Source organism: Papaver somniferum, chromosome 5 (assembly GCF_003573695.1).
Source record: "Papaver somniferum cultivar HN1 chromosome 5, ASM357369v1, whole genome shotgun sequence".
Classification (NCBI taxonomy): Eukaryota; Viridiplantae; Streptophyta; class Magnoliopsida; order Ranunculales; family Papaveraceae; genus Papaver; species Papaver somniferum.
In genome coordinates, this window is record NC_039362.1 from 10,943,645 (window position 1) to 11,015,733 (window position 72,089).

Sequence of the window (72,089 nt, forward strand, 5' to 3'; positions counted from 1 at the left end):
TCATTGGGAAATAAAACATATGATGAGACAAATGGAATATGAGAAAAATTATGGAAAACCGGGTGATGTGTGTATTTGTCCCGACATGTCTTCGTTGGGGCTTCCGTGTCGTCATATGAGAAAAAGCGGGGGGTCTAACAACACCACCCAATATTTCGTCTAGAAATCTGTATGGACAAACTCCAATATACTTTTTATGAGAATCAACTAGACAGTTAGACTCAACCAATAAAAAGATATATCAAAGAGTTTATATCTTAATCTCTTGATTTGATCTTTACTCAAGCAAATAGAAATCCGCGAGTCTTTATCAAAGAGAGATAACTTGGAAGGTACCAAAGACCAATGTCCAAGGATCAATTTATATCAATCAACAACCAAAGGTCGGATTTCCAATTGATGATCTTTAACGCACAACCTGTATTATTTCAATTATATAAAAAATATAATGCGGAAAAGAAATAACACAGACACCATAAATTTTGTTAACGAGGAAACCGCAAATGCAGAAAAACCCCGGGACCTAGTCCAGATTGAATACACACTGTATTAAGCCGCTACAGACACTAGCCTACTCCAAGCTAACTTCGGACTGGACTATAGTTGAACCCCAATCAGTCTCCCACCAATCCAAGGTACAGTTGTACTCCTACGCCTCTGAAACCAGCAGGACACTGCGCACTTGATTCCCTTAGCTGATCTCACCCACAACCAAGAGTTGCTGCAACCCAAAATCGCAGACTTGATAATAAACAAATCTGTCTTACGCAGAAAAGTCTATCAAAGGATAAATCTGTCTCCCACAAAAAAATCCTAGGTTTTTGTTCCGTCTTATGATATGAAATCAAGGTGAACAGGAGCCAATTGATAATCCGGTCTTATATTCCCGAAGAACAACCTAGATTAATCAATCACCTCTCAACAATCTTACTTGTATAAACAAGAGGACGTCGAGGAATCACAAACAATGAGACGAAGATGTTTGTGACTTCTTTATCTTGCCTATCCGAGAACTCTCACGATCTCAATGCAATCAATAGATTGTACTCATACTATAGAAGATGCAAGATCAGATCACACAACTACGATAAAATAAGAATCGGTCTGGCTTCACAATCCCAATGAAGTCTTTAAGTCGTTAACCTGGTTTTAGAGAAGAATACCAAAGGTTAGAGGAGAATCGACTCTAGCGAGCGCACTAGTATCACACAGACGTGTGGGGATTAGTTTTTCCCAATGCTAGATGTCTCCTATATATAGTCTTCAAATCATGGTTTTGCCTTAGGTACAAAGCAATCCATATTCGTTGTTAGATGAAAACCTGACTTAAATTCAAGCTAATATTTCTCAACCGTTAGATCAAAAACTTAGCTTGTCACACACACTTGAGATATACGTTTACTGGGTTTGTGAAAACCGTTCTCAAACGTGTACGTGTATGTTGGTTCAATATAGTAACCCAAAATGTTAACCATATGAGCATTTCATATTAACATTGTTCTTCTTCACCATAACTAGTTCAATTGACTCAAATGAACTAGTTAGAGAGTTTTTCAATTCATATGATATCTTATGTAACTACACAAGACACAGTTGAAACAAAGATGATTCGATTCGATTTGAATCGGCTCATGGACTTTATAGCCACAGTTTGCATATTGCATTCCTTAGTAATTTAAGTTTCATGTTCAGAGCACATCTTTAGATCATAACCCACTAAAGTACGCAAACAAGTTCACGGACTTAAGGCAACCGACAGAGTTTTCCAAACTCAGCAGAAAATATCTGCAAGGAGACTTCCGCCAGTTTGCGGACTAGGTTCGCGGACTGAGTTCGCGGACTTAACGCGCAAACGAGTTTTTGGAAAATCCCAGCAGAAATTCTCGGCAAGAGAACTTCCGTCAGTTCGCGGACTGAGTTCGCAAACTGAGTTCGCGGACTTGGCAAATCCAATTCCTCCGGTTTCTCTCAATCAACAAAGTTCTCAAACTTCGGATTAAAGAATAGGACTTATGCGTATGTGTTACCACACAATGCTTACATCCATCATTGGTTATATAGACCTAAACTCTCATTCCAACCATTGAAACATTCTTAGAGGGCGTTATATAGTTGTTACACTATTTCTTGTCAAAGCGATTTTCAAAGTGATTGAAACATTATGACTTTCGTCATTAGGTGCAGATAAACCCGATTAAAGAGAAACGCTTTACCAACACATGATTTCAAGATATAGATAGGCGAGATACACTCGGCTCGAAATATCAAATGTGTATGATCCAGTCTATAAAGCATACGACTTTTGTCTCATAAGAAGTAGGAGATAAAAGAGATGGACTTTTGAGTGATAGATAAGTTCAAGTCATCACATACCTTTTTGTTGATGAAGTTCCACGGTTCCTTGAGTAGATCTTCGTCGTTGTATGATGAATCTCCATGAAGTCCTTGAGCTCAACCACACTTTTCTATCCTAGTCCTAGACTTAGCTATGTAGACTAGAAATCAAGACTCATAGTTTTGATCACTAACATTGACAAACACGCTTGATATAGCAACGCATGCGAGGTCGACCGAGCTATGCTCTAACAATATGCTTGCGAAGTATGAAGAAGTGATACCTATTGAGGTTATTGATCCATTTTGGAAGCAACTATCTTTCGACCCTCCCCCTTCGGGAGATCCCGGGCAATCTCCATGGGGTACGAACGAAGCAAAGATGTATAACAGGTATCCCGCACTAACCCTATTTCCATTAGTGTCAGGGAATACCCTAGTTCCCAAGATGTATAACAGGTATGCAGCGGCAGTATAACGAATTTTTTTAGGGTCTAATCCATCCTCCAAACTTATTTGCTTTGTGTTTTCAAACTTCTTATTAAGCAGCGTCAACTTGATTGTCTTTGTCTTACCAGACGTGGATTCATAAAAGCTCTCCACAGAAGTTTTGTAGTCCCAACCAAACAGCTTGTTAGTCAGAGCGTGCAACTTCGACCATTCTAGATCCAAAGACTCAACTCCTTCTTCAATTGATTTGCCGATAACACTCAAGCCTAGAATGTTCTGAGCATATTCAGGGATGAAGGTCATCTCCCCAAAGGGAAGTGCATGGTATCGGTTTCACCATGATACCTTTCAATGAATCAATGGACAATCACGAAATCAAGCTTCACATAATTTTCAACCAATGCATGTAGAACAGAATCCATTACTATTTGTTGGACCTCTTCACATTCCTCGGACAATTTCCAACAATCCGCGGCTTGGTTTCAGCAAACACGCACAGCCTTCTTATGATCCTACAATTAGGAGACAATACAATTGAGATATTTTACATAAATACACAACAATACATATGCACAAGATAAAAAATGCTTACATAGGTTTGATAAATAGTAAGAGCCCACAAGTGCTTGTATCCAAATAGTGTTTTCGGTTCCGGAGCTTCACCCCAAATTCTACCACGTTCAAGGTCAGGTATCATGTCATTAATATGAGGAAGGTGAGAACCGTTAACTTTCACTTTTCCATTGCCCTTATTGCCATTTCCTTGTGTTGGTTGTTGACTTGGCCCACCAACTTCGCTTTGGCTTGCTAATTGACTTGGAGGAACCACATTATCTTCATCCTCACTTTCCTCTTCATCTTGATCATCGTGCTCACGGATTACAACTCGACTACGGTCACCACCACTCTCCCAAATTATCCCTCTTGTATCAGCCCCCAAACACTTTTTGCGACCTTTCATCTTTCCCTTGAGGAGTATCAAGACCGTCCTTCCTTCTTCTCTTAGTGACCGCATCTTTAGTTTTTCTTTTGTTAGCTTCCTTGGCTTTTGACCTATATCATAAGCACACGAAATGAATGTGAGACAATTCACTTTTAGTTTTTGTACCGGCATTGAATTACTTAAACTAACCACGCCGGTTAAATGTTCTGGCAGTGAACATTGACTATCGAGAATGCCGGTAGTCATATGTAATTCTCCTGGATATCAAAAGACTACTACCGGCACTCTCCAAATAAATCAATTCCATGTCGTAACTTTGTACTGGCAAACAAATCAACCTAAAAGCTATGCCGGTATAGGTGACAAATTCTTAAGTTTTCCTGTATGTATTAAGTCCACTACCGACATGCTCGAATTATTACAAAAGAATGCCGGTACCCAAAACCGGCATATAATGCAACCCAAAATCTATGTTGGTACTGGTGACAAATTCATAAACTCTCATGTATGTTTTAAGTCCACTACCGACATACAAGAATTATTATTAAAGACTGCCTGTACTAAAAACCGGCATAGACTTCGACCCAAATTCTATGCCGGTAGGAAAATTCAGTTTCAGGTGAATCTGGGGTTGAAACGGCATTGCATTCATCCAAGATTGAATGCCGGAACACAAAACCGGCACTGTATTCATACATATTTCAGTGCAGGTACTCACTGAAACTCAACTGTTTCAGTTAGGGTTCGCGATTCTAACCTAAACCCATTGTTATAAATCGATTTAAACACTCATAAAGTAGTTTAAAATCACTTACCTTCTCACTGAAGCCATGGTTGCGAGAGGTTGATTGTCAGAATCCGCTGCTTCTTTTTCTTCTTGCTCTTGAGCAATCTTAGCAATTCTTTGTTCGTGTTTTTGTTGACCTATCTATTTTGACGATTGTGCATTTGTTTTCTTTCGTGGAGGCATTGTTTATGATTTGAGTAGGTTAATTGACGAAGAAATTTTTGAATCGACGAAGAACGGATGAAGAACGATGAAGAATTTTTTTTTTTCAAAAAACCTAACCCTCAGTGTCGGAACTGATTTGAGAATGGGGGATAAATGGTTTGGTTTCTGATTTTAAGTTTTAGTAGAAATGATATAATGGTCTTTTCATAATGTTTTTAAATTAATCAAAGGGTGTTTTAGTATTTTCATACCCAAAAATCACCCCTTAGCACACACCATGGGTTTGGGGAAGTAATCAGTATCCCCCAATTATTATTTTTATCCCCCAATTACGCGTTCATTTTTTATGGATGTCAATATATGAGCAAAAGCATAGATGCATAGGGTTTCAAGTGAATGTAAACGTCAAATGCTGGAGTTTTATAACATTATGATAGTTGTTTAGAAATTCAGTGACTAGAGACAGCATTCTCATTCTGATTGCAAATGAGTGCCTAGACTCGAGGATTAAATCATGGCCTTATTTGTAAAATAGACCTGAAGAAATCTTTGGACATGCGAATTTGCACCAGGTCTGCGCACAAACTATAGCAAATGTAGGTTATTTGCTCTGGGTGAAATCTTGACTGTATGGCCACTGTGCTTGGTTGTACCTATTAAGCTTTTCCCTCCCTTTATCTCTCCCTTCCTCTTAGCGAGCATTGCAAGTCCAGATTAGCAAATTGACAAAGGAGATAAAAGTCTTTGGGAGGAGAAATAGTTTTCCCAAGGTCCTCTTAATTCGACTTTTCCTAATAGTTACGAGATTGCAAATAACAAGAACTGCTCTATTCAATCTTTGTTGGAACAGTCACCGATTTCACACCTGCAAAACAAGGATTAAACACAAAAACAAGTTATCGGCTGAGTCACGATCAGGTCGCTCTCTTTAAGACGTTTTGATTCTCAGGTCGCTCTCTTCAGGTCGCTCTCTTCAGGTCGCTCTCTTGATTCTCAGAAAAAACAATGGTAAAAACTTGTATTTTTCTGTTCTCAAAAACTGCCTTATATAGATGGTGGGCCCGGAGGAGTGTATAAAAATGAAGCGAAGTGAAACGCGGGCCTACAGTAATACCGCAAGTGCACGGTCGTCGGTTGTAGCTCGTGCAAGTACGGGTCGATCCACAGAGACTGGGTGTGTTTGGAGTTTTCTAGTTATTTTGGGTTCTAAATTTGCTAATGGGTTTTGAATACCAAAGGGTCTTGAATATCAATGGGATTTGAATACCCTTTGGAACTGTTGGGCTTGGAATTGAACTTGGGTTCAATGGAGTGAACTGAGCCTTGGGCTCAGTTGGATGAGCCTCAGGCTAAGCTAGGCTTTTCTTGTTCTGAACCTATTTCTGGGCCTTTTGTTGTGAACTAAACCTTGGACTTTGTAGCTTATGACCTGGGCTTTGGTTAAGTTCAGTGAACTGATGGGCTTTTGGATTTGGGCTTGACAGTGACAGGCCTTAGCTTGGAAAGTGAACTGTGAGCTGGGCTTTGGAGAGGAAGCAGCAGCAGCAGTAGGAAGGAAAAGGCAGCTGCAGCAACAGCAGCAACAGCAAGGGAAGCAACAGCAGCAGTATCACAAGCAAAGAAAGCAGCAGCAGCAGCAATACTGCACAGTAGCTGCACAAGCAGTGCAAGTAGTAGCAGCAGCAGAACAAGGAGAAAAGAAGAGATGGCAGTGCAAGTAGTGGTGGCACTAAGCCAAGGTAACAGTGGCAATGAGGCAATATAGCAAAGGCAATGCAGTAAATAAAACAATACAATGAAGACAATGAAGAAAACAAGCAGAGAACAATGCAAAATGAACCAAGGCCTAAGCCAAGGGCAAGGGAGATGGTGAAGCTAACAGAGCAAAGCTAAGGCATTCTTCCAGAGTGGGAAGAGAACTAGCTTGCTCATTGTCACTAGTGAGCACTAGTTTCTCCCTACTACTCAATCAACACAATGCATCCTAAGCATACAAAAATGGAATGGCAAGATAATCAGCTTGCTCAACTGATGTGCTCCTAGCATTGACTGTGTTTTGACAGTACAATCAATCTTAAGCACAGTTGAGCACTGATTTCTTCCATTACTCAATCAATTCAGTGCTTCAAAGGCTTCTAGCCTAGCATTCCATCACTTCACATGTATCACATAACAGGTACATTAACATTACATGGAACTAACATCAAAACAAACACACAACAGTAAAATAAAATTGAAATAAAAATTGCTACTAAACCTAACAAAAATTGAAACATGCACAAACATTAAACATCAAAACAGGAACTGAAACAAGACAGAATTTTAACATGCAATAAACTGAAATTGAAGCAGGAATTGAAATTGAAAATTAAATTTAAATCTACAAATACAAAACAGGGAAGAAAAATCTACCCAAGAGAAACTGGCTAGTCCAGCCCTCATGGGGATACACTGGCTAGTCCAGAGATAATCCATTACACCCACCACAGTCCCCTTTTTATACCCAATTACATAATTAGGGTTTACACCCTTTTCACCCAAAAATCCCCAAAACAGTAGACATTAGGGTTCTACCTAATGTGACAGAAAATCACAGTTAAATTCAATTACCTACCCTATATCACCCACTTTATCTTCTCCATGCTCTATCTCAACCTAATTAGGATTTATGTAAAAACCCCCAAATTGACAGAACTAGGGTTTGGTAAATTCTTACCCAAATTGATGTGATTTGACGAGTTTTTCTTCGACCCATTCTTCTCCTTGGTCCTCTGTTCCATTCCCATGCTTCAATTACGTCTTATAGCCTCACCTAGTTTATTGATTTATCACCTAGGGTTTCAGTGGTGAAAAATCAATAAGTTAGATGGCTATAGAGGTAGGGGAGGTAGCTACGGCGTGTAGGTGGTGTTTGGTGACAGTGGAGGAAGTGGCGATGGCAGGGTGGTGTGGTTCAGCGAGGTGTAGCTGGTGGAGGTGATGGAGTTGCAGAGCAGCTCTCTGCAGACGGAGTGGAGGAGAAGAGCTCGATGTTTTTGGGAGAAGGGTGCGTTTGGGTAGCTGGTATAGGGTTTGGTGCTCCAGTGTGTAGCGGCTTCATCAAATTTTGATGTTTTGTGACTAAGCCGTGAGATGTGGAGCTGGTAGGTAGATCGGACGGTGATGCGGAGGCAAGCGAGGAGCGACCGTCGGATGAAGGGATACAACGAAACGAACGGTGCTAGATTAGGTGCTGTAGTGTAAGGCGGAGATATCAAACTTTGATGAACAACAAGGGAGCAACCGTTGGATTCAACTACCATCTAATCTGAAGGCTTGGAATTTCAGCGCTGTGGTGCTTGGCAGAGACTTCAGATTTTGATGCTCTATGAAGGAGCGACCATCGGATGCTTCTGAGAACTGATCTGATGGCTGAGAACGGAGGCGTTTTTATGTGTAGAAAATGAGGTTGTGCGCACCATTCTTCGCGGCTTCCTTGCGTGATTTCTCCCGGCTTTTCACTACTTTTCTGCTTTTTTTTTTTTTTGCTCCGCAAGTCATCCAGACTTTATTTATTACCTAAAAATGCAAAATTAATTAATAAAAATATTTATTCTTGAAAACAATGAAAATACAGAATATGGGATAAAATGTAGAATTAATGTGCAAAAGATGAGTTAAATGCCAACAAAAAGGGATAAATATATACATTATATGGCACTCATCAAATACCCCCAAACCTGAATTTTACTTGTCCTCAAGTAAAACAAAACTAAGGAAATCCTAACTATACCACTGTCGCTGGTCTCTCGAATGCATTTAGCGTATGCACTAAGCCTTTTAAACCACTAAGTGTCCCTAGTGGACGAGTTGAAGTCTCGTGAAGGTTTGCTTAGAACGTACCTACAAAGTTCTAGGTCAAAATATAAGCTCATATTCCATCAAATGTGACATGTGCAAAACAGTTTAAGCTCACAGCAAAATGGAGATGTCAATCTAGCTATCAAAGGCACAATCCTAGCACTGATAACAAAAAAAGACATGTGATAAGAGTGTAAAGTGTATCTACACATGTGTAAAGAAAGATCTGAAGTTATGACTACTAATCACCAAGAGATAGTTTCTCAGGCTAAGAACTGAGGTCGAAATCTAGCTAGCTGTCCGGACTTTACGAGAATTGTGAATGAGTTGGAGGTATTTCACAATTACTCGCGTTGTACATCAATGACATACACCCTCCTTGCTTATTACAAAAAACAACAAAATAACTCTTTACATGACTCTTATTTACATTGACTATTCTCTTTTATTTTTGGAACAAGAGATGATGGAATTGATAAATACTTGATTTTTTTGTATTTTTCTGATATTTTTTTTTTTTTTTTTTTAACAAGGAAACACTTTTGATACATATACAAAAAGAAACAAAAAATTACATGACACTTTGCAAGAGGTAGCCCTTTTTGATGCACCCAGTTAAATTCGATGGTTGTCTTTCTTAATGTAACCTCCACCTTCTATCCCAACCAACCAAAGAACAAGCTAGTCAAGTTTCGTTCAGTATTCTAAAGTGATTGGCAATCGTAACTTCCTATCAAACACCTTGAAGATCGAGGCCATACATGTATTGGTAGATCGTGCGCGTGCAAATTTCTTATCACTATGTGAATTGTGCTAGAATCAGGGTGCCTAAATATCTAGACTAAGACTCCTAATAAAAATACGTATTTGCACAAGAGTCAACATTTCAAGGTAAATGAGCTCCATTTTTATGATTTTTTAATTTTTTAATTTTTTTGGAATTTTGATTTTTCAATTTTTTTTTGGAATTTTTCAATTTTTTCAAAAAGAAGAAGGAGTTCGTTTTCAATTATGGCAAATTATCGTGGTATCTACTCTATACCCCCAAACCTAAACTAAACATTGTCCTCAATGTTTCAAAATATGGAAAGAATTAAAATGCAACATATGGAAAGGGACATGCTGAGTAGAGTAAAAGGAGAGAGAATACCCGATTTCGGCGAAAGCAGAATTAAAACTCCGTTATTCAAGGCAAAAATCCAACATATTTCAGCCGAGATCATATTAGATTAGCAAAATATATACAAAAGGAAATTTAACTAACACATTATCTACAAGAAAATTTGGTTTTTTAATGGGATTGGACTTTTTGGAAAAAATTTGGTTTTGTTGGGAAAAAGACAAATTTTGGTTTTGATGGGAAAACGAAAAGGAAAATTTGGTTTAAAAATGGGAGCAAAGTAGAAATTTGGTTTTAAAAATTGGGAGCAAAAGATTTTTTTTTTTTTTTTTTTTTAAAAAAAAAAGAAAATAAAATTTGGTTTTTGAATGGGAGCAAGCCCACTGTTTGTTTTGTATTTGCTTTGGCTCCGCTTGGTTGAAAACTTTTGGTGGAACTGAGTCCAAAATCTCGGCCTAGAATTTGGGTACTCGGCCCACTAACGAGTTCAACTAGCGTGATCAGTTACAAGCTCAGCTGTGTTTTAAAAACCCAGAATACAAAATACAAGTCCAAATTAAACAAGCTCACAAAAATTAAATACAAGCCCACAAATTAAACAAACAAGCCCACAAATAAATTATTACAAACCCAACAGAAAATAAGAGAAGCCCAAAAATTGGCTTTAATATTACAATCCCATAATTAAAAATTGGAAGCCCACAATTCGGGTTCTCTTAAATGGGTTACCTTTTAAGCACAGCCCAGCTGCTCTGATATTGTTGCAAAAACCCAGTTGGGCTTTGGTTCTTTTCCTTGGTGGCGTCCCAGCAGAGGAAAAACAGTTTCAGAACAGTAGGCCCAACAGCAAATGAAGTGAAGCAGATGCAGATGCAAATGCTATGCAGTGAAATGCAAAAATAGCTAATAAAACAACAAGAAAAACACAGCACCAATCCCCGGCAGCGGCGCCAAAAACTTGGTGGGCCCGGAGGAGTGTATCAAAATGAAGCGAAGTGAAACGCGGGCCTACAGTAATACCGCAAGTGCACGGTCGTCGGTTGTAGCTCGTGCAAGTACGGGTCGATCCACAGAGACTGGATGTGTTTGGAGTTTTCTAGTTATTTTGGGTTCTAAATTTGCTAATGGGTTTTGAATACCAAAGGGTCTTGAATATCAATGGGCTTTGAATACCCTTTGGAACTGTTGGGCTTGGAATTGAACTTGGGTTCAATGGAGTGAACTGAGCCTTGGGCTCAGTTGGATGAGCCTCAGGCTAAGCTAGGCTTTTCTTGTTCTGAACCTATTTCTGGGCCTTTTGTTGTGAACTAAACCTTGGGCTTTGTAGCTTATGACCTGGGCTTTGGTTAAGTTCAGTGAACTTATGGGCTTTTGGATTTGGGCTTGACAGTGACAGGCCTTAGCTTGGAAAGTGAACTGTGAGCTGGGCTTTGGAGAGGAAGCAGCAGCAGCAGTAGGAAGGAAAAGGCAGCTGCAGCAACAGCAGCAACAGCAAGGGAAGCAACAGAAGCAGTAGCACAAGCAAAGAAAGCAGCAGCAGCAGCAATACTGCACAGTAGCTGCACAAGCAGTGCAAGTAGTAGCAGCAGCAGAACAAGGAGAAAAGAAGAGATGGCAGTGCAAGTAGTGGTGGCACTAAGCCAAGGTAACAGTGGCAATGAGGCAATATAGCAAAGGCAATGCAGTAAATAAAACAATACAATGAAGACAATGAAGAAAACAAGCAGAGAACAATGCAAAATGAACCAAGGCCTAAGCCAAGGGCAAGGGAGATGGTGAAGCTAACAGAGCAAAGCTAAGGCATTCTTCCAGAGTGGGAAGAGAACTAGCTTGCTCATTGTCACTAGTGAGCACTAGTTTCTCCCCACTACTCAATCAACACAATGCATCCTAAGCATACAAAAATGGAATGGCAAGATAATCAGCTTGCTCAACTGATGTGCTCCTAGCATTGACTGTCTTTTGACAGTACAATCAATCTTAAGCACAGTTGAGCACTGATTTCTTCCATTACTCAATCAATTCAGTGCTTCAAAGGCTTCTAGCCTAGCATTCCATCACTTCACATGTATCACATAACATGTACATTAACATTACATGGAACTAACATCAAAACAAACACACAACAGTAAAATAAAATTGAAATAAAAATTGCTACTAAACCTAACAAAAATTGAAACATGCACAAACATTAAACATCAAAACAGGAACTGAAACAAGACAGAATTTTAACATGCAATAAACTGAAATTGAAGCAGGAATTGAAATTGAAAATTAAATTTAAATCTACAAATACAAAACAGGGAAGAAAAATCTACCCAAGAGAAACTGGCTAGTCCAGCCCTCATGGGGATACACTGGCTAGTCCAGAGATAATCCATTACACCCACCACAGTCCCCTTTTTATACCCAATTACATAATTAGGGTTTACACCCTTTTCACCCAAAAATCCCCAAAACAGTAGACATTAGGGTTCTACCTAATGTGACAGAAAATCACAGTTAAATTCAATTACCTACCCTATATCACCCACTTTATCTTCTCCATGCTCTATCTCAACCTAATTAGGATTTATGTAAAAACCCCCAAATTGACAGAACTAGGGTTTGGTAAATTCTTACCCAAATTGATGTGATTTGACGAGTTTTTCTTCGACCCATTCTTCTCCTTGGTCCTCTGTTCCATTCCCATGCTTCAATTACGTCTTATAGCCTCACCTAGTTTATTGATTTATCACCTAGGGTTTCAGTGGTGAAAAATCAATAAGTTAGATGGCTATAGAGGTAGGGGAGGTAGCTACGGCGTGTAGGTGGTGTTTGGTGGTGATTTGGTGGAGGTTAGGTGGTAGAGATGGTGGTGACAGAGGTGGAGAAGGTGGTGGTGTACGGTGGAAGGGGAAGGCTCTGCAAACAGGGTATGGTGGTGAAGGAGAGCTCGATTGTTTTGGGAAGAAGGGTGCGTTTGGGTAGCTGGTATAGGGTTTGGTGCTCCAGTGTGTGGCGGCTTCATCGATTTTTGATGTTCAGCGAGACTAAGCCGTGAGATGTGGAGCTGGTAGGTAGATCGGACGGTGATGCGGAGGCAAGCGAGGAGCGACCGTCGGATGAAGGGATACAACGAAACGAACGGTGCTAGATTAGGTTAGGTGCTGTAGTGTAAGACGGAGATATCAAACTTTGGTGAACAGCAAGGGAACAACCGTTGGATTCAACTACCATCTAATCTGAAGGCTTGGAATTTCAGCGCTGTGGTGCTTGGCAGAGACTTCAGATTTTGATGTTCTATGAAGGAGCGACCATCGGATGCTTCTGAGAACTGATCTGATGGCTGAGAACGGAGGCGTTTTTGTGTGTAGAAAATGAGGTTGTGCGCACCATTCTTCGCGGCTTCCTTGCGTGATTTCTCCCGGCTTTTCACTACTTTTCTGCTCTATTCCGCTCCGCAATTCATCCAGACTTTATTTATTACCTAAAAATGCAAAATAAAGTAAGAAAAATATTTATTCTTGAAAACAATGAAAATACAGAATATGGGATAAAATGTAGAATTAATGCACAAAAGATGAGTTAAATGCCAACAAAAAGGGATAAATATATACATTATTTGGCACTCATCAAATACCCCCAAACCTGAATTTTACTTGTCCTCAAGTAAAACAAAACTAAGGAAATCCTAACTATACCACTGTCGCTGGTCTCTCGAATGCATTTAGCGTATGCACTAAGCCTTTTAAACCACTAAGTGTCCCTAGTGGACGAGTTGAAGTCTCGTGAAGGTTTGCTTAGAACGTACCTACAAAGTTCTAGGTCAAAATATAAGCTCATATTCCATCAAATGTGACATGTGCAAAACAGTTTAAGCTCACAGCAAAATGGAGATGTCAATCTAGCTATCAAAGGCACAATCCTAGCACTGATAAAAAAAAGACATGTGAAGAGTGTAAAGTGTATCTACACATGTGTAAAGAAAGATCTGAAGTTATGACTACTAATCACCAAGAGATAGTTTCTCAGGCTAAGAACTGAGGTCGAAATCTAGCTAGCTGTCCGGACTTTACGAGAATTGTGAATGAGTTGGAGGTATTTCACAATTACTCGCGTTGTACATCAATGGCATACACCCTCCTTGCTTATTACAAAAAACAACAAAATGACTCTTTACATGACTCTTATTTACATTGACTATTCTCTTTTTATTTTTGGAACAAGAGAGGATGGAAATGATAAATACTTGATTTTTTTGTATTTTTCTGATATTTATTTATTTATTTATTTTTTTCTGAATATATACATCGTTTTTTTTTTTTTTTTTTTTTTTTTTTTTTTTTTTTTTTTTTTTTTTTAACAAAGAAACACTTTTGATGCAAATACAAAAGGAAACAAAAATTACATGACACTTTGCAAGAGGTAGCCCTTTTTGATGCACCCAGTTAAATTCGATGGTTGTCTTTCTTAATGTAACCTCCACCTTCTATCCCAACCAACCAAAGAACAAGCTAGTCAAGTTTCGTTCAGTATTCTAAAGTGATTGGCAATCGTAACTTCCTATCAAACACCTTGAAGATCGAGGCCATACATGTATTGGTAGATCGTGCGCGTGCAAATTTCTTATCACTATGTGAATTGTGCTAGAATCAGGGTGCCTAAATATCTAGACTAAGACTCCTAATAAAAATACATATTTGCACAAGAGTCAACATTTCAAGGTAAATGAGCTCCATTTTTATGATTTTTTAATTTTTTAATTTTTTTGGAATTTTGATTTTTCAATTTTTTTTTGGAATTTTTCAATTTTTTCAAAAAGAAGAAGGAGTTCGTTTTCAATTATGGCAAATTATCGTGGTATCTACTCTATACCCCCAAACCTAAACTAAACATTGTCCTCAATGTTTCAAAATATGGAAAGAATTAAAATGCAACATATGGAAAGGGACATGCTGAGTAGAGTAAAAGGAGAGAGAATACCCGATTTCGGCGAAAGCAGAATTAAAACTCCGTTATTCAAGGCAAAAATCCAACATATTTCAGCCGAGATCATATTAGATTAGCAAAATATATACAAAAGGAAATTTAACTAACACATTATCTACAAGAAAATTTGGTTTTTTAATGGGATTGGACTTTTTGGAAAAAATTTGGTTTTGTTGGGAAAAAGACAAATTTTGGTTTTGATGGGAAAACGAAAAGGAAAATTTGGTTTAAAAATGGGAGCAAAGTAGAAATTTGGTTTTAAAAATTGGGAGCAAAAGATTTTTTTTTTTTTTTTTTTTTAAAAAAAAAAGAAAATAAAATTTGGTTTTTGAATGGGAGCAAGCCCACTGTTTGTTTTGTATTTGCTTTGGCTCCGCTTGGTTAAATGCCAACAAAAAGGGATAAATATATACATTATTTGGCACTCATCAATAGACCAAAACATTAAACATGAAATTAATAGAGAATAAATTAAATTTATTGCTGCCATAAAAAATCCATTCAACAGTGAGAAAACGGACAAATAAATTATGACATAATTATCACAATTAAAAACGTAATTAAGGGCAGAAAACGTTTTTGAAAAATATTTTCAAAAAACAGCAAAAAATACTGTCCAAATTAAAGAGACCTCCCAAGACCCTCAAGGCCCTCTCCCGGACTAATGTTATATATATATATATATATATGTATAATATATCTGCACAATCAATAGGGGGAGGGATTCGATCCTAAGACCTAACCCTCCGGGCCCAAAATGCTTAATCACTGGGCCAAGCTCGAATTGTTGATATAAATGTACAAAAGAATTATTTTAGATCATATATCCCAACAATCCCCCACTTATATTTTTAAAATCATTGAGCAAGATCCGTCTAGTTATGTGCATAAGCAAAGGTATCTTTCGATTTTGAACCTTTACATAATATTAAATTCTCTGAACTCTGACACAAAGTTAACACATGTCTTTGAACTCTATGGAAAGAATATATTACTTAACACACACACAACTATACTAAGAGTAAAGTCTTAAATGTCAGCACATTACGGCCATGTGCTTATCCTAGTTTCAATGAATGTTCTAGAGAACTGCCCATGTTCTCATAGAAAGCGATCACACTTTCTCATTCACATAGGTGAGTATATCAAAGGTACTCATGTAGCTTGGTACCCCACTCTATACAGAGCGATAGACTTCATTAAGAGTTTAAAAAACTCAACCTTAACCTGCTTCAGGATATCATTCCATGGGAAGGGTGCACGATTCTATCTCCATATCATTTGTGAATCGTTATTCTCTTTGAACCCATTTCTAGGTGGGTGTCCATAACAAAATGACTCAACTTCTATCTAATACTTTCATCAAAGGATCAGCTAAGTTCTCTTCCGATCTAACATGATCCACACGTACAACACTAGTTGTGAGAAACTCTCTAACTGTGTTGTGCTTTCGACGCATTTGTCGATTCTTACCATTATAAAAACAGTTCTGTACTTTTGCAATAGCCGCGGTACTATCACAATGGATCATAATAAATGGTATCGGTCTATCCCATACCGGAATTTGAAAAAGTAAGTTTCTTAACCATCCTTCTTCTTCACTAGCTGCTGCTAGTGCTATCAATTCAGACTCCATCGTAGATTGATCCAGAATTATCTGTTTCTTTGACTTCCAAAACACAGCGCCACCAGCAATATTAAACAAATATCCACAAGTGGCCTTGGAGTCATCTGAAAGAGAGTTCCAATCAGCATCGCAGTATCCTTCAAGGACTACAGGAAATCTCTTATATATAGTGTAATCCAAGGTTAACAGTTTTTTAAAGATACCACATAACCCTCTCAACTGCATTCCAGTGTTCCAAACCATGACAACTGGTAAACCTGCATAAAGCCCCCACTGCATATCAAATGTATGGTCTGGTACAATCAGTTGCATAACGAAGACTACCAATTATACTAGCATATTCAGATTATCAAATGCTATCACCAGTATTCTTAAACAGTTTAATACTAGCATCAAAAGGAGTACTCACAGGTTTGCAATCAAAATAGTTATACTTCTTTAAAATCTTTTCAATACAATGAGACTGATCCAAAGAAATACCATCATTAGTTCAAGTAATCTTAATTACCAAAATTACACTAGCTTCACCCAAATCTTTCATTTCAAAGTTAGACTTAAGCATATTCTTAGTTTATTCAACCACGGACAAGTTTGAACCAAAAATCAGCAAATCATCCACTTAAAAACAAATCATGATGCATGCATTGTTTTCAAACTTATAGTATATGCATTTGTCACTTTCATTAATTCTGAAACCATGTGAAATCATCAAGCTATCAAATTTTTCATGCCATTGCTTAGGCGCTTGTTTCAGACCATACAGTGACTTATCTAACTCACAAACTTTATGTTCTTCACCAGGAACAACAAACCTTCATGTTGTTCCATGTAAATTTCTTCTTCTAATTCACCATTCAAAAAAGCTGTTTTAACATCCATTTGATGAACAACAATATTATGCACAATAGCAACAGTGATCAAAACACGAATAAAAGTCAATCTTGTAACAGGAGAATAAGTATCAAAGAAATATACATCTTCTCTTTGTCTAAATCCCTTAGCTACCAACCTAGCTTTGTATTTGTCTACTGAACCATCGGGGTTCAACTTCCTTTAAGTACCCATTTACAACCTATTGCTTTGCAATCAAGGGGTAAATCTGCTAGGTTCCAAGTTCCGTTAAGATTATGGGAGTTCATTTCATTATCTATGACTTCTTGCCAAAAACCAGATTCAGGAGAATTAAGTGCTTCTTGAAGACTAGAAGGGTCTTCCTTTAGGGTATAGACTTCAAAGTAAGAGCCAAAATCTGTCGCAATCCTGGCTTTTTTGCTACGCCTAGGTTCAATTTCAGCGTCTCTAGTTTCTGCAGTTCTAGTTTTTTCAATTTTAAGTTCAGAACTTGTACTAGGTAGAGAACCCCCACTATTTATATATTTAAAAGGAAATCTATCTTCAAAGAAATCAGCATCAATAGATCCAATAATAACTTTATTATTAAGACCAAAAAATCTATAAGCTTTACTGTTTTGAGCATTCCCAACAAAAACATATTCATAAGCTTTACTAGCTAGCTTTGATCTTTTAGGATCAGGAATACGAACATAAGCCAAACAACCCCATACTCTAAAATATGAAACATTAGGTTTTCTGTTTTTCCAAAGTTCATAAGGTGATATTTTTGTTTTTGAATTTGTAACACGATTCAAAACATAACAAACAGTCATCAAAATTCTCCCCACCAATGAGGGGCAGCACCAGAACTCAGCAAACATGCAGTCACAATAGTAGTAAAAGTACGATTCTTTCTTTCAGCTTTTCCATTCATTTCAGGGTTATAAGGAGCAATTTTTTCATGTATAATTTCAGAAGATTCATAAATTTCACTGAATGGTTCAGAATCATATTCAGTTCCTCAATCACTACGAAATCTCTTAATTTTCCTACCAAATTGATTTTCAACTTCAGCAATAAAAACCTTAAATTTTTCAATAGCTTCACTCTTATGACTTAGCAAGTAAACATAGGTATAGTTAGAGTAATCATCAATAAAAGTCATGACATATCTTTTTCCATTTCTAGTTAATATGCCTTCATATTCACACAAATCAGAATGCACTAACTCTAAAGGCTCAGATTCTCTAACAACAGATTTATGGGAACTCTTGGTTATTTTTGCTTGACTACAAGATTCACACTTTTCAAAATCATGTATGGATAGTTTTGGAATAAGACCTTGCTTGCTCATGGTATCTACTGATCTACTGTTCACATGACAAAGTCTAGGATGCCAAACATTAAAAGTACACACCATATAAGAAGAAGATGCAATTTTATTCGTTTCAACATTAAGCTTAAATATTCCATCAACAGCATAACCTTTTCCAACAAACACTCTGTTTTTAGTAATTGTGTAAACATCAGATCCAATAGTTTGATACAACCCAGCCTTGTTGAAAAGATAGCAAGAAATAAAACTCTTTCTCATTTCTAAAATGTGGAGGACATCTTTCAGCATAATTGTCTTCCCAGAAGTAAACTTCAGTTCTACCGTACCAGAACCTTTCACAATAGTGGTATGGGAGTCTCCCAACAACACTTTCTTATCCTTGATTTCTGCATAGCTCTTAAATAGGGACCTATTAAAACAACAATGGCGTGAAGCACCACTTTCTATCCACCACCCATTGGTTCCACCAACCATGTGAATCTATGGATCAGAAACCACGGCAGTTATAATGCTTTCAACAGCATTAGCTTGTGCGTTATTCTTTCCTTTGTTATTCCTGCAATCCCTAGCCATGTGGTTTGGTTTACCGCATGCATAACAAAGGAACTCAGAATAAGAATTCTGAAATTTCCTTGATGGGTATGGGTTCTTGCTTTGATTAGGTTTTCTTTTCTTTTGGTTCTGGTCAGGTTTCATTGGTTTTTTCTTAGGTTTCAAACTCGGTTGAGGCTGATTCTTATTGTTGGAAACGATAAGAATCTCTTCCTTTATGTCTTGTTTCCTTGCTTCCTCTTCAACCCTGATCTTAACAATCAAACTTTCAAGAGAAAATTCCATAGTTTTATGATGCAAAGCATTACGGAAATCTTTCCAGGATGGGGGTAATTTATCAATCAATACTGATACTTGAAATTGTTCACCAGTTTTCATACCTTCCGTTATAATTTCATGATCTATTTCTGAAGTTCATGAGCCTAAGCAATGACAGATTTATCATCCACCATTTGATATCTCAGGTAGCGGCTTACAACATATTTCTTCGATCTGGCTTCTTCAGTATCATATTTCTTCTGTAAGGCATCCCACACATCTTTAACAGTATCAAATGTGGAGTAATATTCGTATAAATCGTCAGACAAAACATTCAAAATATAATTTTTGCAATCAAAGTCATTATCAATCCATTTTACATATGCTTTTTGTTTTTCTTCAGCAGTTTGGGTCTCAATAGGTTCTTCAGTTGGTTGAGGAGTTGCAGTTGTTGCGACTGGAGTTGCTTTTTTCGCAGCTTTTGCATCTTGTGGATTAGCTGGTTTGATTGAGGTCACCATCATGTGAAACTTCATCAGTTTGAGATAGAAAAACAACTTTAGCTTTCATCTTCTAAAATGAAGTCCTTCACACTTGAACGGCTTGTTGATATCAGCAACGGTTTTCTTTTCAGATTCCATGGAAGAAAGATCGGTCTTAAAATTATTAGAACAGTCACCGATTTCACACCTGCAAAACAAGGATTAAAAACAAAAACAAGTTATCGGATGAGACACGACCAGGTCGCTCTCTTTAAGACGTTTTGTGGCTCTGCCTTGAGTTTTGTGCAAGCAGTTCTTTCTTCGTCAGAACGCCCAGGATAAAACAGCCAAGATAAAAACTCTCTTCAATCTCTCACGCACAAAATAAGATATTGATCACCTTCACTCTTTCTAATCTTGCTCATAAAACTGGTCTCTTGATTCTCAGAAAAATCAATGGTAAAAACTTGTATTTTTCTGTTCTCAAAAACTGCCTTATATAGCCCAAAACATTAAACACGAAAGTAATAGAGAATAAATTAAATTTATTGCTGCCATAAAAATTCTATTCAACAGTCAGAAAACGGGAAAATAAATTATGCCATAATTATCACAATTAAAAACGTAATTAAGGGCAAAAACGTTTTTGAAAAATATTTTCAAAAAACAACAAAAAATACTTTCCAAATTCAAGAGACCTCCCAAGGCCCGCTCCCAGACTAATGTCATATATCCTACCTCCGTCCCTAATTAGATGACCTATACCATAAATAAGTGGATTTATAGATTAGTATTATTATAAAAAATATGTAAAATTTGATAGCCATATTTATATTCATTAGGTAGGTGTTTTAAAATGCTTTCCAACGATACAAAGATTACGAAAATCCATTGTATAGTTTGAGAGATAAATCATTTCTAAATTTACTAGAAAATTTTAACTAGGTCATCTAATTAGGGACGGAGGGAGTATATATATATATATATATATATATATATATATGCACAATCAGTAAGGGGAGGGATTCAATCCTGAGACCTAACCCTTCGGGCCCAAAATGCTTAACCACTGGGCCAAGCTCGAATTGTTGATATAAATGTACAAAAGAATTATTTTAGAACATATATCCCAACAATCCCCCACTTATATTTTTAAAATCATTGAGCAAGATCCGTATAGTTATGTGCATAAGCAAAGGTATCTTTCGATTTTGAACCTTTACATAATATTAAATTCTCTGAACTCTGACACAGAGTGAACACATGTCTTTGAACTCTATGGAAAGAAAATATTACTTAACACACACACAACTATACTAAGAGTAAAGTATTAAATGCCAGCACATTACGGCCATGTGCTTATCCCAGTTTCAATGAATGTTCTAGAGAACTGCCAATGTTCTCATAGAAAGCGGCCATAATTTCTCATTCACATAGGTGAGTCTATCAAAGGTACTCCTGTAGCTTGGTACTCCACTCTATATGGAGTTATAGACTTAATTAAGAGTTTTAAAAAATCAATCTTAACCCGCTTCAGGATATCATGCCATGGGAAGGGTGCATGATTCTATCTCCATATCATTTATGAATCATTATTCCCTTTGAACCTATTTCTAGGTGGGTATCCATCACAAAATGACTCAACTTCTAGTGGGAAAAAGTCTCATGCCTTTAGAGGTATATAATACCTTTTCCCTAGCTAATCCTTTCGTCAAAGAATCAACTAAGTTCTCTTCCGATCTAACATGATCCACACGTACAACACTAGTTGTGAGAAACTCTCTAATTGTGTTGTTCTTTCGACGCATTTATCGATTCTTACCGTTATAAAAACAGTTCTGTACTTTTGCAATAGTCGCAGTACTATCACAATGGATCATAAAAGCTGGTATCCGTCTATCCCATACAAGAATTTGAGAAAGAAAGTTTCTTAACCATCTTGCTTCTTCAGTAGCTGCTTCTAGTGCTATCAATTCATACTCCATTGTAGATTGAGCCAGAATTGTCTGTTCCTTTCACTTCCAAGACACACCACCACCAGCAATATTAAACAAATATCCACCACTGGCCTTGGAGTCATCTGAAAGAGAGTTACAATCAGCATCGCAGTATCCTTCAAGGACTACAGGAAATCTCTTATAGTGTAATCATAGGTCAACAGTTTTTTTAAGATACCGCATAACCCTCTCAACTGCATTCCAGTGTTCCAAACCAGGACAACTAGAAAACCTGCATAAAAACCCCACTGCATATGCAATGTATGGTCTGGTACAATCAGTTGCATAACGAAGACTATCAATTATACTAGCATATCATATCATCTAATGCTATCACCAATATTCTTAAACAGTTTAACACTAGCATCAAAAGGAGTACTCACAGGTTTGCAATCAAAATATTTATACTTCCTTAAAATCTTTTCAATATAATGAGACTGATCCAAAGAAATACCATCATTAGTTCTAGTAATCTTAATTTCCAGAATTACACTAGCTTCACCCAAATCTTTCATTTCAAAGTTAGACTTAAGCATATTCGTAGTTTCTTCAACCACGGCCAAGTTTGAACCAAAAATCAGCAAATCATCCACATACAAACAAATCATGATGCATGCATTGTTTTCAAATTTATAGTATATGCATTTGCCACTTTCATTAATTCTGAAACCATGTGAAATCATAAGGTTATCAAATTTTTCATGCCATCGCTTAGGAGCTTGTTTCAGACCATACAATGACTTATCTAACTCACACACTTTATGTTCTTGACCAGGAACAACAAAACCTTCAGGTTGTTCCATGTAAATTTCTTCTTCTAATTCACCATTCAAAAAAGTTGTTTTAACATCCATTTGATGAACAACAAGATTATGCACGGCAGCAACAGCAATCAAAACACGAATAAAAGTCAATGTTGTAACAGGAGAATAAGTATCAAAGAAATCTACATCTTCTCTTTGTCTAAATCCTTTATCAAAGAAATCTACATCTTCTCTTTGTCTAAATCCTTTATCTAATTCATGAAAAAAAATCCTTTAGCTACCAACCTATCTTTATATTTTTCTACTGAACCATCAGAGTTCAACTTCCTTTTAAGTACCCATTTACAACCTACTGCTTTGCAACCAAGGGGTAAATCTTCTAGGTGCCAAGTTCCGTTAAGATTATGGGAGTTCATTTCATTATCTATGGATTCTTGCCAAAAACCAGATTCAGGAGAATTAAGTGCTTCTTGAAGACCAGAAGGGTCTTCCTCTAGGGTATAGACTTCAAAGTCAGAGCCAAAATCTGTCGCGATCCTGGCCCTTTTGCTACGCCTAGGTTCAATTTCAGCGTCTCTAGTTTCTGCAGTTCTAGTTTTTTCTATTTTAAGTTCAGAACTTGTACTAGGTAGAGAACCCCCACTATTTCTAGATTTAAAAGGAAATCTATCTTCAAAAAAATCAGCATCAATAGATCCAATAATAACTTTATTATTAAGACCAAAAAATCTATAAGCTTTACTGTTTTGAGCATACCCAACAAAAACACATTCATAAGATTTACTAGCTAGATTTGATCTTTTAGGATCAGGAATACGAACATAAGCCAAACAACCCCATACTCTAAAATATGAAACATTAGGTTTTCTGTTTTTCCAAAGTCCATAAGGTGATATTTTTATTTTTTAATTTGTAACACAATTCAAAACATAACAAACAGTCATCAAAATTTCTCCCCACCAATGAGGGGCAGCACCAGAACTCAGCAGACATGCAGTCACAAGAGTAGTAAAAGTACGATTCTTTCTTTCAGCTTTTCCATTCATTTCAGGGTTATAAGGAGCAGTTTTTTCATGTATAATTCCAGAAGATTCATAAATTTCAGCGAATGGTTTAGAATTATATTTAGTTCCTCTATCACTACGAAATCTCTTAATTTTCCTACCAAATTGATTTTCAACTTCAGCAATAAAAACCTTAAATTTTTCAATAACTACATTCTTATGACTTAGCAAGTAAACATAGGTATAATTAGAGTAATCATCAATAAAAGTCATAACATATCTTTTTCCATTTCTAGTTAATATGCCTTCATATTCACACAAATCATAATGCACTAACTCTAAAGGCTCAGATTCTCTAACAACAGATTTATGGGAACTCTTGGTTATTTTTGCTTGACTACAAGATTCACACTTTTCAAAATCATGCATGGATAGTTTTGGAATAAGACCTTGCTTGCTCATGGTATCTACTGATCTACTGTTCACATGACAAAGTCTAGCATGCCAAACATTAAAAGTACACACCATATAAGAAGAAGATGCAATTTTATTCATTTCAACATTAAGCTTAAACATTCCATCAGCAGCATAACCTTTTCCTACGAACACTCTGTTTTTAGTAATTGTGTAAACATCAGATCCAAGAGTTTGATACAACCCAGCCTTGTTGATAAGATAGCCGGAAACAAGATTCTTTCTCATTTATGGAGTGTGGAGGACATCTTTCAGCATAATTTTCCTCCCAGAAGTAAACTTCAGTTCTACCGTACCAGAACCTTTCACAATAGTGGTATGGGAGTCTCCCAACAACACTTTCTTATCCTTGATTTCTACATAGCTCTTAAATAGGGACCTATCAAAATAACAATGACGCGAAGCACCACTGTCTATCCACCACCCATCGGTTCCACCAACCATGTGAATCTATGGATCAGAAACCATGGAAATTATAACGCTTTTAGCAGCATTAACTTGTGCGTTATTCTTTCCTTTGTTAATCCTGCAATCCCTAGCCATATGGTTTGGTTTACCGCATTCATAACAAAGGAACTTAGAATAAGAATTCTGAAATTTCCTTGATGGGTTCTTGTTTTGATTAGGTTTTCCTTTCTTTTGGTTCTGATCAGGTTTCATTGGTTTTTTCTTAGGTTTCAAACTCGGTTGAGTCTGATTCTTATTGTTGGAAACGATAAGAATCTCTTCCTTTCTGTCTTGTTTCCGTGCTTCCTCTTAAACCCCAAGCTTAACAATCATACTTTCAAGAGAAAATTCCTTAGTTTTATGACGCAAAGCTTTACGGAAATCTTTCCAGGATGGGAGTAATTTATCAATCAATACAGATACATGAAATTGTTCATCAGTTTTCATACCTTCCGTCATAATTTCATGAGCTATTTTCTGAAGTTCATGAGCCCGAGCAACGACTGATTATTCATCCACCATTTGATATCTCAGGTAGCGGCTTACAACATATTTCTTCGATCCGGCTTCTTCAGTATCATATTTCTTCTGTAAGGCATCCCACACATCTTTAGCAGTATCAAATGTGGAGTAATATTCGTATAAATTGTCAGACAAAACATTCAAAATATAGTTTTTGAAATCAAAGTCATTATCAATCCATTTTTCATAGGCTTTTTGTTTTTCTTCAGCAGTTTGGGTCTCAACAGGTTCTTCAGTTGGTTGAGGAGTTGCAGTTGTTGCGGCTGGAGTTGCTTTTTTCGCAGCTTCTGCATCTTGTGGATTAGCAGGTTTGATTGAGGTCACCATCATGTGCAACTTCACCAGTTTGAGATAGAAAAACAACTTTAGCTTCCATCTTCTAAAATGAAGTCCTTCAAACTTGAACGGCTTGTTGATATCAGCAACGATTTTCTTTTCAGATTCCATGGCAGAAAGATCCGTCTTAAAATTGTTGGAACAGTCACCGATTTCACACCTGCAAAACAAGGATTAAACACATAAACAAGTTATCGGCTGAGTCACGACCAGGTCGCTCTCTTTAAGACGTTTCGTGGCTCTGCCTTGAGTTTTGTGCAAGCATTTCTTTCTTCGTCAAAACGCCCCCATGATAAAACAGCCGAGATAAAAACTCTCTTCAATCCCTCACACACATAATAAGAGATTGATCACTTTCACTCTTTCTAATCTTACTCAGAAAACAAGTCTCTTGATTCTTAGAAAAAATAATGGTAAAAACTTGTATTTTTCTGTTCTCAAAAACTGCCTTATATAGCCCAAAACATTAAACACGAAATTAATAGAGAATAAATTAAATTTAGTGCTGCCATAAAAATTCCATTCAACAGTCAGAAAACGAGCAAATAAATTATGCCATAATTATCATAATTAAAAACGTAATATTAGTCCGGAGCGGGGCCTCGGGGGTCTTGGGAGGTCTCTTGAATTTGGAAAGTATTTTTTACTGTTTTTTGAAAATATTTTTCAAAAATGTTTTTGCCCTTAATTACACAGTCAGTCCTGAGACCTAACCCTCAGGACCCGAAATGCTTACCACTGGGCCAAGCTCGAATTGTTGATATAAATGTACAAAAAAAATTATTTTAGAACATATATCCCAACAATCTTTGTTTGCTCCCGACCAGTCTGGTTTCCATTGGGATTTATATAGGTTATATGATATGGAGATTTGTGAACTTACTTCTCTTCTTCAAATTAGAGATTTGTGAACCCACTTGAGGTCCTATAATCGGGGTTTAAGAACTGAATATAAATGGTTCTTCGATAGGCAAGGCTTGATTGCAATGCTCGTTGCTTGAGCGGCTGAGTACTTGTTGGAATGTGTGGCTTGAGCGTAATGCTCGTTGCTTCAATGGGAGAACTGTGGATGCTGATGCAAAAGTCAACTCTTTCATTGGGCCTCCAGTAGCACTTTCTTATGTTCATTTTTATCTCTAGCCTCTAGGATGTTCATAAACTGGAAAAACTTGGTGTTTGATCTTCCTTGTGGATTTTTCTGGTCTGTGAGAATTATATTGTCATTTCCATCGAACTCTTGTCATTCTTCATAATTCAAATGTGTAGAAAATACGTCATTTACAGGCGTGCCATGTGGCCATATAACGTAATTTATCCTGCCTCCGGCACCTTAGAAGCCTAAAAAACCTTTTTTCTCTCTATTTACTACAAATAAACAAATTAATGTATGTCAAGTCTGTATAAAAAAAAAACAAGCTTGTCAAGCCCCTCGTATACTAGATTCCTAGTTCCTCCATTGAGCGTGTTTGGGATCGTTGATTTTCTTAGTGATTTGTATAGTGATTAGGATGCGTACCTAGGGATATCAAAGTACATCATTCAAAATGTCTGTGCACCCTATCACGGTTCGTTATAGTTTGATTATGTAACCTCTAAAAACAAATCAAAGGATTGAAATAGTCCCGTGAAAGTTGTTTTGACGGTCATGCTCATGTTATGTGACCATACACTTCAATTAAGTAAACAGTTTCTCATGTTTGGTATAGCATTTTCAACTGTCGCGAAAAGATAGCAAAATTTCCAAGTAAAAGCACATTTAAACAAAAACTAAAGAAGAAACAAAATCTGACTGAAACCAAAGGTTCTTTAAACAAAAACTTCTTCCAATTTAAACGCATCCTCATTTGATGGACCATGAAACAGGGCCCGGATCGCACATCCAGCCAAAATAGTCTTTCAAATCCATTCTGCACCTCTAGGGCTGCACAGGAACCGTCCCGTCCCATGGAACCGTACCGGTACCGTCCCGGAACCGTGATCATACGGGACAGGTACAAGTACCAAAAACTGGTACCGTGCCTAGAGTAGGTACAAGTAACGGTTCTAGGCTATTCCCGTCCCGTCCCGTCCCGTAGTACCGAGGATCTGTATCCGTTGATTTTAGGATTAAATCCTGGCCGTTGATATTAGGGGTTATACCCTTTTCTTAGTCTCCATCGTATTCTCGGACATTCTCCTTGTTTCCTTCTCCTTCTTCCTTCTTCCCTTTCTCGTTTTTCAGTTTCCTCTCAGAGAAGAGAAGATGCCAAACTTTTAGTTTTGATTTCATTTCCATCATCATCATCTGTATAAGACTTCAGTATCCATTTACGTAAATGGATCTGCTCTAAAGAACTGTTTTTCTTTTGTATCAACAAAGAGGTGAAGAATCTGAAGATCGTTTAATCCTCTTTGTTCTTTGGTCTTTGTGTATATTTTTTTTGGGGTTTATGTACTCTGAAGAATAAGGTTCATGTTCTAATAGATTTCGTTTTGAATAATACTGCAGTTGGAAGTAGAGAACGGAGATTTGAGGTCATCTGTCAGTGATAATTCTTCAGTTGCTACTGAAAATCGAGGTAAGGTCATCTTTAATCTCTAGTTTTATGTTTTGGATTCACTTTTGGTTTTTATTTATTTTCGATTTTGATTTTGATTTTGTATGGAACTAAGAAATCATGATAAGCTTCAGTTATGTTTGGGTATGAATGAATTGAATTTTTTGTGAGAAACATATCTCAATTTCAGGCATTTCCATAAGTAAGTCCTTGTTATAATCTAAGGATGTGTAATTTCTTTTGAAATTGAAAGAATGATATACAACATGGTTATGTGAAATTGCTTTTGAAATCCAGATTAGCTTTCTGTAATTCCTTTGAATTTGTGGTGCTAACCAATAGTTTCTTTGAAGAAGACGGTGAGTTTCATTTCAAACCCTAGTTTCATTTACCTAATTTTACTTGTTTATCTCATCTCTCTTTTCTTCTCTAAGTGAGTTGTTGTGATTGTCACAGAATCCCGGCGCCAATTTCCTTCTAGTCGGAGTCTGATCGTGAATTTTCTACTCTATTAGGTATGTTAATATGTTATCTCGTTATTGTTCTTTACTGTAGTCTTGTTACTGTTTTTTCTTTTTCTGATTTTTTTAGTTTAATTTGTTCTAAATTGGTTGATTAATCAGTTAGGAAGAGAAATCTAGGTTACGAGTGAACCTAATTTATAGTGGATTGTTCGTAATTATGATATTTATTAAGTATTTGTGATGATTTTAGGTTTATTTACGGTCTATTGGTCATCTTTGGTTTGATCTCTTGTTGTGGAAAGATTATAGTTCTGACTCATTGTGTTACTCTTATCTGCACTAAGATGCAGGTGGCCCTGGCCCTGTTTTATTTAACACTTTAACTTTTGTTTTTCATTTCAGATGGATGCAAATACAACTCAAAGTGAAGCTTCAACTGAAATTAGTTCCTCTATTCACCCTACATCTGTACCTGCACCTTCTGCTGATGCTCAGCAAGCTGCACAATCTGCTCCAACCGAAGCTAATTTAGAAGTTTAAAGATTTTTGTTAATGTATGAATTCAGGTCTTAAGTCTCTTAAAAGTTAAAGTTTTTAAGCTTAGAACTTTCAAGTATTTTTGCTTTTTTTTTTTACATAAGTAGATATGCTACGGGTAAAGAACCGGACCCGTCCCGTCCCGAGTTAAACAGGTACAGGTCCCGTCCCGTCCCGTACTGCACAGGTACAGGTACAAGGTACAAAGTACAGGTACCGGCCATAGGGAGGTACAGGTACTGAGTTAGACAAAAACCCGTACCGTCCCGTCCCATGTGCAGCCCTATGCACCTCCTAGCGGGAATAGAATATTTTTCTACAAAATATATCTTGAAACTAGGGGTGCACATACCCTATCCATACCCGTCAATCCTACCCTATCCGCCAGTTTTTTAATCGTATCCTATCCTATCCACTATTTGGCGGGTAGGGTGGCGGGTAAAGATTTTCTTAACCGCCAGTAAACGGGTAGGGTGACGGGTATAGGCCATATCCTACCCACCCTACCTAGAAGTGCACATACCCTACTCCTACCCGCCAACCCTACCCTACCCGCCAGTTTTTTAACCGTATCCTACCCTATCCATTATTTGGCGGGTAGGGTGGCGGGTAAAGATTTTCTTAACCGCCGGTAAACGGGTAGGGTGGCGGGTATAGGCCATATCCTACCCACCCTACCCGTTGTGCTGCCCTACTTGAAACTACACTTGCAGTTTTTCTACCGCCAAAGCCTTCTCGTAAACCCTGAGAGACGTCTCAAATGCTTTCCACGGTCTTCTCCGAAATAAAAAATCAATGATATAAATATAATTGAGCCTTGTGCAACCAAAATATCAACCTTGTCAACGTTTGCCACTAAGGAAATATCAAGGGCTCCGATTGATTCAACGCTATATAGTACAGTAGTTGTAGATCGAAAAAAGGATAACAGGAGAGAGAAGAGATGGGTCTTGAGAAATTCATCAATGGGATCCTGTTGATTTACTTTCCATTGATGGTGATTAAGGCTCCACTCCTCCATCTGTATATGTTTCTTCCTGCTACTAGTTCATATGGGAACTTACTGTTTCATTTCTATACATGGTACGGAGATTACCTGAAACTAGAGTAGACAAGAGTTACAGATACGACCTCGTAAATACTTTACAGTCCCAGGTTTGAAAGGCTCAATCGGCTTTTTCGCAAGAAGAAGAAGAATCTAAATATGAACTGGGGGAAAGAAGATGCTAGTTTTAAAATAAAATGATAAAAAGACTTAAAACACCCGATCTTTATTTATAATCCACAATTTGAGCTGTTTAACAAATCAAAGTGTAAGAGAGGATAGCTATATTGTTACAGTAATATCAAACAATAACATTCAATGGAACTTGTACAATCTTTTAGAAAAATGAATTAAAAGGCCAAATATTGTATTCTTCTACTACTTACTACTCCAAAGACTTGATCAAATCACGGAAATGAAAAACTAGCCAATCAGCCTTCGCTGCAACTGCCTCTCTGTGCTGTACTCCGCCATAGCAAATAAACATGTCTGCACCTCCTGGTTTGCGAGCCTAAAAAGATGTACACAATATGATTACTAACCCTTACAAGTATATCAACTTTTCTATTTAACAAATATACACCAAGAACGTTCGCCAATTTTACAGACCACAACACATGCATGTCACAAAAATTTATTACCGCTCCAGTTCAAATACAAACTGCTTTTCGCCCACTGGTGTTCATACTAGCATAGACAGAAATATAAAGTATCAACTGTTAGAATAGTACGAATTTCCTTACCTCGAGATCAGTTGCCCCGTCTCCAATCATGATCATTTTCTTGTATTGATGTGACTGCAAATGCAATCAAATCAGGAGATCAAATATATAGCCGTGGAACAACTTAACAACCTGAGACATACAATCAAATAGTGTAGGGGTCTTTTACCTTTCTTAAATTTTCGACGGCTGTGGCTTTTCCACCACTTCTAGAGGTAGGTTCATTCTCGTCAAACCCCACAAACTCGCCAGAACTTCCGAACAACAGCTGATTAGCAAAAATATTTTCTACAGGGATTCCAAGGACTAATGCCACCGGCTTCAATGTCAGAAAAAAGTGTTAGTTGGGAAATAAATGTGAAAGGGAATATTCATGTATTGTGTTTCTGGGGGAAAAAAAACAAAAAGAAACGGAGTGACAAGACAAAAGGTTTGTGAGAGTCAAGTGTTATACATGGATCATTTGACGAAAGCCTCCTGAGATCAGATAGACATCAGTGTTCTTAGCTTTTAGAGTTTTGATAAGCTCATCAATTCCAGGAGATATCCTACAAAACAAAATGTATAATAAGAACAAGGGATAGTCAAACATGCTTGAAGACACCTGAACACATGCTTGCGTACGTGAAACTATCTAAATACCATCTTGGTATCAAAATTATGTGTTATAATCGCGACCTTAAAACCAGTTTCACTGAAAGTAAAACATCTCAGCTTTATATCGTATCACCAGCTCTTGAAGCCTTAATGAAGCAATGAGTGCTTCCTATGTGAGTAGCAGCATACTATGTACAATTGCTTGTATAAGACCCCTGCACTTGAAGTGCAAAAATTGAAGTATAAAATTCAGTAACATTGATACCTGCACAGTAAGCTATTGAACTCAAAGCCAAACAGAATTGCTTATCCTGGCATATATGTTGCTTTTACATATGACAAGTTGCTTCAAAACTCTAAATGGTTTCTGCGTGATTATATATGATATTTACCAAATCTGCAGCATGTTAGAGTATTTTTACTGAGTAGATGTACCAAAATATCTTAATGATTAATCTTTGCAAAGCTACAGCTGAACCTTATCCCTGCCTTTTAAAGTGTGCATACCACTGGATCAGCTAGCAGCAATAGTTGGTTTTGGAGAAATTTGTTTTGATTGGTTAAATGTTTATCCAGATTCCTCTCCTAATTAAGGGGCAGACAAGCTAAAGCGACATTATACGTCAAGAAGTCAGACACAAAAGCTAACAGCTACAGCACTCGACCATAGAGCAGCAAAGGAACAGCTACAGCACCCAACAACCTCAAATTAATCCGAAACTTCCTTAATGTAGAGTGTCGCTACATATTTTGTTTATGTGAAAATCTAGATGTAGTGCTATCTCTTCCTTCAACACTACAAAGGTTATACTCTTAATGAAAAAAGATATCTAGATTCCACTATACCTAAATTAACAGTATATCACTTTCCAAAGCCTTATCATCCACTAATGTAAGGTAACTTCTGTTTGCAAATTAGGCATGACGCCGATATACTAGGAAGCAACTTAAGGGAGTATAAGGAGTGGAGAAAGTAGACACAAGCCAGCAAATCAATGCCAACATCAAGCCAGCAAAGTTCAACTTCTAAGAGAAAATTCATTTTTCCAACATAAAACAAAACAAATGAAGAGAAAGAAACACTTAACAGAATAAAATACTCTCATATAAGAGGGAGAAATGTACTTAGGAGGTCTTTTCTCTAGATACTCCTGTAGTTGTGTCAAAGAAGGACGAAAGAGAGAAAGTCGAGCAGCAAGAGCTTCTTCAAAAGGAACAGATCCACCCATAGCCCTAGCAACAGATGAAAAAAATAATTAAATCAGATATCAACATAATTTTTTCATCATAATCTAAAACATTTCCCTTTGATGAACTACATGAACACAAACCTAGCTGTCCACTCAGCAACAGCCTTTCCAGCTCCACAAAATTCTGCAATTTCATCAATCCCTTCATCCAAGCATACAGTACTGTCCACATCGAAGCATACAGCATCGGCATTTCGCCATATCTCAAGAACTTCTGTAACCAAATAACAAACCTAAATGTCCATATCATAATGCAAGACGACGATTAAACCAAATCTAGTAAAGAATCCCATATGACATTTTCAATTCAAATAAAAGTATTTATGATCTATTTAGGTTTGTTGGAATTAAAACCAAACCTTTGGAAGGTAGAGTATTATCGAAGTGCGAAATAGATGAAGCCTCCACGGGTTGCATTGATGTACCAACTGGTGTTAACGATTTGAATAGACTCATCAACCTAAGATGACTTTTGAATAAAGGCTGAGAAATAGCACGGAAAACAGGAGAGTAATTTCTGGAAGTTGTAGAATGTGGAGAATATGGGGTGATGATTCGTGCATTCACCAACCCTTCCATCAAAATCCAATCTGAAATTTTAATATATACTCAGATCAATTGACTTGAATACAGGAAAGGAAAGAAATCCTCAGAAGGATTGCAAATATCAATTAAGCAAATCAAAAATAAAAACTCTCATTGAATATAGAAAAGGAAAAGAAAAAGAAAGAAAAAAGATGACCCGTGACCGTGGCATGGTAGGAGGCTGACGGAAGGCTAAACAAACAGCCAGGAAACAAACCAAATTAATACTATTTGTTCCCATGAATTGTGACGCTATAATCAATAATGATAATCAAAAGAAAACACTAGGATTTATTCAAGCATTACTATTGCTACTACAAACTGAAAAGCTATCAGTAAGGGATATCACTGATGTGACGGCCCAGGAATCTCCCTTTCTAACGGATTGAATTTCAACCCAATTACAAGGAAAAACCCCTGTTACGTCACTGGAAGACTAATACTACAAAACACTTATATAGAATAAAATAAAATGATCAAATAAACATCACCCAAGGTTACAAAAATGCACTTGGCATCAAAAGACTAAACCACTTCAGGTAAATGGGAGAAGTATAAAACCTAACAAAAGAGTTCGAGGCGTAAGTAGGATTGATGCTTAACCAACAATGAGTACATATATCAGGCTATAAGGAAGTAATTATGCTAATACAGAAGTAAAACAAAACCAAATTCAATTTTCTGTACAAGATTATGAAATACCATCAGTCATGAGGTTTACATAGACAATCCAATACTTAAGTTAAATTAGTTTCAACTTTCAAGGTAGATGAAAATGCATATAAAGAAGCACAAAGCTGGAGGTGCACACTTAAGGTATCAGGCAACAGTCTCTTGGCAAGAATGGAAACAAGGAAAAAAAAATAAAATAAGACTTGCCGTCGCTCCAACAAAGCCAAAGAAAATAAATTCTTACAATTTCTTAGTACCGGATACTACAAAATAAATAAACAACACCTACATAAACTTGCTTATTAAATCGTTTGAAAGATGTCCAATACAATCTTCATTAGACAACAGCCTATATAGCTAAGGTACAACAACCACATGCAAAGAAAAATTGAATACAACAGGAAACCAAACGTTTATAAAGTCAAATCCAAATGCCAACAATTTTCAGGATCTGATTAAAGATTTCAAAAGAAATTTTAAACTAAAATGTAGACTTGACACAGATTTCAGCCTTAAATCCAAAAAAACAAGTTTTGAATTAAGTTTCTGATATGATCAAGAGGGTTTAAAAACTTCCTATAGCTATCATGCTCAGTTGCAAGATCTGTAAGCTAACTAATGGGGAAAATTCAAAATACTTAAAGAGCATACTGGCAGCAATCACAAGTGAATTCTCAAGTAAAAGAACGTTTCTAAACCACAACAAATTCACAAAAGTCATGGGCAGCGATGCCGCAACTTACCAAAAGACCGCTCCAAAAGCAAAGTACCAACTTCAGTACAGTCTACACACTAAGAGTAAAGGCATTCATTCTTAAAAGAGGAAGTTAAATCACTAGCAAAGTGGAAGGTGATGCTGCCGGCGCCGACGTGAATACAAAATAAGAACAAAGACCTCATCTCATAAAAATATGAGAAGAACTCAAAGTATTCAACTAGCTTTTCACTAAGAGAAAAAGATTAAGCTTTTAAAGAAAAAACAGTCCAAATACAAATGCTATAAGAAAACAGTATAAACACAAGAGATCCAATACCATGTTACCCAAACAGCTTTTGATATTGAATAAAGTGCAACACTGATTTGTCAAACTTCCTGTGTAACGAAGCTTAAGAATTCCTTTCTAAACCACAAGACTATTACATTGAGAACTAGGTAATTATACCGTTAAATCAAAGTGGAAATCAAAGCAAAATACTGTGTGGGAACGGATTCTTATCCAAATAAGTAGCTAGACTCATGTCACCAAGGTTTAATAGTTTTTCAATAACTAACAAAGTTCCTGAAAATTCCAAACCAAATTCCCTCCCGGCAATGTTGGCAAATCAAAAAGAAAATCGAAGTTTCGAGATAAAATTCTCAAATTTACAATATTGTTGGGACTTAGGAAATCAACAAACCATTAACACACACACAAAAAAAAAGTACGAAAAAACTAAATTAGGGCAAGCATCAAGTACACCACTTTGGCTGTGTTTTCCAAATAGCCAAGAAAATTCCAGCTAGCTGTGGAGTTCTCAAATTCGTATCTGGTTGGGTCATTTTCTCAAACAGTTAAAAGGGTTGGTTTAAGAATTTTGTGTGATGAAAATCAAACTTAATATCTACTTAGCAATTTTTAATCTTTCATAAAACCATTTGTAACATTGGAAATTGATCACAGTACAAATGCAAGGATTGAACACATAAGATTTAAATTGTACAAAATCGCCAAAGTCAGGGGTCATTCATCTGAACAAAACTTGTTAAATTCATGGTTATTAAAACATCTCAAATAAATAATCGTTTACCAAATTGCATGAATGCTTATCATTCAGAAGATTGAAAGGAGTACAGAGAAAGAATCCCCTACCTTGAGAGATAAACCACTAGAAGAATACAGAGAGGAAGGGTTGCGTTCCAATTTTCCTTTCAAACCAAAATGCTCGAGATGGGTTTGTATAATTAATCGGTAAGTACTTTGTACCCGAGATCTCTGTCTCGTCTACAATATATTTCTCTGCGCTCCACACTTTGAGGAACTCATAACTGCACAGTAGCAGTATCATTTTGCAGGTGATTTGAGAAATTCTGCCCTTTGCTCTTTTTTACTGAAAATTCCGCCTTTTTTTACTGATATGCCACCATCAAGGTTTTTTTTTCTTTCTTTTTTTCTTAACCAACTAAGAGCAAGTCTTATGGTTGAAGAGTTTCATCTTCCATCTTCCACGCCACCTCATCATTTTGAACCGTGGATGTAAGTGCAAGTGTAGTGGTGGAATAGTGAAAACACTATTCTTAATACGCTAAAAAAACGCTATTAAGAATAGCTTTTTTTTCTCAGCCGTTAGATTTCAACAACTCATCCTAAATCTACGGACAAAAAAAAAACACTATTCTTATTGGCGTTTCCATGGATTCCACAAACACTTCCACGAAACGGTGGAACCTAACTTGAATTTTTTGTGGAAGACCCCAACTTGGAAGCCATTAGACTTGACATTCCATGATTTTTCCACACTTGGAATAGGTTGGATTCCATCATAAGACTTGCTCTAAAAAGGGGTCAGGCGGTGGTTACATATGCGGTAGAGCCATCCAATATCGAGATATTCATATTTCGGATATTTGATTTATCTACTCGAAGTCTAAGATTAATAGATAGAGGAGAATAACATCTTTCCGACATTTGATTTATCTACTTGAAGTTTAGGATTAATACAGAGAGGAGAATAACATCCCAATCAATAATGTTTTGAAAATGCCTTACATTTTTTGCTAGAGTATTTGCTATCGCGTTGCAGTTCCAGGAAAAAAATGAAAACCTTGAAAGTTTCCACAATTGGAAGTTTTTTTATCTGCTTCTTCCAAAATAGCCTTGTTGGTCCACGAGATGTCTGTTGTAGAGCTATTTAAAATTCTGATTAAAACTTCGCAGTCACTTTCGTTGCTGGAATCTGATAGATGCTTTTCCTCGGCCTAAGTTGTTGCATGTAAGAGACATATTGCTTCTGCCTCTTTTGGATATGAACAAGTTGATGTTCCTGCTCTTCCTCCTTCAAAAACTCTTGTATCACCTCTTAAAATCAAAGCAAAGCTAGATGGAAAATTTTCAGATATCCAAGAAGTATTCGCATTAATCTTTTTTGTATTTTTATCTAGGGGAGTCCATGGGATGTTCCTCTTCTTATTCTTCCTTCTATTTAAGTTACTTGTAGGTCTCTCCTTTCATATTTACAGGTCTAAATGTCTTTGGATTTCTTTCGCTAGTAGTTGGGGGGCCTGAGTACTTCCTTGGAAAATTTTATTACATCTTGCTTTCCAAATAAACCACATTTTCGTAGCTACCAGTTCTAAAGGTATCACTGAGTTTGGTGTATCAATCCTTACATATGTCAACTATCTCCCCCTCTTTAATGCAAGCAAGCTAAATAAAAAATCCTTACGCATTTTTGGTTTACCTAACGGAATTTGGTTAACCAAACGGATTTTGATTCACCAAACGGAATAGGGACCAAAATGCTTAACAGAATAGGGACCGTTTGGTTAATAAATTTTAATATGGACTGAAATGCCTAGTAGAATAGGGACTTAAAAATAATACATGTGAAATCGTTTATTTACAGAAATGCCATTTTTATAAAAATGTTGATAAATATTTTAAAACTTTATATCTTCCGGATGGTACGTTGGATTTTTGTGAATCTTATATGTTTGGAAAGCTCTCTTAATCACCTACACAACGAGTATAAACAACTATATCAAATTTTTACTTTTTAATATATTTGTTGTTCTCTAAAAAAATAGTTATAATTTAAAGGTAAATTTAAAGAGCCTATATACTTTTTACATGTTGTCTGTATGATGTTCAAATACTTCATTGATATACCATAAAATTACTTATGGATTTTAGTTTCGGATACGAAAGATTGCCTCCGTTTCATTAAAAATGATATTTTCATTTATTTCATTTTTACCTATTAATAAACCAAATTGAAAAATAAAATGAAAGTACTACTTTTTCAGAAATGGAAGGAAAAATAAAGAAAAATTAATGTTGCCGACGTGCATCGCACGTGCTCACTACTTGTTTTTGTAGAGGCACTAAAGTTTATATGGACGAGTTTGGTTTTAACTTTCTTTGCGAAGGGACAATACAACAACAAATTTTTTATGGTCTCTTCCTGATCACCACAAAGGATGGCATTTTGGATTAATGTCTATAATGGTAAATGTTAATTACGAGTTTGTAGACATTGCATTACGTAGACATTTTGATTTTAGGTGAAACTCCTAAGTTCCATAGAGATTTCCAGAAATTGTCATCCAAATCTAGGTTAGAGAAATTTATACTATTCTCACTTAGCTTATTGGATATTATTTTGACCGTAAAGTTTCCCGACTTAGTTAATTTTCATCTAAGGTTATCCTTCTTGAGACTATTTGTTATGTCTAGGAAAAGGTTGATTTTACATATTTGTTCAGCTATATTATTAGGAAAACAGTAAAAGTTAAGATTTTTGTTCCATTTTTCTGTAGACAAGTCGATTAAATCTGCAACCAGAGATAAGTTATTATTTGATTTGGATTTAAGATGTAAAAGATTAGTTGCTAAACCCGGTATTTAGTTATCTTCCCATATATTGATATTAGTACTGATAAGTGCTTAATTTACTTGTTTAGAATGTCAATTCCATACTTGTTTTAGCTATAATTCTTGCATATTACTTGTTATTATGATTATTTTCTAGTTTATTTGTCATATCAGGTAACTCATCCAAAAAGGAGCTACGAAGTGCTTAAATGAAAAAGGAAGTGGAGTCTATCGATGAAGGAAGGCCAAAGTACAAATTCAACTCATTCAAATCTAGGAGTTCTTAATACCATCTTGAAGAGAACGAGAATACGAAGTGAACGCAAAAAGAATGAGGTCACTCCGAGTTCGGACGAAGAAGTTATAGGCGAAACAAGGTTGAAATACTTGAAGTTACATAGAGAGGTTCAGATGATAACTTCATCAGCTCGAGTCAGCCGAACTGGAGCTTAAAAATCAATATTTTTCGAAAAGTATACAGGAGAGTGTTCGGCTCAAAAGCAATTTAATCAAGTGAGCCGAACCTGGTGATCGCCTGGAGTGAATTTAACTTGTCAGGTTCGTCCGAGAAAGGTCGGCAAGTTATGAGCCGAACCTGAAAACTTCATGGGACATAGTTGGACGCGAAATTGACTTGCAACTCAAGGAAACACGGTCCCGGAAGGATTCTAAATACTACCTTTTAGAGTTCTATATAAGAAGACATCCAGAGCCTTAAGAAGACATCCTTTATTATCTTTTATATCAAAACCTAGGGTTTACCCCTTTAGGGGGAACCCATTATTCTTGTAATTATGTGTAGCTAAACCTTTGATTGATTGAGGATGAATTCAATGTGCTAGCGTGAAGCTTTATTATTATACAAGTTTGTTTGGAGTTTTAATCATCATCGTTTGTCTTTTCTATATTTAGGGTTTATGAATGATTCTTAGATTGATTTGGGAGGCCTACTAGATTAGTCTATTGATTGTTCTATTGCTAGTGGAAGTTATGAGATAAGTAATCGTCGATTGACTCTCTATACAAGTAGACATCGTGAAACCTTGCAGAGGGATTCTGTGGAGCTATTGCGAGTGAAGATAACATCAGCAAGTGGACCTTGATCTAAGAGTTCAACTACAGAGATCAACCTAAATTCACAAAGCTTAAAGCATTCGATTGGATTACACCTTGAGTGATCTACTACTTGGTGGTTCGTTGAGTAGAAACTGGTAGTCGAGAACTTCCGTATCCAGTGATAGAAGGAGTTTTGGGAATGACATTGATCTAGATGTTATTCTACGGTTGGTGATGAATGGTTCTAACAAAATATAGATAAGTATTCTAATCCAGCTATCGCTTGGTAACTGCAAAGGATTCCTTGATCATCTCTTTTCTTTATTTTTGTCTTTTTATCCATCTTACAACCAACCCCCCTTTTGTTTTATCTTATTTTGCTATCTAAATAACATATCAATTACACAGCTCTCTGTGGGAATGATCTCTTACTACCGCTATATTACCAGTTAATTAGTGGGAAATATCTTAATTAATTTGTTGTGGTTACTACACGCATCAAATTTTGGCGCCGCTGCCGGGGAGCAGTTGCTAATTGATTTGTTATTTGTTTAGCTTGTTTTTGTTTTTAGATTTTTGCTTTTATTTGTCTTCCGTTCTTGTGAGTCATCATGTTTCCTTATGGAAATAACATGTACGGAGCACAAGATTACACATTCAACAGTGGTAATCATTATGATTTTCAATCTCATTCATATAACAACTACCAACCATATCCCACAGAACCTTATAGATATTCTCTTACAAGTCAACAACCTTATGACGGGCTTGTAAGTGAAAAATCACAATGATGGGAGGATAGTTATACTTTTAATCAGTTGTTTTCTTGTAATGCGAAGATGACAGAGAGTTTGGAACTAAAAACTTATGATACCGAATCAAGATATACTCATCTTTATCGTGTTTTTCCTTCACTTAAAGAAGAGATACTGTCTAGAAACTCTATTGAACATAATGGTGGAAAGCGTGTTAATGTCAGGAAACTTTTTAAGCAACACGAGCATCTAGAAAAAGCCAGTGCATCACAAAAGACTGTTGATGAAATTAACAAGGTCATAGAATTGGAATTTGAATGTCGTTTCGATATGGACGATTATAAGGAAGATTCTGATGATGAGGGTACTGAAAAAATAGAGATTGACAATGAAACCAAATTGATTAAAGTCGTGGAAGACCCAATTGATCTTTCCAAGGAATATAATGATGCTGAGATTTCGGATAGAGGACCACGATATACTTGAGGTAAATAATTCAATGAAGTTAATTAAGAAAGATAAGGATCTGGTACAAGGTTTGTCTAATCCTTTACATAATTCTATATCTATTGATCCTTTCCATCCAATTGAAGTAGCTTCTCAAAGAGTTGTTAACCCGACTTTTAGGAAAATACCTCACTTAGGACTGGAGTTGTGTGCTTCCAAAGTTTTAACGGATTATTTTGCTTCTAAGTATCCACCACTTGATGTGTTTGATTCCAGAATTATGAAGGTTCACCAAGCTGAAGAACCTTTTGAAGTTCCCGAATTCAATGTTCTCTATCCACTTGCGAATGTAGAAAGGACTAAGCGTGGGGGAAACTTCAATAAAGTGATAGCTTCAATATTTATATCTTGTGCTAATATTTCCGTGAAGTTGTTATTTGAATTGCAGATTGTTGTCTGGGAAGACTACCAGATTTTCAGATTGTTGGTGTATGGACGCTAACCAGGGTGTCAGGCTGAGGACTTTAAACTAAGCGCTAAATGGGAGGCAACCCATTGGTTTGTATTTTCTATTCTTTTGTTTTTAGTTTTCTTATTTTGCATATCATATTAGGATTTTCCATCTTGATTTTACTTAGGAAAAGTCAATTACATTGAGGACAATGTAGAGTTTAAGTGTGGGGGAGTGTTTGGATATTTTGCATATAGAGTTTTTAAAAATTTTGCATAAAAAAATAAAAACCTCCAACTTGTAGAGATTTTAGAGTCACTAGCATACTTCTAGGTATGTTTACATAGAGAATTCTGACCGACATAACTGAACTTGGAAGTGTTAGGGAACTATGTTAGATTTCTTGTTTGTTAGAGTATTAAATAATGGATTTAATCATGCCGGAGACGCAAATGAGGAGCAGGGAGAAATGCATTATTATATTTTTTGATCAATCATTAGTGGAGACTACCTATTTTCATATCAACCGAGGCACCAGACCAAATATTCTTTGTAGCTGACTAAATATCTTTCTTTTGAGTGTGTGTCACCGTACGTTAATTCCGGGTAGAATGGTGAGCTACCCAACCTCTCACCAATAGAAGCACTATTCTTTGATCTCTTGAGTGCTAATTTTGTCAATCATGAGGGTGACGTCTATAGATGAAAGTCACCTTCTTGTAGTTTGATTTGCAGTTAGCACCATTCTCTCTCTCTCGACAACAACAGATCCATAGAAACACCATCATCATCAACAAGTGGAGCGACATCAAAATCTACAAGGAAAGTTTAAGACGTTTGAGGTTTACAAGCAACAATACAAGGAAGAGCAAATTTATATCCAAGTAAAGCAACATACAATGAACAGATTTTATATACATGTTGAAGACTTACATATGAGGAGCGGAATTCTCTATCGAAGTGGAAGACTAAGTACAAGAGCGAAGAAAATCAAAAGATGAGAGTTATTGAAGTTTATGACACGAAGACAATACAATTTGTGAAATATCAAGCAGTAAAGTACTTCACCATGGCCATTTTCATTGTTATTTTTGTATTATTTTTCTTGTGTTAAAAAAAAAAACGAGAAAAATTTGTTATTTTGTTTTTATTTATTTAGTAAGGCCATGTGGAAGAAAAATATATAAAGAAGTTTCAACCAACAAGGAAATTGAGCAAAAGAATTATAAATTGTCAAAGTTTTACGAAGTTCATGAGTTTATCATCAATAGTTGAAGACTGAAGACGAAGACCAAGAAGATGAAGAAGACGATCCGAAGGAAGACGTTTCTATTGGATACTGTTAGATTGGTGTTATCATCATTGAAATCATATGTGAAGGTGGTAAGTACTCTCATCCTCGGTAATAGTGGTTGATTTCCTTTCTTAGAGATCATCAGAAAAATATCTTTATTTTCCACGATTTTGTGGAGTCTCCAGAAATAATTCGGAAGGTTTCCTTCCCACCATTAAACGTGTGTAGGATTTCTCTCTTCATTCCTACCTGCACACATGTGAGACCCATAAAAAACCGTCTTGTTGAGTGCAATTATCATAAAATCCTTTTAGGTGAGGCAGAAGTCGAGGCGAAATGCTTATTGATTGCTCTCAAAAAAAAAAAAAAAAAAAAGCGTTCTCTCATTATGGTGTGGTTATTTCTCACTCAACATTTAAGAATGAGAATATGTTCTTTGGTATTTATAACTTCTTATTACTAGCATGCAGAAACTCTATGTCCTCATAGCTCTTTGGACACTTCGGAAGCTGAAACGCTTTGAGGTTGGAGCAGGTTTTCTGGGTATTGTGACTACTAATTTTCTCATAGTCTACGTAATATGAACAGCTCAGAGAATCCAATACTAAGTAGTATGGATACCTCAGTTGAAATGATATTGTTGAGTAATAAAAAGTACGTTCGTAATGAGATCTGTTCATAAGATCATATACTAAGTAAGTAAAGATACTTCGATAGAGAACATGCTAAGAAAACAATAATATCTCTGTAAAACAGAGATAAGTAAGCAAATAAGCTAAATAAATACATATCTCATACAAATAGAGACAACCCAGAGAACAAAGATAACTCAGAAAACAGAGATAACTCTGAGAACAGAGACAACTCAGTAAGTAAATATTTAAGTGAGAAGATAATGTAAGTGCAACAAAGTTAATAAATCACACAAGAGATTACGTGGTTCGGTTAATCTTAACCTACGTCCACGGGTAAAGATGATAAGTTTATTATTTATCTTGGTACATTTGGGTGGAAGAACTCCATTAAAGAAAGTATGAAGCTCTAGTAAATAAGAGAGAAAGCAGAGAGATGAGTCTTTTCTCTAATCCTAGCTCACCCCAAAGGCATCTTTCTTTGTTGGTGAAGTTTGGTATTTATAGCCTCTTCTGCTCCAGATATATCTTTGCTGTTTTTGGGTCCATCATATCCTGATATATCTTCTGTACCAATGGTACCTTCGTTCACCGCAAGCTTTATCCAATCGGACTCTGCCACCTCATCTGACCCACGTTCCTTTGGGAAATACCCAGCCTTAGTACATATCGTACCTTCGTTGGCCGCCCACCATCTCCAATCAGACGATGCCACCTTAGCTTCCCCCACGTGCCATCGTGAACTATAAAACCTCTGTACAAGTTGTACCTCCATTGTCCTCTTACCTTCGCCAGTCAGAGGATGCCACGTACTCTGAGCCACGTGGTTCACGACTGCGCCTTTGTACTAAAAGCTGTGCAAAATGCTCAGCTACCTCTGACAGACAGACACACCCATGTGCCTATACTACAACCTATTGCTTAATAATTGAGCAATCTTGGTAGTGATTTGGTGTACTCCGTTGTAGCGTACTTTGATACTCCAACCTTTAACATTGCGCTACACGTTGATAGAGATAACTTCATAACTTAGCATCCTAAGGAGAGATGTAGTGTGCTTTGTTCTAACATAATAAGTTGTTCCACCTTTAATTTTGTTCCACGTGGCATGGTAGATTTTTGGTATCTACAGTTTGCCCTTTTCTTGAGGGTTGTTCGAAGAACGATCCTTTAGAAAAAATCCTGATCTTCCTTCGTTTATTTCGCTGAAGTATCATCGAAGTATCGAATAGGTTTGTTGAGACACCTTCAAAGTATTTTGCTGAGGTACCTTTGAAGTATTGAAGTAGTTTGTCGATGCAGAGAAGTATCGAAGTAGTTTACTGAGGTACCTTCGAAGTATCGGAGTAATTTGCTGAGGTATCCTCGAAGTATAGAAGTATCAAAGTAGTATATTGAGGTAACCTCGAAGTATAGAAGTATCGAAGTAATTTGCTGAGGTACCCTCGAAGTATAGAAGTATCGAAGTAATTTGCTGAGGTATCCTCGAAGAAGTATCGAAGTAATTTACTGAGGTACCCTCGAAGTATAGAAGTATCAAAGTAATTTTCTGAGGTACCCTCGAAGTATAGAAGTATCGAAGTAATTTACTGAGGTACCCTCGAAGTATAGAAGTATCGAAGTAATTTGCTGAGGTACCCTCGGAGTATAAGATTCTGATTCTAATATTATCACACAAATATGTGTATGTTTTGATATATGTATGCATGTATGTATGCATGCGTGTATGCATGTGTGTATGTATGTACGTACCTATGTATGTATGTATGTATGTACGTATGCATGTATGTATGTATGTATTAAGTCCACGCCTTCGTTAAATGAAAGCTGAGACTGGGGTAGTGGTTTTCACCCTTTTAAAAGCGGAGCCTTCGCTCGCTGCTTAGGTATTTTTGCTAACTTTTGGGCTAGCTGTCATTCGTTCAAGATATAACGGGGCCAAAGGGTACCCCCTCTTAGCATGCAACTAAGTTTTAGCTGAGTTTCATCTAATTGATTAGGTGTATATTATTTACCTTTTAGTTTTTCTTTTGGCTAAGGTGACTCTAAGATGTCTTTTTACTTTCCTGGTATGGAGTTGTCTCCTGTTGTGCCTTCGTTGTTGTAACTTCACTCCTTTTCAATGGAAGTATACTTTTTGGAACCTTTATCATTGGTTAAGATTTTCGCCTTATTGTTGTACCTGCGTAAATAAAATACGTACATTCGCCATTTGGTATTTTTCACCTTTTGGTAATGTGTGTATAGTATTTTGCTTGCTTTGTTGCACAATATTTACGTGCGTGACATAGTATGTCAAGTTTGTTGCACAATCAAGCCATCGCTCGGTGCTAAGGTATGATTAACCTTTGGTGGAACATTCATCGTCCTACCTAAGTATCATTTGGCCAGAAGGTACCGTGGTGGCGAAGGTTCCTACATGGGCAATAGTTTCCTGTAACCCTACGCGTTCAGCGCGAAGACTGCTTTACTTAGACAAGGTATCTCTATAGGGGATGTCTTACTTTTTCTTACTTCCTCATGAAGGGAGCTATTGCCCCGAGGATCCGAGTATTGACATATGCGCAGTTATGTCTTGCCTTTCCTCATCATCAATTCTGACGGTGGGTGTCATTTCTAACTCTTCGTTTTTGTCGTCAATTCTGACGGTGGGTGTCAGTTCTAACCCTTTGTTTTTGCATGTTTGTTTTATTTCACACGCATTAAAAGCTATATTCCAAATCTAAGATTTATATTGATTGCTACGTATATAAGCATACCTTACAATTTTATTACCTTCACCATGTATTTGTTGTTTTTAGTTGATGTTGTAGAGGCGCCACGATTGATGTATGTTTGCCCCCTTTTTCTTTTGAAAGCTGGTTCTTGCATCTTTTGAAAGGAAAAGTATTTGCATTTATGGAGCCTTCATCCGTGTAATTTGAGGTTTCCTCCTCATCTTTGTCAGCTACATGTTCGCCTCGGGTGTCACAGGGTACTTTGCTTGTAGTGAGATGCCCCTTGTAGGTTTCGTTATGGTTTCAGTGAGTTTGTCTTGTAGGCTTCGTTCCTATATAGAAATACAAATTCCTTTGGCACCCTGTGTATTCGAAGCGTACCCTATAGAATTGAATTGTTTCCTCTTCTTAATATTGAAGAATTTCTTCTTGCTACGAAATGCCCCTTGCATTAGTCTTTGGAACTTCGTATGTTCCTCATGTTGGAGAGTTGGGGTATACATATGTATACATACTTCGTTCTTCGGTGCATTTGAGTTTTGCACTTGTAGGTATACAAATGTATACAGGCTTCGTGCATTTCTAGATTGAAAGCATTGCAATAGTGGTGGTTGAGAGGGTGCGTCTACTTATGCGTCGTTGTGTGACTCCTCGTAGCTGAGTATGAGTTGTAGCCTCGTTGAGTATGCATACACCTACACACACGGGCTTTGTTGACTTGTACCTTCATAACATTTAATTGAATAACCCATTCTTTGCAATGGTGAGTCTGCCTTTAACAGGCTTCGCTCACATGTGTGCCTGACGATGGTGAGTCTGCCTTTAAGGGGCTTCGCTCCCATGCATACCTTCGGATTTAGACTTAAATTATAAACTACAACCATTGTTGATGTCTTTGTCTCTAATTATTATGACCTCCACCTTCGTTTGTATGTCCGGTTTGGGGGATTGACCTTCGTTGATGATGTTGATGCTACATACCTTCCTTTGCCCCCGGAAATTCGCAAAGCGATAAGCTTAAGAATTTTAGATAAACGAAGCTTTGTCCTTCCATTCGAGTTGTATTTTGAACCTTTCTCCTTATGCTTCATCTTCGTCCTTAATTGCTCACACTTAGATACGTACGATCCAAGGACAGTTTTTGGATGACCTTCCATTTCTGTAGTTGTCATTCGGTGGATCTATCACCCTCCGGAGCATTGTTAGTGCTTGTATCCTTAGGCGAGGGGGCTCCGGGAACCTTGAAGTCTCCGTTCTTCACTTCGTTGGTATTCTCCCTACTTCTTTTCCTTTCATGTTGTTGTTCGGCGGCTCTTTCTTCGTCCATCCTTACCTCCGCTAGGTTGCATAGCCTTGCATCCTGTTGATCTCTCTTGATTTACATATGAATATACTCGATCCAAAGATAATCTTCGCTTTTTCCCCTGGATGCTCGTACTTAGATATGTACGAGCCAAGGGCACCCTTCGTAATTGTCTTTGGCTGTTGAGAATGTGTATAGATACATTCGAGCCAAAGATAACTTCATATTTTCCCTTGGATTCGTGTACTTAGATACGTATGAGTCAAGGACGCTCTTCGTAATTGTCTTTGGCTGTTAAGAATGTGTATGAATATACACGAGCCAAAGATAAGCTCCATTTTTGCCCCTGTATACTCGTACTTAGAAATGTACGAGCCAAGGGCAGCCTTCGTAATGGTCTTTGGCTATTGAGAATGTATATGAATACATTCTAACCAAAGATAATCTTCGTATTTGCCCTTGGCTGCTCGTACTTAGATATGTACGAGCCAAAGGAAGTCTTCGTAATTGTCTTTGGATGTTGAGAATGTATATAAATACATTGGAGCCAAAGATGATCTCCATCTTTTCCCCTGTATACTCGTATTTAGACATGTACGAGCCAAGGGAAGCCTTCGTAATGGTCTTTGACTGTTGAGAATGTATATGAATACATTCGAACCAAAGATAAGCTTCGTATTTGCCCTTGGCTGCTCGTACTTAGATATGTACGAGCCAAAGGAAATCTTCGTAATTGTTTTTGGCTGTTGAGAATGTATATAAATACATTAGAGCCAAAGATGAGCTTCATCTTTGCCCATGTATACTCGTACTTAGACATGTACGATCCAAGGGCATCCTTCGTAATGGTCTTTGGCTGTTTAGGATGTACATGAATACATTCGAACCAAAGATAAGCTTCGTATTTTCCCTTGGTTGCTCGTACTTAGATATGTACGAGCCAAAGGCAATCTTCGTAATTGTCTTTGGCTGTTGAGAATGTATATAAATACATTCGAGCTAAAAATAAGCTCCGTATTTGTCCCTGTATACTCGTACTTTAGATATGTACGAGTCAAGGGCATCCTTCAGTTTGGTCTTTAGCAGTTCATACTCAGATACATATGAACCAATGGAAATCTTCGTTTAATCTTTGGCTGTTGAAAAGAGCCAAAGATAGGATCCGTCTTTGCCCCTGGATGCTCGTACTTAGGTACGATGATCCAAGGACGACCTTCGTAATTGTCTCAGGATATGTATAAATACATTCGAGCCAAAGATAAGCTCCATTTTTGCCCCTGTATACTCGTACTTAGATACGTACGAGCCAAGGGAAGCCTTCGTAATTTTCTTTGGCTGTTGAGAATGTATGTAAATACATTCGAGCCAAAGATAAGCTCCATTTTTGCCCTTAGCTTCTCGTACTTAAACACGTACGAGCCAAAGGCAGTCTTCGTAATTTTCTTTGGTTGTTGAGAATGTGTATAAATATATTCGAGCCAAAGATAAGCTCCATTTTACCCCCTGGCTTTGTTTACTTAGATAAGTACGAGCCACGGAGCAGTCTTCATTTTTGTCTTTGGTTGTTGAGAATGTCTATGAATACACTCGACCCAAAGATAAGCTTCGTTTTTACCCCTGGCTTCGTTTACTTAGATACGTACGAGCCAAGGACAACCTTCGTTTCTGTCTTTGGCTGTTGAGAATGTAGATGAATACACTCTAGCCAAAGATAAGCTTTATTTTCGCTCCAAGGCTTCGTAATTTTGGCCTTTGTATTTCCGTTTCCTGAGAATAAGAGAGAAAAATGGGTAGGCTACATTCCTAATAGCCCCATTACGGAAATAAAAAAAATTAAAAATTAAAACTTTAGAATAGAGCTTAACAGAGATATGTTTGCTGAGTTCGTATTTAATAGAACTGTCCAATGTATGGGACTTAGTTCCTAAATGAACCTCAGATTCAAAAACGGCAGAGAGTACTGCAAGATGAGGTAAAGAAGGCGTACGCGAAAAAAAAAACGACCCTCAACTCATAAATAACCTTAGGGATTTTACTCCAAAACTTTTACTGAGGTTCCTTCAGAAACGGATGTATCCAGATCCAGAGAAGGTTTTCTCAGATAATAAAAAATGACAGAGAATACCGCAAGCTGAGTATTAGAAGGCGTATGAGAAATAAAACGACCCTCAACGCATAAATAACCTTAGGGATTTTACTCCAAAACTTTTACTGAGGTTCCCTCGAAGACAAAGGTATTCAGATCCACAAAAGGTTTGATCATGAGCAAGCAAATAACAATAAAATAATAGTTTTTTAAGCTTTGAAAAGTGCTTTTAATGGTGTTTCATAACCACTTTTTGTAGATTCCTAAGATTTCAAGCTTTTTTTTCAAGGTTTAATACTCGAAAAACTTGTCAAAGAATGAAAAATCTTTACTAGAAAGTAAGATCCAACTCCCTAATTCTTCGATCCAGTCTTCCAACAAAGATCTAAAGAAAAAAGATGATGAAATAGCAAAAATAACGAAAATTGAGAGATTTTCAGGTCCAGCTCGTTTCTAGCGCCAAATTGTGACTACTAATTTTACCATAGTCTACGTAATATGAACAACTCAGAGAATCCAATACTAAGTAGTATGGATACCTCAGTTGAACTGATACTATTGAGTAATAAAAGGTACGTTCGTAATAAGATCTCCTCATAAGATCATATACTAAGTAAGTAAAGATACTTCGATAGAGCAGATGCTAAGAAAATAATAGTATCTCTGTAAAACAGAGATAAGTAAGCAAATAAGCTAAATAAAGAGATATCTCAGATGAACAGAGACAACCCAGAGAACAGAGATAACTCTGAGAACAGATACAACGCAGTAAGTAAATAGTTAAGTGAGAAGATAATGTAAGTGCAACTAAGTTAATAAATCACACAAGAGATTACGTGGTTCGTTTAATCTTAACCTACGTCCACGGGTAAAGATGATAAGATTATTATTGATCTTGTTACATTTGGGTGGAAGAACTCCATTAAAGAAAGTATGAAGCTCTAGTAAATAAGAGAGAAAGTAGAGAGATGAGTCTTTTCTCTAATCCTAGCTCACCCCAAAGGCATCTTTCTTTGTTGGTGAAGCTTGGTATTTATAGCCTCTTCTGCTCCAGATATATCTTTGCTGTCTTTGGGTCCATCATATCCTGATATATCTTCCGTACCAATGGTACCTTCGTTCACCACAAGCTTTATCCAGTCGGACTTTGCCACCTCGGCTGACCCACGTTCCTTTGGGAACTACCCAGCCTTAGTACAGATTGTACCTTCGTTGGCCGCCCACCATCTCCAATCAGACGATGCTACCTTATCTTCCCCCACGTGCCATCGTGAACTGTGAAACCTCCGGACAAGTTGTACCTCAATTGTCCGCGTACCTTCGCTAGTCATAGGATGCCACGTACTCTGAGCCCACGTGGTTGACGACTGCGCATTTGTACTAAAAGCTTTGTTGTAACATAATAAGTTGCTCCTCCTTTAATTTTGTGCCACGTGGCACGATAGATTTTTGGTATCTACAGGTATATCTCTTGTTAGCCCTCACGAGACTATAACTCGTCCACTACGGACACCTAGGTGGTTAAAGGTATGTTGCATTAGCTAAGTGCATCCGTATCCTCGACGAGATGGAGTTGTTGTATTTTAGGTAGTTTCATCCAGGACTAGCAAAAGCTAAGTGTGGCGGAATTTGATAAATGCTTAATTTACATGTTTAGAATGTCAATTCCATACTTGTTTTAGCTATAATTCTTTCATATTACTTGTTATTATGATTATTTTCTAGTTTATGTGTCATATGAGGTGACTCATCCGAAAAGGAGCTACAAAGTGCTTATATGAACAAGGAAGTTGAGTCTATCGATGAAGGAAGGCCAAAGTCCAAATTCAACTCATTCAAATCTAGGATTTATTGATACCATCTTTAAGAGAACGGGAATACGAAGTGAACGCAAAAAGAATGAGGTCATTCCGAGTTCGGACGAAGAAGTTATAGGCGAAACAAGGTTGAAATACTTGAAGTTACAAAGAGAGGTTCGGCTGATAACTTCATCAGCTCGAGTCAGCCGAACCTGGAGCTTAAAAATCAATATTTTCGAAGAGTATACAAGAGAGTGTTCGGCTCAAAATCAATTTAATCAAGTGAGACGAACCTGGTGATCGCCTGGAGTGAATTTAACTTGTCAGGTTCGTCGGAGAAAGGTCGGCAAGTTATGAGCCGAACCTGATAACTTCCTGGGACATATTTGGACGCGAAATTGACTTGCAACTCAAGGAAACAAGGTCCCGGAAGGATTCTAAAGCCTAACTTTGAGATTTCTATATAAGAAGACATCCAGAGCCTTAAGAAGACATCCTTTATTATCTTTTATATCAAAACCTAGGGTTTACCCCTTTAGGGGGAGCTCATTCTTCTTGTAATTATGTATAGCTAAACCTTAGATTGATTGTGGATGAATTCAATGTGCTAGTGTGAAGTTTTATTATTATACAAGTTTGTTTGAAGTTTTAATCATTATTGTTTGTCTTTTCTATATTTAGGGTTTATGAATGATTCTTAGATTGATTTGGGAGGCCTACTAGATTAGTCTATTGATTTTTCTATTGCTAGTAGAAGTTATGAGATAAGTAATCGTCGACTGACTCTCTACACAAGTAGACAACGCGAGACCTTGCATAGGGATTCTGTGGAGCTATTGTGAGTGAAGATAACATCATCAAGTGGACCTTGATCTAAGAGTTCAACTACTAGGATCAACCTAAATTCACAAAGCTTAAAGCATTCGACTGGATTACACCTTGAGTGATCTACTACTTGGTGGTTCGTTGAGTAGAATCCGGTATTCGAGAACTTCTGTATCCAGTGATAGAAGGAGTTTTGGGAATGACATTGATCTAGCTGTTATTCTACGGTTGGTGATGAATGATTCTAACAAAAGATAGATAAGTATTATTCTAATCCAGCTATCGCTTGGTAACGACAAAGGATTCCTTGATCATTTCTTTTCTTTATTTTTGTCTTTTTATCCATCTTACAACCAACCCCCCTTTTGTTTAATCTTATTTTGCTATCTAAATAACATATCAATTACACAGCTCTCTATGGGAACGATCTCTTACTACCGCTATATTACCAGTTAATTAGTGAGAGATATCTTAATTAATTTATTGTGGTTACGACACGCATCAAGTACCATCTCCTACTTCCCAAATACCATTCTAATCCACTAAACTTAGGCTTGTGCAGATGCATTTCCAATTCCATGAACATCTATCTGAGGTTTAGCTTGTAGGGAAGATTCGTTTCTGAAATATTTAGGGCCAAGTGCCTTGACCCAAAGGGAGTTCACTTCCTTTAATAATCTCCATGCTACTTTAGCTATTAGAGCTAGGTTAAACTAACTTATGTGTATCTCTAAAACCTAATCCTCCTTTACGCATAGGCTTACACAAACTCGGCTAAGCTTTGGATAAAATCCTTTAGAATTTGGTCCAACTCCCCACCAGAAATCTCTCTGTATGGCATTGATTCTGTTTATGATTTTATTAGGTAAGATAAAGCATCCCATCTGGTATGTTGATATACTATCTAGAGCATATTTATTTAAAACCATTTTACTTGTTTGTGGAAGAACCTTATTTTTCCCAACCTTAAGATTTGTGTTCTAACTTTCCTAGAATAAATTCAAAGGTTTCCAACCTTGAGATTTATCAATGAAATGAGGGGCCTCTATATAGGAATCCTTTAAGTTGATGTGTTTTATTTTGAGTAATTTAGACATTATTCTTTGGTGTTTAGGATGTACGTTCTTACTAAAAAATACCTCTGACTTATCGAATTGATCAATTGGCCTGAGGCTTGACTGAAGAGGTTGATAGTTCATAACAGATTCTTGCATGATGTTTAGACTACACCAAAAAATGTTTCTCAAATTGTAGTAAGGTATGATGCCGATAACTGGCACAAAAAAATGAGAGATAAATAATATGTATCTGTGGAAATACTAATACATGATTTGGAACAAACATATTATAAAAATGGATGTTGTATGAGGATTTTGAGGATATAATCTATCATGTTTTCCCAAGGATCAAAGATTTTTTACTCCGGCGCTTAATTTTCTACAGTCCAGTTAGGGGTCTTGGTTTCTAGTATTATGGAGAAAGATGTGTTGGAGAGTTAATTGATGCAGTTGGACTGCCGAAAAGCCTCAACGTATTTCCACCGTGTTTGGAACTGAATTCACTAGATTGAAGTGAAGGGGAAAGAAAAGGTATGAGACATTATTCACCCCATATGACGAAAACCTAAAAAAGCGGAAATATAACAACCACACCCAATAATTCGTTCAGCAATCTGTATGGACTAATTTCAATACAATTCCGAGAGAACCTACTCAAAAGCGAGATCAATCAAGAGATATATCAAAGAGCTTAATCTTAATTTTTCAATACAATCTGCAATCAAACAAATAGAAACCTGTGAGCCCGATTGTTACAAGAAATAACTTGGACGGTACCAAAGACTAATTCCCAAGTGTCAATTAATGTATATCCAACAACCAAGGTCGGATTTACCAATTGATTGAACTACGCACAACCTGTGATATTTCAATTATATAAAAATATAATGCGGAAAAGAAATAACACATACACCAGAAATTTTGTTAATGAGGAAACCGCAAATGCAGAAAAATCCCAGGACCTAGTCCAGATTCGAACTACACTGTATTAAGCCGCTACACACACTAGCCTACTACAAGTTAACTTCGGACTGGAATGTAGTTGAGCTCTAACCAAGTCTCACACCGATTAAGGTACAATCCCGTTCCTTACGCCTCTAGAACCATGTCGGATTCTGCACACTTGATTCTCTTAGTTGATCTCACCCACAACTAAGAGTTTCTACGACCCAAAATCGAAGACTATAAACAAATATATCTCCCACAGATAAGTCTATTCTGATAGATAAATATGTCTCCCACAGAATTACCTATGAAGTTTTATTCCGTCTTATGATAAATCAAGGTGAACATGAACCAATTGATAATCCGGTCTTATACTCCCGAAGAGTGACCTAGGAATATCAATCACCTCGGAATAACTTAACTATATGGTAGTAGAAGAATTTATTGTGGAATCAAAAAGATGAGACTAAGAGCTTTGTGATTACTTTTTATATCTTACCTATACAAGATAAATCTCGAGCAAATCTTAGAGAAGATAGTACTCAATACGATAGAACAAGTAAGATCAGAATATGCAACTACAGAGAAAATAGTTGGATCTGGCTTCACGAATCCCGAATGAAGTCTTCAAGTCGTTAACCTAATATGGTTTTGGAAAAACCTAGATTAAAGGAGAATCGACTCTAGTCACAAATAGGACAAAGGAAAGTGCCAGGATTAGGCTTTCCTGTTGCTAAAGTTCTCCCTTATATAGTCTTTCAAATCAGGGTTTTCTTACAATCAAAGCTAAGATAGCTTGGTAACAAAACATTCAATATTCACCATTAGATGAAATCCTGATTTAAGATTCAAGCTAAGTTTGCTTAAAACCAAAGAAATTTCTCTCCACCGTTAGATGGTCTTAGCTTGTTACACACAAATGAAATATACCTTCATTTAGATATCGGTAACTGTACCTAAACGTGTATATTAAGTTGGCTCAATAACAGTTAACCGAAGTTAGCCATATGAACACTTTTGTTTTAACCGCATTCATCTAACACATCTAGATCAACTATGATGATTAATCAATCATGAAATATAATCAAATGAGTCTAATTGTGTTTTAAATAGAGTTGTTCAATTGTTCACTATCTCATAGAAATATATATATGAACAAATTGAAATAAAATCGGATTGATTCGTAATTGTACAAAATACTTATATAAGAATCAATTCATGAACATTAAGCCACGTTTTTCAAAGATTGCATTCCTTAATTCATAAATGTATTTGTTCATGAGGATGAAAAACATACTTAACCGACTTTAGAACTTACCACTCAGTTTGCAAACAGATACACAAACTATATCTTCCGGACTTTGATCTTGTCCATCCGTTTGCAAACGTGTATACAAACATCCATCCTGGACCTAACTCAGGTAGAACCGTTCGCATACTAAGTATGCAAACAAGCTTCCCGGACTTGAATCATACCAAAACAGTTTGCATACTAGGTACGCATGTTAGAGCACTGCTCGGTCGAACTCGCAAGCGTTGCTATCTCATGATTGTTTGTCAATGTTAGTGATCAAAACTTATAGTGATGTCTCGGACTAGGATAAATTGTGTATTTGATCATTAGACTTCACGGTGTTCATCAATTGAATACGAAGAACTACTAAGGAGATCTTGTGAAACTTCATCAACAAAAGGTATGTGGAGACTAAAACTCATCTATCACTTGGAAAGTCTATTTCTACTCTATTTCCTATATTGAGACAAAAGTCGTATTACTATATAGTATTCGATTATGCACATTTGAGATTTCGAGCTGAGTTTAACTCGCTTACATATTTCTCGAAATATGTGTTGTAAGCTTTCGCTTCAACCAAGTTCATCTTATATTCTTGACGAAAGTCAAAAGATGATCATGTGAAAATCGCCAAGTAACATCTTACATGATTTGTGTGATACAATCATTTGGTGTAGACTTGGAATGTTTCGTTATGATTATTTCAATAACTTAAAAATTGCTTTGATGCTAATAGTTCGTGAAAACAGTTATTGTCATCCTCTAAGAAAGTTTCAATGATTGAAATAGAGTTTAGAACACTTAACCATCATTTGATTATGAACATCGTATGCATTCTTGCTTGCGTGTGATCCATGATCGGAACTATAGTATGCATACCCGTACGCGTACCTGGTAGTTGTGGGATTCCGGGTACCTAAGTACACATACACGTACGCGCACTGACGAAGGGTTTCGGCCCGGAAATTTCACTGGCGAACCCAAACTCAGATCGGCTACTTAAGTATGCGTACCCGTTTGCATACTTGAGTGGTTAAAGTTCTAAAATCGGGTTGTTCATGAACTAATACATTTATATAATAAGGAATGCATTCTTTGCAAACCGTGTCTATAATGTTCATGAATTGATTCGAGGGAATCAAACCGATTTTGCTTCAATTGTGTTCTTGTATACTTCTATGCGAATATAGCAATTGAACAACTCTATAACTAGTTTCATTTGAGTCATTTGAACTAGTTGTGATTAAGATGAATAAGGTTGATATGAGAGTGTTCATATAGCTAACCTCGGTTAAAAACTGTTGAGCCAACTTAGTGTACATGTTTAGGTATGGATGCTCAAACCTAAATGAAGGTACATTTCATTTGTGTATAACAAGCTAAGTGCGATCTAACGGTTAATTAGGAATGACAAAGATGGAAAAGAACAATTTTTGCTTATGAAGCTCATTACGCAATCCTAAAGGAATTTTTGATAACCCGTATGAGATGTTAAAAAGTACACATTGTTAGAGCATTGCTCGGTCGAACTGACAAGTGTTGCTATCTCAATCTTGTTGTCGAATTTAGTTGGCAAAACTATATCTTGATTTCTAGTCTACAATTAGTTAAGTCTCAGACTAGGATAGAAATGTAGTTGAAAAATAGTGGATCATGGCAGCCATCATTGCGTTCTACCATTTGAAGGCGAAGATCAATCGAAGATTTTGGATAATTTTATCAACAAAAGGTACGTCAAGAATGAACCACTTATATCTCAAGTTATATTCACTTTTCTATCATTCGAGACAATGTCGCATAACTAATTAGACTATGTTGCATAGACAAGATTTTCGAGTCGAAAACTATTTATCTAGTTAACGAATTTCTCGAAATATAATGACTTAGCTTAATGAATATTTGTTCACACTTGATGAATTTCGGTTAAGGAAAATTTACTGTTCGAAATCAAAATCATGATTCAAGTTTATCATTCGGAAATAACCTGAAATAGTGATATGTATCATCGATGTTATTCAGGAATCAAAATCATGATTCAAGTTTATCATACTACAAAGTTTCTGCCGGAAAAGCGAGGTTACTTTTAACTCGAACCGGCATGTTTTCATAGAAGTAAATACCATCAAACATCCTAGCTACTTTAGATAACTTATCCCGAATCCTTTGCTTAACTTTTTAGATTAGAATGATTGATAATAATACTAGCATAAATATAACGACAATAAAAAATCACATATAACATAAAGAGTACGTGGTTCACCTACCCTTTATAGTCTACGTCCACGACCAAAACCACCCCGAGGATCTTTCATCATTGTTGATGGTGGATTTTTGACAAAGGCTAAAATTATAAAACCGTAATTTTGCATATTTCTGATCCAACAATCGGACGAGTATGTAAAATTCATATTTCGAAATTTAAGCATGAAAGCTCATGCAACGATAATCTCTTAATGACTGTATAACCTCTTAGAGTACACACAAATAAACAATTATTAAAGCCTTTCAACCGAGCTTTCGATATTTTGCATATTTCATCAGTACTGAACAATTTCGGTATTCGCTTCTATATAGAATCGAGAATGATTGGACGACTCCCAGATGGATTTACCACTAGTATATATCAATAACGTCTTGAGGATGTCGCAATGTTCCCTGACTATGCAGAATAAATGTTCATAACGAGTATGATGCTTCCATCATCTTAGACCTCGATTCCCGAATAAGTATAGTGCTCCTAGACAGATTTTCTGCTAGTATAGATCCATCAATTAATTAATTCTAGTCGCAATATTCATCAATTGAATTCCTAGAAAATGTTCAGTTTTTATCACAATATTTCATTACTTTAATCGATGGCTATTCTCAGCAGAATTCCATGGATTAGTAATTAATATTCACTTTTGGGCATAGGGCCACCATCGAGTAAGCCCCGGGAAAATGGTGTGAGTGTACTTAGCAATAATGCACGAACGAGCACCCAAAAATATACACAAACGAGCATCCGAAATATGGACGAACGAGGAAGTATGGAGACTATGAAAAATTGGAAAGGAAAACAAAAAATAAAATAAAATAAAGAGGCGACGCACGGGACCGGGCCCTCCGACCGGCCATTCCCGGGCCGTCGCCGGTCCCATGCCTCTCCATCTTTTCTTTTTTATTTTATATTATTATTTTTCTCATCTCTTGAAACTCTATCGTTTGAGAAAAAACCTAGTTTTTCGATATTTCTCCAATATTGCTCAAATCTTCAAAAAAACAAACAGTCAAATGGTCCCACGACATCCGGGTTTTTTCATGTAAAATATTAAATTATCATTATTTTAATATTCCTAAATTTTTTGGACGTACGAGCAAAGTCCTACTTGATCATTCATGCAAAATTGAGAGTTTCAGTCAAGATCAAACTCTTCTGATAGTCCAAAATATAGCTCAGACGACCAATAAAATGCCTAAGATTTTCAGGAATTGACGCACGAGGGTCATGGTGGCCCGCGGACCACCATGACCGGATCTGGCCGGTCCCTTGGCAATCGTCTCTCCGTTATTATTTTAATAATAATTCATATTTTTTATAATTATCGAATCCTCATTCATGGATATTCCTGCGCATGCTCGGACGTCCGTACACCACCAATGGCCGACTCTCATGCCCATTGGTTGATCGATATTTCTTGACCCACATTAGACAACTCTCTGGATCCGGGATTCCCCAAAATTAGGGTTTTGAATTTACAATAATTCGATAAATGTTGAAAACTATTATATTGATCCAGCAATCAATATTTTTAATGTTTGGTCGTGCCAAATTTTTTAATTGCTTGACCGAGCTCCATCATTGGGTGGCCATCCACTTGGACGATCATTCAATATTTCATTGGGCGTCCATCCACTTGGACGATCATTCAATATTTCATTTGATGTCCATCCAATTGGACGTTCGATCATCTAATATTCACTAATATTTTAATCTTTGTCCTTCGGCAATTCATGACATAGTAGATCATGAATGAGCACTCTATATAACTCATAACTCCGCAACATCTGATTTCCTATCAAATGATCGACAAATCAGAATAAGTCTATGATCGAGAAATCTCACCGGACGCGCGTCGATCCAAATTATCAGAACATCATTATTACCTCAACTGGTAAAATGATATATCACAATTTATCAAGACTCAACGTAGCATGATGGTGTACTTATATGTACACTGGTACCACAAGTGATCGGAAAACAGGTTCAAAACACATACAACATGCCATATAAAGATGAAATAACATGCTGGTGCACTGATATGTACACTAGTACCACAATTCAGGGGCGTATCCACGCCTAGGCACGTTCCCTTATGAAGTTTTCCTAAAAAGATTTTACCTACTTGTATTACTTGTATTTTTTTATTCTGGTATATCTAATTAGATTTTCCTATACAAATTTCCATTCAAATTAAGTTTCCTCTTATTTTTTAAGTAACTAACGAACCACATTTGAACTAGTAAACTTTTAAGTTGCTATGAGAAAAGTCAATATACAGTACGCGTAAAGCATTAGGCTAGTGACCACAAACAAGAATCAAAACCAGTCAAATTAAACAACACAATACTAATGCACTATTCGTCCGCCGTCAGATGTCATAGTTTTGAATCTTCATTATGGTATTTTTTTTTTAGTCTAAAATTTATAAGAAAGTGTTAGAGCATTGCTCGGTCGAACTCGCATGCGTTGATATCTCAAGCATGGTTGTCAATGTTAGTGATCAAAACTATAAGTCTTGATTTCTAGTCTACTATAGCTAAGGTCTCGGACTAGGATAGAAAGTGTAGTTGAGATCAAGAACTCTATGGAAATCATCATTCAAGGCGAAGGACTACTCAAGGAACCGGTGGATCTTCATCGACTAAAAGGTATGTGGAGACTTGAACTTATCTATCACTCAAAAGTCTATTTATCTCCTATCTTGAGACAAAAGTCGTTTTTTTATATAGACTTAGATTATACACATTTGTTATTTCGAACCGAGTTTATCTCGCCTATCTATTTCTCGAAATATGTGTTGGTAAGCTTTTGCTTTAGCCAAGTTCATCTTCACCTAGTGACGAAAGTCATGACAAGTTTCAATCACTTTGAAAATTGTTTACTTTGACGAAAAATAGTTTGTGAATAACAACTACGGAATATCAACGCCCTCTAAGAATGTTTCAATGATTGAAATGAGAGTTCAGATTATATAACCATTGGAGGATATAAGCATTATTGTGGAAACACATATATGTATAAGTCCTTATTCCTTGAACCGAAGTTTGCGAACTTTTTTGATCAAGATAACAGGAATAGTGGCGTGAGCCAAGTCCGCGAACTGGCGGAAGTTCTCGACCCAAGAAATTCTGATGGAGTTTGTGAACTCCGTCCGGGAACTTAAGTCCGCGAACCCAGTCCGCAAAATTGAGTAGGTTATATATAAAAACGATGTTTGTGAACTTATTCTTATATAAAACAAGGAATGCAAATTGAAAATCGTGGCTATATAGTTCATGAACCGATTCGAGTGAACAAATAGTTTTTGCTTCAATTGTTTCTTATGTAGTTACATAAGATTTCCTTGCAATTGAACAACTCTCTAACTAGTTCATTTGAGTCACTTGAACTAGTTATGGTGAAGAAGAATATGGTTGATATGAAAGTGATCATATGGCTAACCATTTGGTTAACTATTGTTGAACCAACAAATGTACAAGTTTGGGTACGGTTACACAAGCCTAGAAACGTGCATTTCATTTGTGTGTAACAAGCTAGTTTTCGATCTAACGGTTGAAAGATATTAGCTTGAATCTAATCAGGTTTTCATCTAACGGTGAATATTGAATGCTTTGTTACCAAGCTAACATTGATTGCAAACCCTGATTTGAAAGACTATATAAGGGAGAACTCTAGCAACTGGGAAACCTAATCCCCACACCTTCTGTGTGATACTAGTTGTGCTAAGCTAGAGTCGATTCTATTCTTCTTCTAAACCAGGTTAACGACTTAAAGACTTCATTGGGATTGTGAAGCCAGACCGATACTACTTTCTTGTAGTTGTGTGATCTGATCTTGTTGTTTCTATCGTACGAGTACAATTGTAATAATTGGCTTGAGATTGATATCTCCGATAGGCAAGATATGAAAGAAATCACAAACACTTCGTCTCATCGTTTGTGATTCCGCAATATCTTTTTTCGCTGCGTCGATTAAGATTATTGTGAGGTGAATGATAATACTAGGTTGTTCTTCAGAAATATAAGTCCGGTTTGTCAATTGGTTCCTGTTCACCTTGATTTATCAAAAGACAGAACAAAACTCGTAGGTATATTCGTGGGAGACGAATTTATCTATTACCATAGACTTTTCTGTGTGATACATATTTGTTTATTAAAGTCTTCGACTTTGGGTCGTAGCAACTCTTAGTTGTGGGTGAGATCAGCTAAGGGAATCAAGTACATAGCATCCTGCTGGGATCAGAGACATAGGAGCATAAATGTACCTTGGATCAGTGTGAGATTGACTGGGGTTCAACTACAGTCCATACCGAAGTTAATTTGGAGTAGGCTAGTGTCTGTAGTGGCTTAATACAGTGTATGTTCAATCTAGACTAGGTCCCGGAGTTTTTCTGCATTTGCGGTTTCCTTGTTAACAAAATTCTGGTATCTGTGTTATTTCTTTTCCGCATTATATTTTGTTATATAATTGAAATATCACAGGTTGTGCGTTGTTCAATCAATTAGAATATCCGACCTTTTGGTTATTTATTTAAATTGATCGACACTTGGATATTGGTCTTTGGTACCATCCAAGTTATCTCTTTAGTATTTGATAAAGACTCGCAGATTTCTATTTGCTTGACTATATATCAAATAAAGAGATTGAGATATAAACTCTTTGATATACTTTTTATCTAGATTGAGTCTGACTGTCTAGTTGATTCTCTAGAAAGTATATTGGAGTTTGTCCATATAGATTGCTAAGCAAAATATTGGGTATGGTTGTTATACCCCCACTTTTTCAGAAAGAGGTGTACAAAGTGTTGGTAGGATGGCCAAGGACTAGATTAGGAAATCTAGTTATTTTGGGAAACTAATTACTAGTGTTCTAAGTATAGCAACTTAAGAGGTTTGTCTCTTAGAGTTAAGTTAGAAACCATATACTTGTAGGAAAGTAATCCTTGTTAAGGAACATGTCTATTCCTATTGATATGTATAAATATCCATAGGGAGAATAGAGAAAACACACCAGTACACCAGAACTAAAAGAGTTCTCTTCTTCTCTGATATACTCCAACCTATACGGTGATATATAAAATTGCTTATTCCTTCCCGAGGATTCAACCTCTTTAAATACTTGTTCTTCTTGTGTGTGTGTGATTGTGTTCGTACAAATATTGAGGTACCTTTGTAGTACTGCAAACCTAACGCTTCCAGGGCTTTGGTGCAACAATTGGTATCGGAGCAAGGAGACGCTCTTGCATACAGGTACTCGGATTGTAGTTGAAGTGAAGGTATTTTCTGAAGATTTCTTGAGGTAATTCTAATCTCAAAGGTTCTGTTTTTTTATATATATTTGGTTGTTTGTGAACAGTGGTTGATCCGGAAAAACCAGTTGATCTGGTACAACATTCGGAGTCCAAAATTAAAGATAAATAAACAAAATAAGAAATACTTCATTCACATAGATGCTCTTGTTCATCTTGACCTAGAAGAAGCTCTAGAAGGTCGGTCAGCGGATATGACTGACAAGCAGTGGAACAAAATGAACAAATATTTCTTGGGTTCGATTCGAGGGTGTTTAGTAACAGTAGTAAGATTTAATTATTAGCACGAGACTTCAGATAAGGATCTCCGGGAAAATCTAGAGAAGGAATACCTTGTGAAGAATGTGGCAAATAAGGTACATCTTAAGAGGAATTTGTATCACTATACCATGAAGAAGGGTGCCTCTTTAACTGAGCACCTAGATTCATATAATAAACTTCTTGTTGAGGTGGTTAACTACGATGAGACAATCGAGGACGAGGAATAAGCTTTGTGTCTGATAAACTCTCTTCCTGAAAGGTATGAACCCATGATTAAAACTTCAATGCACGACAAGGATGAGATAACATACACACAGGTCACTACATTATTACGTAGCGAGGAGTTCAGGAAGATGGACCGTGAAGGCCTTGCAAGTGAAGCTAATAATGATGTTCTTCTTGCAAAAGGTCTTTCAACAGATATGAGAAAGAAGACTGGTGGTTGTGGTAAAGTTAGAGGGAGTTCTAAGGGTAGAATGCGATTGCAGAAGGATAAGTGTGCTTGGTGTCATCACTTCGGTCATCGGGCTAAGGATTGTCCCAAGCGTATGGAGAGAGAAGGAGATAACATCAAGACCAAAGTGAACATTGCAAAAGGTAATGAAGAATCAAATGATGCTTCTGATTTCTCACTGACTGTGACACCATAAGCTTGTGCAATTACAAATGGTACATGGGTATTAGATACTGGAGCAACGTAGCATATATGCCCATATCGGGACTGGTTCTTAAACTTTGAAGAGCTTGATGGAGAAGTACGTTTGGGAAAAAATCATATATGCAGGATGATTGGGATTGGAAGTGTTTGTATCAAGGCGCATGATGGTATGGTTAGAGAGCTGAAGGAGGTAAGATTTGTACCTGCCATAAAGAAGAATCCGATTTCACTTGGAACTTTAGAAGCTAAGGGCTGCAAGATAGCCGCAGAAAATGGTGTTCTAAAGGTAATATCTGGATCTATGGTAATCATGAAGGGAACACGTCATCATAACTTGTACTAATTAATTGGGAGCACAACAACAGGGGACGTGTCGTTTTCTGAACATATCGAAGGCACATCTACCAAGAAAATGAAGCTATGGCATATGAGACTTGCACATCCTGGTGAGAATTTGTTACATAATTTGATTCAACAAACTTGTTGAAAGGTGCTATTGCCTGCAAGTTAGCATTTTGTGAACATTGTGTAAAGGGAAAGAAAACAAGAACAAGCTTTGGCACATCAATCCACAATACAAGTGGAGTTCTTCACTATGGTCACCCAGATGTTTGGGTTCCTTCCAAGAATGCATCATTGGGAGGGAAACATTGGTTTGTGTCGTTAATTGATGACTATTCTAGGCGCGTATGGTTGTGCACCATGAGGCATAAGGATGAAGTCCTAGAAGTCTTTTTAAGGTGGAAGAAGGAAAATGAGACTCAAACTGGAAGAAAGATCAAAGTACTACGTTCGGATCATGGTGAAGAGTACAAGAGTGATCCATTCTTGTAAGTATGTGAGGATAAGCGGATAAAGAGGCACTTCACAGTTAAGAAGACACCGCAACAGAATGGGGTAGCTGAACGCATGAATCATACTTTTCTGAAGAAGGTACGATGTATGTTATCTAATGCTGGATTAGGTAAGGCGTTCTGGGCTGAGGCAGTTATGTATGCATGCTTCCTCATTAATAGGTTGCCATCAGTTGCATTAGAAAATAAAAATCCTATGGGGAAATGGTTTGGTAAACCAACTTATGATTATGACTCAATTCATATCTTTGGTTGTCCTGTGTGGTATCATGTTAGTGAAAACAATCTTGATAGCCATGCCATGTAAGGAATAATCATGATTAGAGATGTCACATTTGATGATATGTCTATGGTAAAGTCTTTGGGTTCTCGGCAGGTGGAGACAAAAGCACCAATACTAGTGAGCCTTTGCAGCAGGTGGAGATTGATGCAACTCCACTACTTCCATCTAAGTCTGTATCTTTTCAGAATACTTCTGAAGACATTGAATCTACAAGAGAAGTATCTAATTAAGTTCCAAATGATAGTGATGTTGTTGTAGAAGAGAAACAATAGCCAGTAGAAGATACATAAGCTACGGTCACTGAGACCATAACAACCATCAAACCGAGAACACCAATCAGGAAACCTGGTTGGATGAATGATTTTGTAGCTTATGTATTACCAGTTTTCGAAGATGGTACTCCTACTTCCTACTTAGAAGTTATACGCGGTGAAGATTGTAAAAAATGGGAAGGTGCAATGCAGGACAAGATGGAGTCTCTTTACAAGAATGACACATGGGTTCTTACGAAGCTTCCCAACGGTAAGAAGGACATAGGGTGAAAGTGGGTATATTCTAAGAAATAAGGATCTTCGGTGAATCAATTACGCTATATGGCAAGGTTAGTTACAAAAGGTTATTCCCAAAGAGAAGGGATTGACTACAATGAGGTGTTCTCTCTGGTGGTAAAACACTCATCAATCCGTATTTTGTTGGTCTTGGTAGCATAATATGATTTAGACCTAGTTCAACTAGATGTGAAGACAACGTTCTTACATGGTGATCTAGAAGAGGAGATCTATATAGCTCAGACGAGTGGGTTCAAGGTTGCTGGAAAAGAAGATTTTGTACGTAAACTGAAGAGATCATTTTACGTACTGAAGAAGTCTCCTAGACAATGGTACAAGCGATTTGACCAGTTTATGATAGGCCAAACATACACAAGAAGTCATTATGACCATTATGCATACCTAAAGAAGCTAGGTGACGGGTCTTTCATATATTTGATCTTGTATGTCGATGATATGCTGATTGCATCGAATAAGAAAAAAGAGATTGATAATTTGTAGCACAAGTTGTCATCTGAGTCTGAGATGAAAGATATGGGAGAGGCTAAGAAGATTCTTGGTATAGATATTCAACGTGACAGAGAAAAGGTTAAAGTTTGTTTGTCTCAAAGGGCATATTTGAAGAAGGTATTACCGAAGTTTGGAGTCCATGAAGGAACTAAATCTTTAAGTACTCCCCTTGTTGATCATTTTAAGTTGAATGCTTGTATGTATCCCATTACTGAATAAGAGCGAACGTAGATGACCCAAGTCCCATATGCTGAGGTTGTTGGTAGCTTGATGTATGCAATGGTATGTACAAGGCCAGACATTTCACATGCAGTAAGTATGGCTATCCGCTATATGCATTGTCCTAGTAAGGGACATTGGCGAGCTGTGAAATGGATTTTAAGGTATTTTTATGGTACAATTGATGTTGGCTTGGATTTTGTGAAGAATTAAAGTAACAATCAATTGTGTGTTGGGTATGTGGATTCTGATTATGCTGGTGATTTGGCCAAGAGAGGTTCAACTTCAGGGTATGTATTTACCGCAGCATGGGCACCAGTTAGTTGGAGATCAATTTTGCAGTATATTGTAGCCCTCTCAACTACTGAAGCAGAGTATACGGCAGTGACAGAGGCATTTAAAGAGGTTATATAGTTATAAGGTTTGTTAGATGACTTAGGTGTTGGCAAGACCAACTTCCTTTATATTGTGATAGTCTAAGTGCAATTTACTTAGCTAAGAATCAATTGCATCATGCTAGAACTAAACATATAGACGTCCGATTTCACTTTGTGAGGGAGATTCTCGAAGAAGAAAATATTTTACTTCTGAAGATCGATACCAAAGACAATCCATTTGATATGTTAACTAAAGTAGTATCTTAATCCATGTGATAAAGTCCAGTGAATGCACCTTAATTTGATGATGGCGCTCCCCATGATAAATACTTCAGTCAAATCTTGGCGTGCAAATCTTTGAGTCGAGACTTTCCAATTTGAAGAACGAATTTCTTGAATGCAGAAGAGGATTGTGCTTTCATGAAGATGTCGGATAGTTGATGAAGTCTTCATTTGTGTTGCACAAGCAGTAATGCCTTCGATTTATACTTTTGCGGAGTCTACATTTTTCTTCAACACATTGAGAACTTGTGTCATGGATTGCTAGCTTCCCGATATGATTTGCAGAAGTTATTGATGTAGTTTCTTCAACATAGAGCCAAGATGTAATTAAATTACCATAAGTGAACAAAACCGAATTTGTGGTCATACCTTATGTGGATCGGAATGACATCCAAATTACTAAGGGCTTGTTAAGTTGATTAGGCCTAACAAAATGACCTAGTTAATGGTGGGAATCCACCAAATAACAGAAATTATACAACTCCCCCTTGGATGACCACCATGTTGAATAAATTGCCTCACTAAAACCTTTCCATTAAAAACCCGACGGGAAAAAATATGGATTAAGGAAAAAGAGCACAAATATCAACATTAAAAAGAAATTTAAATGTCAAAGATGTTGCCTCGTTAAAACCTTGTCAGGAAAACCACATGGGACAAAACCTGAAACGAAGGGAAAAGAGTACAACTTTTGACATATTTATGGATGCTAACTCAATTATATGAGTACTAGAGAAAACAAGCATCAAACCATAATGTGTATTCTATTTAATAGACAAGTACTGTTATGAAAACATAACTCCGAAACTGCAGATTAAGAAAAATAAAAAAAACTTATGCTGCTTAAACGTGGATTTTTAGTGTTTTTAAGGACTCATCAAGAGATCAATAAAGTTGATAGCATCAACTAATCCGGATTTTTGGAACTTTGCAAAACTTTAAAAAACACTTAAAAGGATTGTTAAACCTGATATAATTGAGTCAGGTGGCTGCCTGGATATAAATTGAATCTTACAAGGATTACAAATTTGAATATATTCTCCGAATGCAATACGAGTCTTTCAAAGAATATCACGTCAAATGTATTATTTAGGGGAGAAAAGAATATTGTTGAATCAATCCTAGGGTTTGAGAAAAAAATGAAACCCTCAAATCGTTTTTACAACGAACAAATTTCTCGTATAACACTTTATGACTACACCAACCTGTAATTAATAGGCTTGGCACGTTTACGGTGTTAAGTCTTGGATCCAAAATTGTGTTAATCGAGAAATCAATCCAATCTAATTTGGAGTGTATGCCATCCAATCACATAGGTTGATATTTTTCTGCAGAGGGGTTCAAAACCACCATCATTTATTTCAGTAGCTACTTTAAATGAATATTCGACAATTAATTATGATACCACACAATTCTCAAGCGTATGCATATCTTGAAAGGAATTACATAATTGAAAGTACGAGCGCCCACGGGCATTGTGATCTCCTCCCCTTCAAATGAGGATATAATAACTTTGAGAATGTGATGTACACTCAATTGGAGCACAACCAGTAGCTTCTTATGGAACGCTACTTATTTTATTTGATGTCACTGGATTTCCTTTTAAGAGGTAAGATCTTAATAAGAGCAAAATGAAGACATTTCACGCCTATTCAATGACAACCTTTTCCGATATGTTTATGATGAGGGAGAAATTTATATGACTTTTAAGTTAATCAATACCAAAGTCTGGTAGTGTATATTCTCCCTCTGATTATGGTGGAAATATTTCCATCTCATCTACGAAAACAAGTTTTGTAAAGTATTATCCGATGCACTCAAGGACATATACTGATAATAATTACTGGACGATCGATATTGATTTCAAAAGCCATAAAAAAATTGTCCGAAAATAAAATATTGTAGTCTACTTGACATACAAAATTGAACATCAACTATGGATTTTATTGGTTACAACCTCCAAATAATTATGTGATCTCTAAGGCAAAAAGATAATGATTTAGAATCAAATTATGGACACATTCTTTGTTAAAGAAAATTATATCAAGATTTATATAGTCAATAGAAGGACAAATTATATGGCCGGGTGCGCACCCTTTGTTCTTTAGTGTCCATGTCCAACTACAAGTGGAACAATTCAAATTGGAGAATAATTACCACGAGGAAAATAAAAATTGCACAATATCTCTCGGGAATGCAGCAATTCCTCATTTTATTAGTACGTGTAAGTGGCTTAAACCCTGATAACGAAATCTCAATCTAGGATCGATACAGAAAATGTTCCTTTTTTAAGAACATAAAGAAATCATTATCGTTAGTCTTTTTGGAAAAAAAAATCCATTCTTTTTTATTGATTAATGATGGTTTCTTGTAGGGAATATAAACTAATCAATGTTCTCTGCTAGGAATAGAACCATTGGCTGAAAAATAATTTAGAATGTCAACTTATACTGATAGGAAATTTTTTTTTTATACCAATCGACTAAAACAATATACCAAAATCACATTGACGACTAGGAAAAAAAATGTCTAATAGAAAAATCCACTATGTGGTAAAAGAATGATTTCATGTAAAGAATAGAAACTCATATTTTGTTATTGTAGAATAACATATTTAATGTTAAAGTCTTCGCGTTAGCCGATCATTACCATCAGAATTGACGAGAAGAAGGGAAAAAATCACACCATATTGGCAAAAAATCACACCATACGGCGGCCAGTCCTCAAAGTGGTGGTTGTGTTTTTTCTGAAAATAGGGTTTGATAAAGATTGATGAAGTATTAGGGTTGCCTTCTAATGAGCTGTGGATTGCATATGACTTTTAGTCATTGTTGTGTGTTGGAGAGCCGTATGGGCTTATTTTTAGGGAGTTGTGAAACTTCGTTTCATGTAACTATTTGGGTATTTGCATTTGCCTGGAGTCTTTGTTTGGTGTTTGTACTAAACAATGTCTTTTGGTCTTTGGGTTGTAGCTCTTAAGCTTATTTTTGATAAGCTCTTTTCTATAAAATTTTACATTTGTCGAGTTAAAAAAAATAATCAAAGAACAGGATAATTCCCTAACGACTCCATATACGCATATATGATTAGAAGTTTATCCCCGTTTGATCACACTATACGTAGGGAGAATAAAACTTTTTTTTTTATTGGTTTAATTGGTAGAGTTACGGGCTGATGACGTATTGTGATATAGAATACCAGGAGAAGAAGACACAAAGTAAAGGAAAAAAAGAAGAGAGATTTCTTATTCATGTAGGTATGTTTACAAAGGTTTGAGACTCTATTTATAAAGTTTACATATACTTGGCGTCCAAGTAATAAGGTCCCACTAAAGTGGACATCTACCTAATAAACTTCCCTTTATAACATTATTGTCGTTGTCAGCGGTGACTCTATTCAGGTGGTGGTCGCAGGGAAGGATGTAATGGCTAGCAACCAACGAGGTTTCTGGGGGTATAAAGCATTTTCGAGCAACCTAATAATGTAAGGAATAACAGTTGCAGCCTTGCAGGGACAGCATCGCTTGTCTTGCCTTGGCTGCCATGCCACCGTCGTGTACTCTCATAGGTAATTAATTCCCTTTTTAAGGCAAAAGCCTAAAAATAATTTTACAATGAAATTTAATTTGGGATTTAATATATTAGAACCATAATTGATAGTATCTGGAATTGCTTCACTAATTTTGGTTCTTTGCTTCAATTTATATAATCAGCAGTTCAAGTTCAGGTGGGTTTTCTTTTGTTTAGCCAAAAATTGAAAGGAAATAGATAGATAAACTGATTACAGTCCACAAGTCTTCTTGTTGTATTTGTTTGGTTACCTTTTGATTATAGGAAATTCCTCAAGTGGATGTATATGCTTCCCACCCAAACCACTGGTAATCTACTTTATTAGAGAAAACTCCAAGTAAACAGTAACTAAGGAAGTAAAATCAGATAAAATCAGCTTGTATTCGATAACAGTGGATGTATATTTAGGGCACACCCTTTTTGTTATTATTTATTATTTTGAGTTTATCAATTTAGGGCTGAGCAAATGAGTTGTAAACTGGAGTGATTGTTGTTCACGCTAGATGCATTTACTCGTGTACGTTCTCAGTTTTTTTTTGTTTGTCCATATTTTCTTATATGAAAGAAGGTTTCATCTGTTTATCAGATAGGAAAAGAAAATGGCTATATCCAGGCTTATAATGAAGAAAACCACAGCCATTTTTGTTTCTCATGTCATTCATGCGTTTCTTCTTTTAAGACTTTACTGAACTAAGTTGCAAAAGCACTAGGGTTTAAAAGCTAGTGGATCTGTTGATGTGTCAAGCAGGAGTACCAGTTTCGGTACTGGGATATTCTGTAAAACAGTGTGTCATATTGTGGTTGTCACTCTGACTTGTGTAGATATATATGTTTCAGAATTTTTGGTAGAAAGAACCACTCACTCGTGTTCGTAAGTCGTAACATATGGGTCATTTTGTTGTGCGTTTCCTGTGCGAATTGCTGGAAGAACACCATGCTTAATTGAGATATAGGTCAAAGTAAACTAAGCTCGGAGCAGACGACGTAGTTGTGTTACGATAACTTAAATTGTCTATGCTCCTAAATATATCACCCCTCAGAGTTATATCATTCATTACCTTTCTCTTCAGTTGGCAATGTAAATTAACTTATATGGCATCTTAGATCACCATGGTCCTCTTGAAAAAAATTAACAGTGGTGTGAGTTATTTCAGTTACCAAAATTCTTAAAGAGTAATTACTTAAAGCTTCCTTGATGAAGATCGTTCTGCTTCCAATACTTACTGCTCCTAGTTCTCACTTCTCCTTGTGGATGCAGGGTTTGATCCAAGCATTCGGGCTGAGGTCTGGCCATTTCTCCTTGGAGTATAAGCATTTCTAACCCTTGGGGTTCTTTGTTATGCATTCGAGGATTGTGATAGATTCTTAATCTTGCTATTAGAATTGTCACGGTGACGGTTATAAAATTACAAGAGTAGTAGAACTTCCAATATGTAAGTCTGAGCTAAGGGAATATTACTGCTCCAAGGCATTCAAGTTGTTAATGTTTGCTTTTGTGGTCTAGCAGCAAATCATGTTTAGTTTGATAAAACCGGACTGGTCTGATCTAAATCATTGTATCGTGCTTAAGGTTTAGATCATGTCCTAAAAGACAAAGCAATTCTGTTTTGTGCAGATCGGCACATAGAGCTAAAGTACTTCAAGTTCATCTCTGCCATTAGAAAGATGAGGGTGATAGAAGTGGAAGAACTTCTAAATTATACACATGGCTATGTATAACATGTATAGTGCTGCATAGTTCTTTTCTTCTTCTAAACATGTGCAGTGTTTTGTATCTTGTTGTTATGCTGCTTTAATTGATGATGTCTAGTTCAGAAATAGGATAGTATTAAAAGTGCCATTTTGGTACATATACATGATTCTCTTGTACCTAAATTAGAACTTATTCATGTGAATCATTCCTATTTAGAATGCTAATTGTTTCAGCATAAAGGTAATTATATGATCATGTTTAATTCTAATAAATGATGATTGAGATGCTGAAATTCCAACACTTCCAACTAAAAATAGAACCTAGTTTAAGGTATCTACTATCTGCCATCAAGTTGTTGTCTACTGTTTTAAAGCATCAT

General features: G+C 36.6%; 1 protein-coding gene and 2 long non-coding RNA genes across 4 annotated transcripts in view; 2 read left to right on the top strand and 1 right to left on the bottom strand.

Moving 5' to 3' along the window:
- Positions 1–27,547: 27,547 nt before the first annotated feature.
- LOC113277261 lies at positions 27,548–28,767 on the top strand. Its single transcript, XR_003324821.1, has 5 exons — positions 27,548–27,604; positions 27,732–27,801; positions 28,078–28,139; positions 28,237–28,295; positions 28,647–28,767. It is a non-coding gene; the product is annotated as an uncharacterized LOC113277261 (long non-coding RNA).
- A 1,257-nt stretch (positions 28,768–30,024) lies between these two features.
- LOC113280986 (phosphoserine phosphatase, chloroplastic-like) lies at positions 30,025–35,694 on the bottom strand. The gene is made up of 8 exons (XM_026529613.1): positions 35,503–35,694; positions 32,755–32,985; positions 32,477–32,609; positions 32,271–32,378; positions 31,003–31,096; positions 30,718–30,867; positions 30,570–30,623; positions 30,025–30,337 (listed from the first exon to the last, which is right to left on the bottom strand). Exons 2-8 carry the CDS (start codon positions 32,972–32,974, stop codon positions 30,212–30,214), a joined length of 885 nt encoding a protein of 294 aa, XP_026385398.1. The 5' UTR covers positions 32,975–32,985; positions 35,503–35,694; the 3' UTR covers positions 30,025–30,211.
- Positions 35,695–69,861: 34,167 nt separating this feature from the next.
- The window catches only part of LOC113277262, a 3,848-nt gene continuing 1,620 nt past the window's right edge, over positions 69,862–72,089 (top strand). The window contains exons 1-2 of one of the 2 annotated variants that reach the window (XR_003324822.1): positions 69,862–70,015; positions 71,276–71,450. This is a non-coding gene — a long non-coding RNA (uncharacterized LOC113277262). The remainder of the gene's footprint in view (positions 70,016–71,275; positions 71,451–72,089) is intronic. The other variant, XR_003324823.1, reaches the window with a different exon arrangement.

Coding starts and splice junctions, on each gene's coding strand:
- LOC113280986 (XM_026529613.1), bottom strand. CDS start 32,974: ATGGAAGGGTTGGTGAATGCACGAATCATCACCCCATATTCTCCACAT. Junction 32,610..32,754: donor TAATACTCTACCTTCCAAAG/GTTTGGTTTTAA, acceptor ATTTGGTTACAG/AAGTTCTTGAGATATGGCGA. Junction 31,097..32,270: donor CTAGAGAAAAGACCTCCTAA/GTACATTTCTCC, acceptor TTTGTTTTGTAG/GATATCTCCTGGAATTGATG.